This window comes from Nomascus leucogenys, chromosome 7b (assembly GCF_006542625.1).
Source record: "Nomascus leucogenys isolate Asia chromosome 7b, Asia_NLE_v1, whole genome shotgun sequence".
NCBI lineage: Eukaryota > Metazoa > Chordata > Mammalia > Primates > Hylobatidae > Nomascus > Nomascus leucogenys.
The window spans coordinates 108,469,777-108,541,865 of NC_044387.1; the positions used below are offsets into that span (position 1 = coordinate 108,469,777).

Below are 72,089 nucleotides of genomic sequence, written 5' to 3' on the forward strand. Positions count from 1 at the left end.
GTTGGTATGAGATAGAAATTGACTAACACAGTCCAGCTTCTGTTGATTCTTTTTCTTTCAAAAAATAGTCTTCCCATAATATCTTATACTGCTCGTCTGAGTAGTTTAGTCAATGTTTAACACATGCCAAAATATTTCTGACTCTCAAAATAATTTGATTTTAGAGAAGTAGATGGGACCAGCCAGGTTCTTAATTTTTTTTCCCACAACTTTTTATTTTGAGAATGTTGAAACCCACTGAAAAGTTGCAGATAGTACAATGAATACCCTTTGTGATGGGCTAAACTGTGTCCCTACAAAATTCGCATGTTGCAGTCCTAAATTGTGTATCTCAGAATGCGGCTGTATTTGGAGAGAGGATCTTAAAAGATGTGATGAAGTTAAAACAAGGCCATTAGGTAGACCTTAATCCAATCTGACTGTTGCCTTTGTAAGAAGAGAAAATTTGGACACACACCAGGACAGCTCTGTGAAGCAGCTGCAAGAGCCAAGGAGAGGGGCCTCAGAGGAAAGGAAGGCCCCGCCGACACCCTCAGCTTGGACTTCCAGCCTTCGGGACTCCGAGAAAATGAATCTATGCTGGTTAAGCCAGCCAGTAAGTGGTATTTTATGATGGGAGCCTGAGTGAACTAATATACCTTATACCTTTCTTATACGTTCACTAATTGTTAACATTGTGTCACATTTTTGTGATCCCTCTCTCTGTCTCCACAAACACACATGCATAGGCACGCACACACTAACATGTGAAGTATACACATACAAACTATCACACACATCATACATATGCATACATATATGTGTACATATGTATACGCATGTCTACCACACTTTTGGCAGGGGTGAAGGAACGGGTGAACCATTACATGCCTGTTAGTTGCAGGCGACATGCCCTTTTTTCCTAAATACTTTAGTGGAAACCTCCCAAGAACCGGTACATTTGCTTATAAAACCACACTGTAAGTTTCACATTCAGGAACTAAAAACAGTACTACATTATACAGTAATATGCAGTCATATTTAAATGTTCCCATTTGTCCTAATATAGTTAGGTTTGTTTGTTTGATTGTTTTTCTCCAACTCAAAGTTTAATCAAGGCACACACATTGCATTTAGCTGCCAAGTGTCTGTGCTTTTTTTTTTTTTTTTTTTTTTTTTTTTGAGATGAAGTCTTGCTCTGTCACCCAGGCTGGAGTGCAGTGGCATGATCTCGGCTCACTGCAGCCTTGGCCTCCTGAGATCAAGTGATCTTCCCATCTCACTCTCCTGAGTAGCTGGCAGTATAGGTACGTGTCACTGTGCCCAGCTAATTTTTTTTTTTTTTTTTTTTTTTTCTGTAGAAACAGGGTCTCACTATATTGCCTGGGCTGGTGGTGAATTCCTGGCCCCAAGCCATCCTTCCACCTCGGCCTCCCCAGAATGCTGAGATTACAGGCATAGCCACCTCGCCTGGCCTTTATTAAGATTTTCTATTGGTGCAAAAGTAATAGCAGTTTTTGCAATTTTTTTTTTTTGAGACGGAGTCTCGCTCTGTCGTCAGACTGGAGTGCAGTGGCGCGATCTCGGCTCACCGCAACCTCTGCTTCCCGGGTTCAAGCAATTCTCCTGCCTTAGCCTCCCAAGTAGCTGGGATTACAGGCATGCGCCACCACGCTCAGCTAATTTTTGTATTTTCTGTGGAGACGGGGTTTCACCACATTGGCCAATATGGTCTGATCTCCTGACCTCGTGATCCGCCCCCCTGGGCCTCCCAAAGGGCTGAGATTACAGGCATGAGCCACCTCACCCAGCCGCAATTATTTTTAATGACAAAAACCGCAATTCCTTTTGCATCAACCTAATAATACATTCTTGTCATTATTTGGATGATCAAATATTCCCAAATTTACAAGCGGGTGTGCTTTTAAGTTGATTTCCGTAGCCTTGTGCCATGTCCCTATAGGGTTTTTAGCACATCCTTGTTTAAGCTGATAAACAATGAATAGCAAGTTTTTCATTTTGTTATACCTCTTATTTTGAATCTAAAAGAGTAGCCCCTTTTTGTTTCAAAATCATATTGACATATTGAAGAGATTGGTCCGGTTTCTATAATGTTCTACTTTTTAGATTTGTCCAAGTGTTTCCTCATGATGTCATTTAGCTTTGGTTATCATGTGCATTTTTTATAATGTGAAAGTGAGAGCTAAAGCTTTCATTAGCTACCAGGTAAGTATTTTTGGCCAGATATTTTATAAGTTGTACTATATGATTGCATCACGTTAAGGTGTAATATTTAGTTGTCCTACTCTTAAATTTAATACTTACCCTACCATTATTGAACAAAATGCACAAAGCAACATAAAAAAGAAAAACAAAAATTTCATGCTTTCCCTACTATTAAATTGAGCTGTAATTTCATCACCAGTTATATAATAAAATGTTACCACATTCACAAAACTAATGTTTTTAATTCAAATGAGATATTATTGCCTAATGATGGTGAGACTTTAGTGATTTCAGTAAATATATCTAATCGTTTTTTGAGAACACATCCTTAAATATCAGAAAATTGTAGTAAAAATGAAGTACCAACCCATTCTTGGTAGTAAATTCTAAAACTTTGGCATTTTTCCTTTGACCACCAATTCCACATCTGGAGATACTCTATGGACATTTGTCAAGTTCATGATTTTACTATAGGACTCTGTTCGAGCAATATTTATAGGCACAAAAATGCAGAAACTGTTTCTTCAAGAAGGGGCTTAATAAACCTAATGTGGAATATTGGTTATGTAACTATCATGCAGTCACTAAAGACAAGAGGATCTCTGTGTAAGGAGACAGAATACTATGCAGAAATTATTTAGTGAAGAAGGCAGGTTGCAGAACCCTGTATCTAGTGCAATTCCATGTATGTTTGAAAAGAGCACAACTGAATGGAGGAATGAATGAAGAACATGTGGAAACATGCACAAAAATTAGAAAATGTCAGAGAATAACTTTGGCAAAGTTAGATAATTTTTTTTTTTTTAAAAGCACCCATTTTGAATAAAGATTCATTCAGGTTAAGGCCTGCTTTGGACCCCTTACATTCACGTGGATTACTTTTCAAGATATATTGCATAATGTCTGTATGTCTGACATTCTTCAATATTTCAAGAAAAAGGGACTGGCTTTTGCCAAAAGGCCAATCTATCTAACCACAGATATGACTTCTAAATTAAAGACTTACCAAAGGCTGGGCAAGGTGGCTTACGTCTGTAATGTCAGCACTTTGAGAGGCCGAGGCAGGTGGATCACTTGAAGTCAGGAATTTGAGACCAGTCTGGCCAACATGGTGAAACCCCGTCTCTACGGAAAAATACAAAAATTAGCCGAATGTGGTGGTGGGTGCCTGTAATCCCAGCTACTTGGGAGGCTGAGGCAAGAGGATCACTTGAACCCAGGAGACGAAGGTTGCAGTAAGCCAAGATTGTGCCATTGCACTCCAGCCTGAGCAACAGAGCAAAACTCCATCAAAACAAACAAACAAAAAAAAAAAAAAAAAAAAGAAAGAAAGAAAAGAAAGAAAATTACCAAAGATATCTAATTTTGGCCCAGCCTGGTGGCTCATGCAGCACTTTGGGAGACCAAGGTGGGCGGATCACCTGAAGTCAGGAGTTCAAGACTAGCCTGGCCAACATGGTGAAAACCCATCTCTGCTAAAAATACAAAGATTAGCTGGACGTTGTGACACGCGCCTGTAGTCCCAGCTACGTGGGAGGCTGAGGCAGGAGAATTGCTTGAACCCAGGAGGTGGAGGTTGCAGTGAGCCAAGATTGCACCACTGCACTCCAGCTGGGGCAATAGAGTGAGACTCTGTCTCATGAAAAACAGCAACAACAACAACAACAACCCAATCTTGTTACAGAAATCAGAAAACTGCGTAGATCACAAAACTTGGATGTCACAGAAACAGTAATCACAACAATAACAACAAAACAAACGGAAGGAAGCCAAACCTTACAACAAAATGAACTGCACTTCCTTAGAGGAATGATTCATGGTGAATAACCACCATCATTAACAAAAATAATAATAATAAATTAGTAGCACACCACTGTCTGAAGGTTCTTATTTTTCAAAAACCATCTGGAGCGAGCATCTCTCGCATATACTTTTTGCAGGTTAATTCTATTTTGGAGACTTCTGAGCTTCAGATGAGACCTAAGTGGACAGCTGTTTAGTTTCAGAACAGTCTCCCCCACGTGTGTGTGCTGGTGAGTGACACGCTCTGCCTGCCTGCAGGAACTGTTGCCTCCTTATATCTCCCAGCCATGGACTGCACCCTTCCCTTTGGGAAGCACTTAATGAGCCATACGCTCCTCAAAGTGGAAAGAGAACACGAAAGGGTCTCTGGTCCTGCTGACAGTCATTTCCACTGTGCCTGGTGGTTTTTGGTTTTCACATTGGATTCACTTCACTTTTAATTAAAGAAAGTGAGATTTGTGTGTTTCTTTCTGATTTTGGTCATCTTCCCTAAATTAAGGCTGTGTCTCTCAAACAGGAAGTTAACATTTATTCAAGTCAGGAACATAGGGGCTAGCTTTTTCTTTTCCACAGATATACTTGAGATATTTGGCCAAGCTTGCCCCTACATTCAAAGATTTCTGGTGGGATTATACAGCCTAAACAAACTCAACAACTAAGTTATCTCTGGCCATCTTCAGATATGACCCACTGATATGGTTTGGCTCTGTGTCCCCACCCAAACCTCAGCTTGAACTGTGCTCCCCATACTCCCCACATGGTGAGGGTGGGACTTGGTGGTAATTGAAACATGGGCAGTTTCCCCCATGCTGTTCTCATGACAGTGAGTGAGTTCTCATGAGATCTGATGGTTTTAGAAGCATCTGTCATTTCCTCTGCTTGCATTCATTCTCTCTCCTGCCGCCCTGTGAAGAGGTGCCTTCTGCCGTGATTGTAAGTCTCCTGAGGCTTCCCCAGCCATGTGGAACTGAGAGTCAATTAAACCTCTTTTCTTTGTAGTTACCCAGTGTCAGGTATTTCTTCATTGCAGCATGAGAATGGACTAATACACCCACATAGCTATCTTCTTTATTCATGGATATAATTCTTACAGTTAGCAATAGACAACATTGGACCCTTTTTAAATGTTACACTAGCTCAATTGCATAGACATCCAGTGACTTACAGCTTTCCTAAGACTCAAATGTTTAAAGCACTGTCATGCCCCGGGCCCTCTCTTGGCACTGCCCCAAGGAAGTTTGACTTTGCCTCTCTGCTGCTCAGATTTCTGTAGACAGTTGGAAAGTCACCTGACAAACACCCCAGCCATCCATATTCATGCAACTTCTTTATGGTTTAATTTAATAGAGTTTGCCTCCCCATTGAATCCAATTTTAACATAAAAACAAATAAATTTCTACTTCAACGAAAAAGAGGAGAAGATACCTATACTTTGCTTATCTCTGTGAGCTATTCCGTTGTATCTTATCCTAAGGAAACTGGTCTTTTGGGGAATACATACAAATTATAATGGAGCAATTAGGCAGCTCAATGAAACAAAAAGACATTTAACTCAACCAATTGAATAAGGAGAACAATCACATTCAATATGGTACTAGTGTATTGTGTGTGGAATGTTATTTGTGCATTTCCAAATCTCTTGATACACCACAAAACACATTCAAGTTTCATGGCCTTAGTTAACTGATCTGCAAAAAATAAACATCCCTAAGTCGTTCCTACATGACCTCATAATAACCCATATTTCTACTTTTCTTTCCTGCTGCCTTTTCTTGTAGCTCACTGCTTAAACTTCTAGGCCGGGTGCGGTGGCTCACGCTTGTAATCCTAGCACTTTGGGAGGCCGAGGCAGGCGGATTGCCTGAGCTCAGAAGTTCAAGACCAGCCTGGGCAACACAGTGAAACGCTATCTCTACTAAAATACAGAAAAAAGTTAGCCAGGTGTGGTGGCATGCACCTGTAGTCTTAGCTACTTGGGAGGCTGAGGCAGGAGAATTGCTGAACCTGGGAAGCGGAGGTTGCAGTGAGCCGAGATTGCGCCACTACACTCCAGCCTGGGCGACAGCGAGACTTTCTCTCAAAAAAAAAAAAAAAACTAAAACTAAAAAAACTTCTAACAAAATGCCTTCCAGCCCCAGAACACTTCCAAAGTGCTGTCACAACTAGCTCCTGATTTTCCTTTTATCTAGCCCCTTCACCTGCACAATCTGAACTCTTTACCTACATTAGTCTTCTTATAAAACTCATCTCTGGCCAGGTGCTGTAGCTCACGCCTGTAATCCCAGCACTTTGGGAGGCCGAGGTGCGCGGATACCTGAGGTCGGGAGTTCGAGACCAGCCTGACCAACGCCAAGAAACCCCGTCTCTAGTAAAAATACAAAATTAGCTGGGTGTGGTTGTGCATGCCTGTAATCCCAGCTACTCAGGAGGCTGAAGCAGGAGAATTGCCTGAACCCAGGAGGCAGAGGTTGCAGTGAGCCAAGATCGCACCATTGCACTCCAGCCTGGGCAACGAGAGCGAAACTCTGCCTCAAAAACAAAACAAAACAGGCCTGGCGTGGTGGCTCACGCTTGTAATCCCAGCACTTTGGGAGGCCGAGGCGGGCGGATCACGAGGTCAGGAGATCGAGACCACGGTGAAACCCCGTCTCTACTAAAAATACAAAAAAAAATTAGCCGGGCGTGGTGGCGGGCGCCTGTAGTCCCAGCTACTCGGAGAGGCTGAGGCAGGAGAATGGCGTGAACCCGGGAGGCGGAGCTTGCAGTGAGCCGAGATTGCGCCACTGCACTCCAGCCTGGGCGACAGAGCGAGACTCCGTCTCAAAAAAAAAAAAAAAAAAAACCTTGGAACCCAAGTTGGGATCACTGCACTGGGACTGTCTTTGTTCCTCCTGCTTCCCCTGCACTGCCATCTTGTTCATTCAGCTTCATAAAACCTGCTGAAAGAACCAGTGTAATCATCTTTAAATTAGTCAACCACAGTTGAGACTTTCATTCTTAAACTTTTAAATCTATTATCCTAACTTTAGTATCTTTTATCTGATCCCTAACTTTTTAACTTTGAGATTTGACTTCTTAATTTTTAAAAGTTTACGATAAAAAGTAATTTTGAATACATAGTTTTACTTGTACTTAAAACTGATGTGAAAAAAGTAATTAATTTTTAATGCTTGTATTTTATGTTAAAGACTGGCTGGGCGTGGTGGCTCACGCCTGTAATCCCAGAAATTTGGGAGGCCAAGGTGGGTCAATCACTTGAGGTCAGGAGTTCGAGGCCAGCCTGGCCAACATGGTGAAACCCCAACTGAACTAAAAATGCTAAAATTAGCTGGGCATGGTGTGGTGTGCGCCTGTAATTCCAGCTACTTGGGAGGCTGAGGCACGAGAATCCCTTGAACCTGGGAGGCAGAGGTTGCAGTGTGCCAAGATCACACCACTGCACTTCAGCCTGGGTGACAGAGCAAGACTCTGTCTCAAAAAAAAAAAAAAAGACTAATAGAATTTTAGATTTAAAAAAGAAAAAGGGTTAAAATAATTACTTTGTAATTTATGTAGTGAGAAGAAATTAAAAAGTAAATAATATTTATTTTAGCTATAGTACATAGATCATATTTGTCTTATGAACTGTAATTTTTTAAATAACATGCACATCTACAGTATAAACTTCAGGAGAGTAGAAACTTTATCTCCAACACCTACAAAAGTACCTGATATTTAGTAGGTACTTGCAAATATTTGCTGACTTAATGACTATACAATTCATCGGCCACAAAATGGTATAAAGTGAAAAGTAACTTTTCCTTTTATCCCTATAGAACCTGGTTTCTACTCCCAGAGGCAATCACAACTTTATTTATTTTGTCTTTCTCTAGAGATATTATAAGCCCACCTAAGAATGTGTATATCTATATAAAGACAGATAGACGTATGTGTGTGTATGTACACACCATAGATATCCTTTTTTCTACCTTCAAATGGGAACATCTTGTACACATTTCCTGTATTCTACCTTTTGCCTCAACTGTATTTTGGGTGTAATTTTATACCAACTTTGGGAAAACTCTCTCTTCTTTATAAAAACGACATAGCATTCCTTGTATAACTGTGTCCTCAATTTATTTGACCAATCTTTTATTGGTGGTATTTCAGTTTCTAGGATTTTGTGGTTTTTTTTTTTGAGACGGAGTTTTGCTCTTGCTGCCCAGGCTGGAGTGCAGTGTCGCAATCTCGGCTCACCGCAACCCCCGCCTCCCGGGTTCAAGTGATTCTCCCGAATCAGCCTTCCGAGTAGCTGGGATTACAGGCATGCGCCACCATGCCCGGCTAATTTTGTATTTTTAGTAGAGATGGGGTTTCTCCATGTTGGTCAGGCTGGTCTCGAACTCCCGACCTCAGGTGATCCACCCGCCTCAGACTCCCAAAGTGCTGAGATTACAGGCGTGAGCCACTGTGCCCGGCCGAATTTTGTGATTTTTAAACAATGCTGTAATACATGTTCTTGTATGAATAACATTGCTCATACATATGAGTGTTTGGAAAATAATTTTTCCTTGTGTGGCTATAACAAAACACTTGAGACCAGATAATTTATTAAGAACAGAAATTTATTTTCTCACAATTCTGGAGGCTGGGAAGTCCAAGGTGAAGGTGCCAGTTGTCTGGGGAGGGCTGCCTTCTGCTTCCGAGGTGGCACCTTGATGCTGTACCCTCTGGAGGGGTGGACATGCTGTGTCCTCACATGGCAGAAGGCAGAAGGACAAGGAAGCCAAAACCTGGGTAAAGCCTTTATATATATATATATATATATGGCTTTATATATATTTTATATATGGCTTTATATATATTTTATATATATGGCTTTATATATATATATATTTTATACATACATATGGCTTTAAAGGTGTATACACACACACAAAGGCCTTATATATATAATTTACATACACATACATATACACATGCCTTAATTCCATTCACACGGGAAGGACCCTTCCTGGCCCTCCCTTAACACCTGAATTTTGGAGGGGACACATTAAAACCATAGCAATATCCTAGAAGTAAAATTGCTATATCAAAGAGTAAATGCATTTAAAATTTTAATGAATATTGGCAAATTTTCTTCCATAGATTATATCAATTTATACTTCCATCAGCAATGTATAAAAGCACCATTGTCCTTCACACTGGCCAACACATTGCTATCACATTTTGAGATCATTATAATTTATAGTTGAAAAGTGATATCACACTATTAATTTAATGTTCTTTTCTTTAAAGTAAAATTTATTAATTATCCTCACATTTTAAAGGCATTAATGATTACATTTTTGTAATTGCCAGGGATTGTTTACATTTTACCAACTTATTTTTGCCATTATTTTCTTCCTTCGTTTTCTTTTCTTTTTTCCTTCCTTCCTTCCTTCCCTCCCTCCTTTCTTCCTTTCTTTTTTTTCTTTCCTTTCTTTCTTCCTTTTTTATTTTTTCTTAGACAGGATCTCACTCATTGCCCAAGCCGCAGTGCAGTGGTGCAATCTCAGCTCACTGCAGCCTCAACTTCCTGGGCTCAAGTGATCCTCCCACCTCAGCCTCCTGAATAGCTGGGACCACAGGCACAAACCACCACACCCAGCCAATTTATTTTTTAAAATGTATGGGTCTGGGGTCTCTCTATGTTGCCCAGGGTGGTCTGAAACTCCTGGGTTCAGGCCGTCCTCCTGTCTTGGCCTCCCAAAGTTCTGGGATTACAGGCATGAGCCACAGTACCCTGCTTCACTATTTTCTACTCTATTGGTCATAATTTCACTCATCATTTCCTCACTTTTTCCCTCATGTTTCTCCACTTTTTCACCTCGATGGCTTTGCATTTGTAATTCTCTGTTTTGGAATTGCCTTTCTCCAGCCTCTCCCTACATCTTAAATTGGAATCTTAATTCCATATGCACAGAATAGCTCCAGGTGGTATTGGAGGGGAGAAACTAGTAACAAGGAATCCTGGGTGGAAGAACTGGGTACATGGAACCAGAGGTTTCAGGGAAACTTACTTTTCACTGCAACACCTTTTGTACTTTTGCATTTTGTAGGAAGCTTACACGTAACCTCTATACAAGCAAACACATGCAAAAATATACATACATCGTCAGTTCACGTCCTTGTTTGTCAAGGTATAGCTTGAATGTAATGTTTAACTAAAAAGTTGTTTATCTTTACTCTTAACATTCATGGAAAGTAACTACATATGTATAACATACCTATAAGTTGTATAACATATATATTTTTATAGAAAAATAAAAATATTTCTTTATAACTTGCTATCTTCTTAAGAATCTCTGTCTGATTATTCTTTGAGTCCTGCCAACATGTCTACCATATTTCTTAATCAGTGTAGGCATTCAAAAACTGTTTAATTCATTTAGCAAATATTTATTGAGCTGCTGTTCTGGGAAAGTGTCTTAGTAATCAACGGCAATAGAATTTATAGTCACAATCCTTGCCCTTAGACATCCCAGTTAATGATGAAGATAAACACAGAGATAAATAATTCTAATAGGTACAATTTAGAGACATGCAAAGAAGGGGAATGATAAACATCAAGTGATTATTTATCTCAGCATTTCCCAAGGACTGAGTCAAGTAGCATCTTCTCATGATAATTTTAGGTGATTACCAGGAACACTTTTTATTAGATAACGATTTATTGCAGAAAATATATAAAAAACTAATACTTTTGCAGAGATTAATTTTGTGTGAGGTTAAAGTAGACATTTAATTTAAAGAAGTTAGTCACTGAAAGTAAAATATTAAGTAAATAAGAGTTTCGACAGAATATAGCCACTGCAACAGTAGTGGAGCAGAGGTAAGAACAAGTGGGGCTGAGGCAGGAGAATCGCTTGAACCTGGGAGGCAGAGCTTGCAGTGAGCCGAGATCGCACCACTGCACTCCAGCCTGGGCGACAGAGCGAGACTCCATCACAAACAAAAACAAAAACAAAAACAAAAAACCAAGAACTGAAGCTTGGCACATGTTAATCTGTCCCAACCAGGTACACAGTGCCTTGGTAATGATAATTATAATTAAATGATAGTATAGCTTCCCTGCCTTGAGGGTGTACTCTGTGTCATGCATTATGTTATGGAGTTTATGACATCTTATTTAACAGTCACAATCTCCCAAGGACGCTTATATTTTCTTGAGACAACAGAGGCTGAGAGAAAGTGATGAAGTGGCACAGATGACTAAAAGTTTATTCTTTAATTGCCATGCAACTAACACCCAGTAGGAGCCAAATATTGGAGGAAATGATCGCTAAAGATTTTGACCTCGTAAATTTTGACTTTGAGTGAGAAGAACAAGTGCCAGATGAATAAATAACCGTTTCTGAGAGGTGCCGTGAGTTAAGTGTTATGAGCGCGCAGGGCAGGAGAAGGACTGGGGATGGCAGCCAGGTCAGGGAAGGCTTCCTTGAGGAGAGGATGCTGAACTGGGCTCTGACGAATGCATCAGCATTAACTAGGCGTTAACAAAGGAAACTCTAAGTGGAAGTGCCTGGAAGAACACACAAAGAGGCCCCTGTGGTGGAGCCAGAGAGCTTCGCGGTCCCACGGACTGTGGTGGAGCCAGAGAGCTTCGCGGTCCCACGGACTGTGGTCCCAGCGGGCCTCTTCTTCCGTAGCCTTGCCCGAAGTAGGTTGTCAACATTTTGAATTACTGACAAATTCAAGGGTAAGAAACGTTATCTCCGGTAGATTTGGTTTGCATTTCCCTTATTAAGAACATCTTTTATAAGCTTAAGAACAATTTACATTCTTTTGTAAACTACTTCTTACATTCTTTGCATATTTTCCTGTTTCTTTCCTCATTCATTTGAAAAAGCGTCTCATAGATTAAGTTAGTTTTTTTGTCTATGATATGAGACATATATTTGCTTTCTAATTTAACATTTATTTCATTTTTATTATTTTAAATTTTTAGTTATGTGAAAATTTTTAATTATTATTATTATTATTTTTTTTTTTGAGACAGTTTTGCTCTTGTTGCCCAGGCTGGAGTGCAATGGAACGATCTGGGCTCACCTCAACCTCCACCTCCTAGGTTCAAGCGATTCTCCTGCCTCAGCCTCCCGAGTAGCTGGGATTACAGGCACATGCCACCACCACTCCCGGCTAATTTTGTATTTTTAGTAGAGACAGGGTTTCTTCATGTTGGTCAGGCTGGTGTTGAACTCCTGACCTCAGGTGACCTGCCCGTCTCGGCCTGCCAAAGTGCTGGAATTACAGGCGTGAGCCACTGCGCCCGGCCTTAATTATTTTAAAAGTCAAATCCATCTGTGATTTTTGTTGTTTTTGAGTTTAAAATACTGAGGAGGCTAATATATTCCAATTTTATAAAAGTATTCAACTGTGTTTTCTTTTAGTACTTTTATGGTATCAATTTTGAAGTGTAAATATGTGAACATTGGGATTTATTTTGGTTTAAAGTGTGAGGTAGAGATACAATTAATTTTTTTCTTCAAATAGCTCCTCTTGTTGCAACACTATTTGTTGAATAATCCACCTTTCTCAATTGATTTGAAATACCACCTTTATCAAGACTAGATTTCCATATGTATTTGAGTCTTTTACTGGACTTCATTCCATTTCATTGATGAGTCTCTATCTTCATATTCTAGTAAAACTGTGTTTTCAATGCTATTTTTATTTGTTTATTTATTTATTTATTTATTTATTATTTTGAGATGGAGTCTCGCTCTGTCTCCCAGGCTGGAGTGCAGTGGCCCAATCTCTGCTCACTGCAACCTCCGCCTCCAGGCTTTAAGCGATTCTCCTGCCTCAGTCTCCCGAGTAGCTGGGATTACAAGCACCTGCCATCACACCCAGCTAATTTTTGAATTTTTAGTAGAGAAGGGGTTTCACCATATTAGCCAGGCTTGTCTTGAACTCCTGACCCTGTGATTCGTCTGCCTCGACCTCCCAAAGTGCTGGGATTACAGGCGTGAGCCACTGCACCCAGCCTAATTATTATTGTTTTATTATCTTGTAGGGCTAATTACTTGCATAAAGTATTTCTCAGATTTATACTTTTGCCTGCTTTTCTTATTCAGTCTTTTTTCCATACCTTCTTCAGAATCAGCTTTCTAGTTTAAAAAATTCCTGTTAAAATTGTTATTGAGCATTAGATGGAAGCAGCATGGGTAGGAGCCGTGGGGCTGTTTGCGGGAGGGTATTCCAGGCCTAAGGGCCAGCGTGTGTCAGGGCCTCGGCTGGCAGTGCGTGTCGTGTGTTTGAAGAACAGGAGAGTTGGAGTTACTGCAGCAGAGAGTTCAGTCTGAGGAGGGGAGATGGGAGATAATGCCCTCGTGGGGGGTGGAGGTGGGACATGAGGGTCCAGATCACCCTTGGGGCCCTTGTAGGCCATTATAAGACTCTGACTTTTAGTCCGAATGAGATGAAAAGTCCCTGGCAGAATTACAGCATAGAAATATCACATACAAAAATTTGGGGCAGGGTGCAGTGGCTCACACCCATAATCCCAGCACTTTGGGAGGCTGAGGCAGGCAGATCATTTGAGCCCAGGAGTTCCCCACCAGCTTGGGCAACATGGCGAAATCCCTTCTCTGCAAAAAGATACAAAAATTAGCTGAGTGTGGTGGTCCTTGCCTGCAATCTCAGCTACTCAGGAGGCTGAGGTTTAACCCAGGAGGCGGAGGTTGCAGAGAGTTGAGATGGTGTCACTGCACTCCAGCTTGGGCAAGACAGCAAGACCCTTATCAAAAAATAAAAATAAAAAGTAAATTTTATTTTATTTTTCTGTCTGTTAAATATCCAACCAATTCATTTCTGGGCATCTATCTGAAATATTCAACATACGCCACCCTACTCCCATCCCCACCCCCACAAGAGAAAGAAAAAGCATTGTACAAAGATTATTACAGCACAGCTTGTTACCGTGAAAAATCGACAGCTAACATGCATATTAATAGAGAAATGATTTTAAAAATCTGTGCTATGTCCATACTATACAATACTAAGATGCAGTTAAATGCACAGAATAAGTTTGAAAGCGCAGAAAAATAAATAGAGCTCCTATGAGATGGGGTGCGGTGGCTCACACCTGTAATCCCAGCACTTTGGGAGGCTGAGGCTGGCAGATGACCTGGGGTCGGGGGTTCGAGACCAGCCAGGCCAACATGGAGAAACCCCATCTCTACTAAAAATACAAATTTTGCTGGGCGTGGTGGCGCATGCCTGTAATCCCAGCTACTCGGGAGGCTGAGGTAGGAGAATCGCTTGAGGGAGGTGGAGGTTGCGGTGAGCTGAGATCACGCCACGGCACTCCAGTCTGGGCAACAAGAGTGAAACTCAAAAAACAAATACAAACAAACAAACACAAACAAACAAACAAAAAGAAATAGAGCTATTATGTTGACAACAAAGTGGTACATAAGGGAGGCTGTGGCTTGGCGTTGGAGCTGCTCGCCGGAATGTCCGTGGTGCAGTGACGGCGTCCACGATTTGGGTCAGAGCTCTCCAGGACAGGTCGGGTAGAGCTGGAACGAGACAGACAGGCGCTGGCACTCACTGAGGCTACTCTGGCAACACATGAGGACTCATTTTATTTTTCTCCCCACTTTTAATATGTTTGGAAATTCCATAAAAGTAAAATAAAACAAAAATAATAAAAATTCATTAAAGACTGAACCATAAAAGTCAGGAAATTTTTCCACAACAGCCTTGGCCATTGCTGTATTGTGCATTTAAGGCGGCTCTTAGTGAAGAGACGTATTTGTAATAAATGTTTTGATATACTAGGCAATCAGGGCTCTGAGGATTAAATGAGATGATCCGTGTAAACTACTTAGCCTGGAATTCTCAGGATATATAAATCTAAAAGTTTTTATGGAAGTTGATTTTATTACTCAAAATATATTACAGTCATTTTGTAAATTTATTTTATCTCTATCTCTATATAATTTGTCTTCTGTTTAACAGCTACAGAATGTTTCTTAATTTATTTAGCCATTCCCCTATTGACCTTTTCTCCTTTTATAACAATTTTGTAATAAATGTCTCATAATATGTATTTGTGCACCTGCCCAGTTCTTTCCATGAGGTAAGTGCCAGAACTGGATATGGTAAACACCGATGCATTTTCATATATCTTTTTTCCAATTTGCCCTGCAAAGAGATTGTACTCACATACACACCTTCCAGGTAATGGTGGTGGTGTCTGATTCTTTATACCCTTGTCAACAAGGAACTAAACACATGCATTATTAGTGAAGGGAGTGCATATGGACTGCGTATTTTTATCTCTGCCAAGGTGAAATACATTTTTATGTTCTCAACTTGTTTTGTATTGGATTCTTTGTCTTTTCTTTATTGATGTGTTAGAACTCTTTATAGTAAGACTATTAATATTTTGTCACATATGTTATGGAACATTTTCTCTAGTTTGCCATTTGTCTTTAATTTCATGTAGTTTTAAATATTTCAGCCTTCATTTTAGGCTATCTGGGATTTATTGCATGCTTAGAAAAGCCTTTTATATTTCAGAATTAAAAAGCTTTTTTTGGTAAACTCTTTCACACTGTTGGATTTTGTTTGAACTTCTGTTTTTAATCCATCTGGGATTTATTTTTATTTTACTTTACTTTTTTTATTTATTTTTTATGATTTTTATGATTTTTTAATTTTTTTAATATACTTTAAGTTCTAGGGTACATGTGCACAACGTGCAGGTTTGTTAGATATGTATACATGTGCCATGATGGTGTGCTGCACCCATTCACTCGTCATTTACATTAGGTACATCTCCTAATGCTATCCCTCCCCGCTCCCCCGACCCCACGACAGGCCCAGGTGTGTGATGTTCCCCTTCCTGTGTCCAAGTGTTCTCATTGTTCAATTCCCACCTATGAGTGACAACATGTGGTGTTTGGATTTTTGCCCTTGTGATAGTTTGCTGAGAATGATGGTTTCCAGCTTCATCTGTGTCCCTACAAAGGACATGAACTCATCCTTTTTTATGGCTGCATAGTATTCCATGGTGTATATGTGCCACATTTTCTTAATCCAGCCTATCATTGATGGACATTTGGGCTGGTTCCAAGTCTTTGCTATTGTGAATAGTGCTGCAATAAACATACCTGTGCACATGTCTTTATAGCAGCATGATTTATAGTCCTTTGGGTATATACCCAGTAATGGGATGGCTGGGTCAAATGGTATTTCTAGTTCTAGATCCTTGAGGAATTGCCACACTGTCTTCCACAATGGTTGAACTAGTTTACAGTCCCACCCACAGTTTTACTTTATTTTATTTAGAGACAGGGTCTTGCTCTGTTGCCAAGGCTGGAGTGCAGTAGCACAATCATAGCTCACTTCAACCTTGACCTCCTGGGCTCAAGCGATCCTCTTGCCTCAGCCTCCCAAGTAGCTGAGACTACAGGCACATGCCACCATTCCTGGCTAATTTTTTAATTTTTTTGTAGAGACAAGGTCTTGTCCAGGCTGGTCTCAAACTCCTGGCCTCAAGCAATCCTTCTGCCTCAACCTCCCAAAGTGCTGGAATTATAGGCATGAGCCACTGGGCCCAGCCTGGAATTTGTTATTGCAGTTAGGATATATGTTTTATTCTTAAATGTATAGCCTACTATCCCAACCTGTTAACTGAAGAGTTTATTATCTATATCTGGTTGGGAGTCCCCATATCATTATTTTTCTTTTAGGCACTTTTATTGGCTATTTTCACACTTACTATTTCATGTACTTTAGAAACAGTTTTCGCATTCCGAGACAATTCTGAAGAGACTATTTTTGGACTCACATTGGAAATTAGGTGAGAATTGGCATTTGTCTTTATACAAGTGTTCCACTTAGGAAAATTGTGTGTCTTCCCACTTTTAAACTCTTTTAAGTCTTATTTTATATATATTTATATAAAAATATATATATCAAATATATGTATATTTGAGACAGAGTCTCACCGTGTTGCCCAGGGCTGGAGTGCAGTGGTGCGATCTCAGCTCACCGCAATCTCTGCCTCCCAGGTTCAAGCGCTTCTCCTGCCTCGGTCTCCCAAGTAGCTGGGATTACAGGCGCCCACCACCATGCCCGGCTAATTTTTGTATTTTTAGTAGAGACAGGGTTTCACTATGTTGGCCAGGCTGGTCTTGAACTCCTAACCTCGTGATCCACCCGTTTTGGCTTCCCAAAGTGCTAGGATTACAGGCATGAGCCACCATGCCCGGCTGAAGTAAGTCTTATGATTAACTTCCCCATAAATCTTTCACATTTCTTATTAATTCCTAGGGATTTTATAATTTTAGAGGTTTTAAAAAATTTCAGAGATCATTTTTGCCATTCTATTTTTTAACTTAGTTACCACTAATACAACATCTACAAAATGCTCTAGATCTCTGCACACACACAAACACACACACATCATGTGACAAATAAGAAAATGCCAATACATGAATTACATGTGAGCTGTTGGATATACTATTTTATTGGCACACGTCTTAGAACTCATTACACTTCCAGGTACATATCCATAAGAGACCAATGCATGCGACCATCAAAACCATGAACAATAATATTTACAGCAGTTTCATCAACAACAACTAAAAATTAGAAGCAATCTAAATGTCCACCAATAGGAGAACAGATGAGCAAATGGGATACGATACAGACAGAAGCAACAATAATAAAATCCCTACTGATGTGGACACACATGGAAAAATCTCATGACCCTCATCTTGAGCAAAAGAAGCTTCACATCAACAGATGCATACTCTGTTATTCCATTTATATAAAGTTCAAGAACAGGCAAAACTAATCTTGTAATAAAAATCAGGGCCAGGCATGGTATCTCGCACCTGTCATCCCAACAATTTGGGAGAACGAGGCAGGCGGATCTCAGGAGTTTGAGACTAGCCTGGGCAACATGGCAGAACCCTGTCTCTACCAAAAATACATAAAAAAAAAAAAATAAGAAATTAGCTGAGCATGGTGGCACGCATTTGTAGTCCCAGCTACTTGGGAGGCTGGGGTGGGAGGATTGCTTCAGCCTGCGTGACAAAGTGAAAAAAGTCAGAATGATGGCTACCTGTTGAGAGGTTAGGTACTATCTGGGAAGGGTATCAGATGACATTGGAGCCTGTTGGACATTTTTTGAATCTTGATCTAGGTAGTAACATCACTGGTAGATAAGCACTGTATGTAAAAGCTCATTGAATTTACACTTAAGATTTGTTCACTTGACTCAATATAAAATTTACCTAAAATTTTTTTTATAAAAAGTAAGCTTCCTAATAGGCTTGTGTATATCTAGTCATGAAATAAAACTTAAAATAAGGCTGAGCACAGTGGCTCATGCCTGTAATCCCAGAACTTTGAGAGGCCGAGGTGTGTGGATCACCTGAGGTCAGAAGTTCGAGACCAGCCTGGCCAACATCATGAAACCCCATCTCTACTAAAAATACAAAAAATTGGCCAAGCGTGATGTCGGGTGCCTGTAATCCCAGCTAGTAAGGAGGCTGAGGCAGGAGAATCGCTTGAACCCGGAAGGTGGAGGTTGCAGTGAGCTGAGATCGCACCACTGCACTCCAGCCTGGGCAACAAGAGTGAAACTCCATCTCAAAAAAAAAAAGTTAAAATAAAACAAAAGCAAAAGACTCCCAAAATAAATAAAAGAGCAGCCAAATAAGCAACTAATCAAAAGAAAGTCATTGTCTGGCTTGTCCCCAAAATCTACTCATCAGTCTAAGACTCAGAGCATTCTAAGCACCAATACTTTGACCTGCTTTCTACGGAGACCCCCAAGTATTCAACTTAGCACATCCCCAGAGGACCTTTCCTCTACACTTGGCTCGTCCTCTGTGCTCCGTATTTCTCTTCCTGACACTTCTATCTCCTCGTCTCCCAAGGCACAAGTTACAGCATCCCATTTTACACTCTATAATAACTGAATATCATCTCACATCAATCTCTTAGCCGTCTTACTAACACCATCTTCAAATGGACTACAAAAATAGCTTTCTAATAGGATCCTCCCAACCCAATTTCTGGCTCCAGCGTATTTTGCAAAAGGCTGTCCGTTCGATTTCCTCGCACAGTGCTTCTGGAAAGGATGGCAGTGTTCTAGAGCTGCTCCATCTGATATGGTCACTGCAAGCCACAGGTGGTTACTGGGTACTTAAATGTGCTCAGCTGGCTGAAGAACTGATGTTTTCATTTCATTTTGTTCTAATCAGTTTGAATTTAGATAAGCACGTGGCTAGTGGCTAGTGTGTTGGTCGGTACAGTTCTAGAAGGAAAGCTCTGAGCTGTGCCCCTCTCTCCAGGTGGAATTAGATTTTATACATTCACTGACTCAGGCCTGAGCAGTTCCTGAACTGGTATCAGCCTAATGGCCCCTCTTCATCCAATACAAACATAATTTTGCATATCAGACTTCAAGCTGCATTTGTTCTTTTAATTCTCCTCAAGTAATTGTATAGGAATCTTTTTTTTTTTTTTTTTTGAGACAGAGTCTCTCTCTATCACCCAGGCTGGAGTGCAGTGGTGTAATCTCGGCTCACTGCAACCTCTGCCCCCCGGTTCAAGCAATTCTCCTGCCTCAGCCTCCTGAGTAGCTGGGACTATAGGCGCAGACCACCACGTCCAGCTAGTTTTTTGTATTTTTTAGTAGAGACGGGGTTTCACCATAGTGGCCAGGCTGGTCTCAAACTCTTGACCTCATGATCTGCTCGCCTCGGCCTCCCAAAGTGCTGGGATTACAGGTGAAAGCCACCACACCCGGCCAGGAACCACTTTTTAATGCAAGCGCTTTTCTCACTGCTGACCATGGATCCTGGATTATTTTTAAGTGGCTGGGCCGGGTTCTACAGATATATCAAAAGGCTCCCAATCTCTATGCATTATCTCCATTTGAAAGGCACTATACTTGGCCAGATGTGGTGGCTCACGCCTGTAATCCCAGCACTTTGGGGCGCTGAGGTGGGCAGATCAACTGTGGTCAGGAGTTTGAGACCAGCCTGACCAACATGGTGAAACCCTGTCTCTATTAAAAATACAAAAATCAGCTGGGAGTGGTGGTGCACGCCTTAATCCCAGCTACTTGGGAAGCTGAGGCAGGAGAATCGCTTGAACCCGGGAGGCAGAGGTGGCAGTGAGCCAAGATTGAGCCACTGCATTCTAGCCTGGGCGACAGAGCAAGGCTCTGTCTCGAAAAAAAAAAAAATGCACTTTCTGGCCAGGCGTGGTAGTTCACGCCTGTAATCCCAGCGTGAACTTTGGGGGGCCGAGGCGGGTGGATCACGAGGTCAAAGGTTCGAGACCAGACTGGCCAACATGGTGAAACCATGTCTCTATTAAAAATACAAAAATTAGCCAGGTGTGGTGGTGCACGCCTGTAATCCCAGCTACTCGGGAGGCAGGAGAATCACTTGAACCTGGGAGGTAGAGGTTGCAGTGAGCCGAGATCACACCATTGCACTCCAGCCTGGGCAATAGAAATGCACTTTCCTGGAAACTTCAGCCCAAAATAGCAGAATTAAGTGTGATTGAAACCAGGCTGTATTGTCTATCGTATGTACAGATAAGCAAACATTATAAACAATATAACTGGATTCAATAAAAACTTGGGTAATTCATTTATAGGAAACCAGTAGCCTGCAGCCAGGTAGCTATTAGAATGATTAGATTTGTACTGACACAGAAAGATGTATCAAACTTTAATATGAAATCAGCAGGATCTAAAATACTAAATATCCCAATTCTAATTTACTTTTAATATAAAAATATGTATACAATCTTACAGAAATAAATAGAAAGAAAATACATTAAAATGTTAGCAGTACTCGTTTATCTCCAGGTGGTAGAATTTGATGTAGTCAATCCACATTTTTCTCTATAACTGGTATTAACACTCTTTAAAAATGAAAACAGATTTTAATATTAAAATATTCAGTATACTTCTAAAGCCAGATATATATATTTTTTTTGAGACAGAGTTTCACTCCTGTTGCCCAGGCTAGAGTGCAATGGCACCATCTCAGCTCACTGAAACCTCCGCCTCGTGGGTTCAAGTGATTCTCTTGCTTCATCCTCCCAAGTAACTGGGATTACAGGCGCCCGCCACCATGCCCAGCTAATTTTTTGTATTTTCAGTAGAGATGGAGTTTCATCATGTTGGCCAGGCTGGTCTCGAACTCCTTAGCTCAGGTAATTCACCCACCTCAGCCTCCCAAAGTAGTGGGATTACAGGCATGAGCCACTGTGCCTGGCCAGATATTCTTTACATTTTGAATTAGTGGCCAGGCATAGTAGCACTTGCCTGTAGTCCCAGCTACTTAGGAGTGAGGTGGAGGTGGGAGGATCACTTGAGCCCAGGAGTTCTAGGCTGCAGGGAGCCATGACTTGTGCCACTGCACTCTAGCCTAAGTGACAGAGCAAAACCCTGTCTCTAAAATAAAATAAAATAAAAATTCTGAATTAGTGACTGTTTTCTGTAAAATTTGTAGCTACAACGCCAGGCGAACCAGAAGTCCCATGTATAAGGTTTTAATGATTTAACACTGGCCATTTTCTTTTCTTTTCTGTTTTTTTTTTTTTTTTTTTTTTTTTTTTGAGACAGAGTCTCACTCTGTCGCCCAGGCTGGAGTGCAGTGGCGGGATCTCAGCTCACTGCAAGCTCCGCCTCCCGGGTTCAAGTGATTCTCCTGCCTCAGCCTCCTGAGTAGCTGTGATTACAGGCACGCGCCATCATGCCCAGCTAATTTTTGTATTTTTAGTAGAGACGGGGTTTCACCATATTGGTCAAGCTGGTCTTGAACTCCTGACCTTGTGATCTGCCCACCTTGTCCTCCCAAAGTGCTGGGATTATAGGCATAAGCCATCACACCCGGCCAACACTGGCCATTTTCTAATAGAGATTCTGAAAAAGGAAAGATGTAAGACTCTGTCTATAGACTCTGTACACAGACTCTGTATATAAGTATCAGCCTATGTTGGGAGTGCCATTCTAAGGAATGATTACCAATTCTGAAATTCAGAAAAGTATCTATGCAAACATAACAATTGAGGCCGGGCACAGTGCCTCATGCCTGTAATCCCGCACTTTGGGAGGCCAAGCAGGGGGGATCACTTGAGGTCAGGAGTTTGAGACCAGCCTGGCCAACATGGTGAAACCCCATCTATACTAAAAATACAAAAATTAGCCAGGTGTGGTGGTAGATGCCTATAATTCCACTTACTTAAGAGGCTGAGGCAAGAGAATTGCTTGAACCTGGGAGGCAGAGGTTGCAATGAGCTGAGATCGTGCCACTGCACTCCAGCCTTGTGACAGGGTAAGACTCTGCCTCAAAAAAAAAAAAAAAAAAAAAAAAAAAAGGAAAGAAAGAAAAACCAATTGAAAAGAGAAAAAGAAAACTATTCATTAAAGGAGTTTTTTTGTTTTTTTGTTTTTTAACAATCTCACAGTGGGGAGGATTTGTCCAAACATAATGCAAAATTCAAAAACTACAGAAGATTTGACTACTTGGCAAAGACCACAAGAAGAAAATCAAAACAAACAGCTGAGAGAAATCTGCAACTGACATCATAGACAAAGGACTAACTTCCTTAATCTATAAATACTGTCTGTAAACCAAGAAAACTAGACAATGCAAGTATACACAAGTTATCAATACAAGCTGGGTGCAGTGGCTCATGCCTGTAGTCCCTGCACTTTGGGAGGCAGTGATGGGGGGATCACTTGAGCCAATGAGTTTGAGACCAGCTTGGGGTGCATAGTGAGATCCCATCTCTACAAAAAAAAAAAAAGAAGAAAAGAAAAGAAAAAAAGATATATAGGCTGGGCACGGTGGCTCACTCCTGTAATTCCAGCACATTGGGAGACCGAAGTGGACGGATCACCTGAGGTCTGGGGTTCAAGATCAGCCTGGCTAACATGGCAAAACCTCATCTCCACTAAAAATACAAAAATTAGCCAGGTGTGTCGGCGGGTGCCTGTAGTCCCAGCTACCCGGGAGGCTGAGACAGAAGAATCACTTGAACTCGGGAGGTGGAAGTTGCAGTGAGCCGAGATGGTGCCACTGCACTCTAGCCTTGGAGACAGCGTGAGACTCCATCTCAAAAAAAAAAAAAAAAAAGAGATATATCAATACAAAATAGTAGTTATTTCAGGGACGAAGGGAGAGAAAAGCAATCAGGGAGAAGCCCACAGAAAGTTTCTAAGATACTATTAATATCCTATTCTTTGTTGTATAAACTAGGTGACGGGTACAGATGTGTTTTATTATTCTTAAGTCTCTTTGTGTGAACATGCATATGTGTGTATATACACATACATTTACACACACTAATACACACGCATATATTCTGTATGTAGAGTAAAAAAACAATTAAATGCATTTAAGTTTTGATTACACCATGGGCCGGAGAAAAGGGGAAGAGAGACTTGCAAGTAAAAATGTATGTGAGCATTTCTGTGGAGAACTATGACATCTGTAAAAATTCCAATGCACATATTTTTTGATCCAGTATTTCTACCTCCAGGAAATTCACTCCACATATATAACTGAACATGTATTATATGAAATTACATTATACAAAGCTATTTATTGTAACATCATGTGTTTTAGTGAAAATTTGAAAACAAATTATTGACAGGGAGCCTAATATATAAAACACACTACTGTGCTTTTGAATACACATGCAGCTGTAGCCACACACACACACACACACACACACACACACACACACACAGAGTCTTTAGATAGAATTTCATGATATCGGCCGGTGGCAGTGGCTCACGCCTGTAATTCCCCCACTTTGGGAGGCTGAGGCAGGCGGATCACCTGAGGCTGGGAGTTCAAGATCAGCCTGGCTAACAAGGTGAAACCCCGACTCTACTAAAAATACAAAATTAGCCAGGCGTGGTGGCGCATGCTTGTAATTCCAGCCACCTGGGAGGCTGAGGCAGGAGAATTGCTTGAACCCAGGAGACAGGTTGCGTGAGCTGAGATTGCGCCACTGCACTCCAACCTGGGTGAAAACGAGACTTTTTCTAAAAAAAAAAAATTTCATAATATATTATTTGGGGAAAAATATATAGACAAGTATGACATAATTGGTTTATTAAAAAGAAATATGTACATTCAAACTCTCTGTAGAGGGATATCTGATGGAGAGATACAGAAAGTGTACTATCTATTCAAGAAACAAGTTTTAAAAACAAGTTTCTACATAGCCTTGTAATTTAATGATTATACCAAATTAACTGCATCTTGTGATTATACATAGAAAGATTTCAGTCACATAAATTAAAACTTTAACAGAGGAAAGGGAATTACAAAAAAATTCTCTATCAAATTAATTGTACTTGTATTGGGGTAATGAAACTCAGAGGCGCAGTTTATATTTCTCCATTTTTATAATGAAAGTTCACAGATTTGTAACACGAACACTTAGTGTGTTTCACAAGCTATAATAGAGAGTTGTCCTGACAATATTTGAAGGAAAATAACGTTAGTTCCTTCCTCCTGTATAGGAAAAATATTCAGTTGCTCTTCCAGGTCATTCAACAAAGACCTTTTCTTTCTTTTTTCTTTTTTTGAGACCGAGTTTCGTTCTTGTTGCCCAGGCTGGAGTGTAATGGTGCGATCTCGGCTCACTGCAACCTCCGCCTCCCTAGTGCAAGCGATTCTCTTGCCTCAGCCTCCTGAGTAGCTGGGATTACAGGCATGTGGCACCATGCCTGGCTAATTTTGAATTTTTAGTAGAGTCGGGGTTTCACTATGTTAGCCAGGCTGGTCTTGAACTCAACCTCAGGTGATCCGCCCACCTCGGTCTCCCAAAGTTCTGGGATTACAGGTGTGAGCCACCGTGCCCGGCCATGACCTTTTTTTTTAACCTCGGCTTTTTATTTTGAAAAAAGCCAAATCTCAGTAAAGTTGAAAAGGAATTCTAATGACCATCTCTACATATGTCCATGGTTTGCAAAATTGGGCTTATCACTTTCTGGCTGTTTTCAGACACACATACACATTCAGGCTCTTGTTTTGATTTGACAAACTCAGATAACTCTGTGTAGTCCTCAGTCCTCCTCACAGTATTCTCAGACGGCAGTGTTACAGAGCAGCCAGGGTCAGCTGTGAACTAAAAGAACTGTTCTAACTCCTCCCTGACCCTCAGGAGGAAAGCCGTTCACTGGAGAGCTGTATATCCATTCTGGTCTACCACAGAAGGCCGGGGACAGAACTGGATGGTTCTAGTAAGCTGAGGAGGTATCTTTCCGTTGATTCACCAATATGTTCTGAATTGGGACTCTGGTACCTAGGAACACATATTCCAATGGTAGAAGATCATTCTTTTATATGATGTGACCGGGTACAGGAAGATGTAACTCATGGCTAGGAATTTTCTGTGTAAACCTATGCATCAGAGAAAAAGAAGAAATCAGATACATACCTTTCACTGAGGGATTATCAATCAGTCTCTAGGCCTCGAATTCCTTACTAAGATTATTTAGAACATCGTCAAACTCCTGTTGAAAATGAAATAAATATCTTCTGCAAAGTTTATTTATTTTTTATTTTATTATTTTTTTTTTGAGACAGAGTCTCGCTCTGTCGCCAGGCTGGAGGGCAATGGCGCGATCTCGGCTCACGGCAACCTCTGCCTCCCGGGTTCAAGCTACTCTCCTGCCTCAGCCTCCCAAGTAGCTGGGGTTACCTGCTCAATGCTGTTGTAACAAAGGGGTAACATCCCCAGGGAGCTGAAGACTGATGGGAAGAGCAGGCAGGCACACTCGGCACAGAGGCACAGACAAACCCTTGGTATCATGAGTGGTGCAAGGTCAGAGATAATCAGGCCTGTACATGCTGTCTTTCCACATGAGATTTGTATTGATGCTATTTAAATCATAAAAGCCACCCGCTCCATGGACTTCCCAAGGAGGCAGTTCTCCTTAGTACTTCCTGGTCACTCAGTGGTCAGAGCTGCGGGCACACAGGCTCAAGCCACTCCACATGTCAGTCAATATTGCAAACTATACATCATAATATACCTGATTAATATATAAATGTTGGCCGGGCACAGTGGCTCACACCTGTAATCCCAGCACTTTGGGAGGCTGAAGCGTCCTGGCTAACACGGTGAAACCCCGTCTTTACTAAAAATACAAAAAATGAGCCAGGCGTGGTGGCTCACGCCTGTAGTCCCAGCTACTCGGGAGGCTGAGGCAGGAGAATGGCGTGAACCCGGGAGGTGAACCTTGCAGTGAGCCAAGATTGCGCCACTGCACTCCAGCCTGGGCAACAGCGCGAGACTCCATCTCAAAAAAACAAAACAAAACAAAATCTACAACAAACAAAGTAGCATTTAACACCAAGAGAAAGGGGATAGGAAAGAGGGTTAATGAACCAGTCCCAAACAATCTCCTGGTCTGGCCCAGGTGGCCCATCAGTCTTGCAAGGAGGAGTCTTTGATGTGGGCAGAGCCTTTGGTGGTGGATTCTGGGTGCCAATTACCAGTGACAGCAAGATGGAGTCTGTTAAGATGGCTGTTTCAAGCTGATGAAGTCCTGCTGTTTGATAGCCACAGAGTCCTTTGGTGAGGACTGATTGTGGAGGAGTGTGCCTGGTGATGCCCTTATCTGGCTGGATGCACTCTTTGTTGATCAGGTGAAACATTTGGCCCCTGTTGGCAAAGTGCTTTGTGAAATGTAAGATGGAGTCTTTTGTTAAGATGGAATTACTTATGTCAAGGGTGTTGTATACACTTGACAAGGCCAGATGACATTCCCAATTTGTTTTTATAAATAGTAGGGAAACTTCGCTGGAGGAGGAGGGTCACACAGAGCAAGAGCAGAGGGCTTGTTGCATCTTCCATTCCAGATGCTACTGAGAACGTGCAAATCAGTGTCACGATGGATCCCAAAGCTTTTGTTTCAAACTGAGCCACGGACACTTTATAGTGCCTAACTTACTATTCAAAAAGACTCATACACACAGTTTTGTTTGTAATATTTCCACTCATAGAAATTCCATAGGCTTTGGTACAGGAAGTGTCGGCGGAACACGTCTTTACCCTGGGGGTAAAAAGCAGAGTCTTCCCTCACAGTTAATGCTCTCAATCTTCTGAATCTGCGTGTCTGGTAGACCTTGTGTCCCCAGGGGATAAATCGAAGTATTTTAAAAGTATTAAAAATCAGTTTACAGCCATGCATTGTTTTATAATGGGGCCATATGCTGAGAAATGCATCATTAGGCAGTTTTGCATTGTGTGAAAATCATAGAGTGTACTTACACAAACAGATGGTGTAGCCTCCTAACACACCTAGATTACATGGTACAGCCTATTGCTCCTAGGTACAAACCTGTCCAGCATATGACTGTACTGAAAATGTAGGCTGAAAATTTTATTTTACATATGTAGGCAGTTGTAACACATTGTAAATATTTGTGTTTCTAAATCTGGAAAAAGCACAGTAAAAATACAGTATCATAATCTTATGGGACCACCGTCTTATATGTCCGCAGTTGACTGGAGCCGTCATTAGGCAGCATATGACTGTAGTCCATTAATTTTAAGTATTCAAAACAATGTCCATCCATTCACAATTCAAACAATTGCTCACAATTTTTTACAGCTATTAATCAGGCAAACCATTAGCCTAGGAAGCCAAATGTGTAGTTAGACACCAGTTTAGGGAAACATTTGAGTACTGGAGGACGAAATCTCTCACTAAACAACCAGTGGCTGATTACCGGCCTCTGGACCATGCCCAGTTGGAACAGCTCCATGTCATTCTTTTTTACTTTCTCTTTTTTTAAAGTTTTGTTGTTACAAGAACAATTTTCTATATTAGACTGTTTTCACTTTATTAAGTTCATCATAAGTATGCCAACTTCTGCAAACTTGGAACAATTGGAATAATCTATTGATTTCTTTTCACCAAATTTTCACTTTATTTGCCCAGAATTCAAGCTTGTCTGTTAATTTCCCAGGTCTTCAATGACTTGTCTCTTATTGACTAGCATCTCCTCATTTTCCTTGTTCAATTACTAAGGTTTCCCCTATTATATTACTTTTGTTTGGCCTTTCTCTGGAAGTATATAGATTTTCTCCTGAGAGCCAAAAATCTTCATAACACCTTAGTCAATATACCTTTTAAAAAAATCCCTTATATTGGCTGGTTGCAGTGGCTCATGCCTGTAATCTCAGCACTTTGGGTAGCCAAGGTGGGCAGTTCACCTGAGGTCAGGAGCTGGAGACCAGCCTGGCCAACAAGGTGAAACCCCGTCTCTCCTAAAAATACAAAAATTAGCTGGGTATGGTGGCGGGCACCTATAATCCCAGCTACTCGGGAGGCTGAGGCAGGAGAATTGCTTGAACCTGGGAGGTAGAGGTTGCAGTGAGCCAAGATCACACCACTGCACTCCAGCCTGGGCAACAAGAGTGAGACTCTGTCTCCAAAAAAAAAAAAAAAAAATCCCTTATAATTGTCATTGAAATAATCTGACATTCCTAGTAACCTCTGACACTGAAATTTTCTTCGTTTTTAATAGAAACACAATTCATCATTTATCCATTATCCATTGTCTTGAATTTAATTTAATTTCATCAAAATAATACATATATTTTAGTACCAAAGATCAAAAAGTGCTTGAAGGTTTATAATTTAAAAAAAAATCAATCGTCTCTCCTCCCCCATTCCTGCTACCTAGATACAGTCATGTCCAACTCTCAGTTCTTACAGAATATGCACAATATTCCCTCATCTTTCATTTAAGTTAAGGAATATCACGTATATTCTAAAAGAAACAGAATGAGGCATTCTATTTCTATTTCCTTAGAAATAGAAATTGGAAATAGAAACATAAATGGGAAATAGAGGTAGAAATTGGAAAGACTGGCCAGTTGCGGTGACTCACACCTGTAATCCCAGCACTTTGGGAAGCCAAGGTGGAGGACTACTTGAGTCCAGAAGTTCGAGACCAGCCTGGGCAACATAGCAAGACCCCATCTCTACAAAAAGGTAAACAATTAGCTGGGCGTGGCGGCACACGCCTGTAGTCCCAGCTACTCGGGAAGCTGTGGTGGAAGAATCCCTTGAGTCCGGGAATTCAAGGCTGCAGGATGAGCAGAATGACTGTGCCACTGCACTCCAGCCTGGGCGACAGGGTGAGATCCTGTCGAAAGAAAAGAAAAAAAAAAAAGAAAAGAGAAAGAAGGATTATCTTTTATTACCTTTTACTTGCTACAGGTAACTTCCCCGCCACACCATTCCAATATATTCAAAGCAACATTTTATTAAACCATCAACAACTTTGTTTTTTATGGAGTTAACAGTTATCTCTATATGTTTAGTTTTTTTTTGTCCTAGTGTACCAAACACAAATTCATCCCTTATACTGTCCTATGGAGCTAGAAAGCTTTTCTTGACATAGCCAAACGGCTATGAAATAATCGGTTCTACTTATTTTTTCCTTCAAGGTACCCTTCTGTGAATCTTCCACCTTTCGCTCTAAGGAGGGCCAGCTGATGTGGTCGTCCTGGGGATGTTCCCATTCACCGTCGCTTTGGTAATTCCTTCCCCTCTTTTCTTTCCTGTACTCAGGAGACATCCTTGGCAAAACTTAATGGTTGCTGGGTCGTGATGAACAACTATTACAGGCACACTAGAGACGCCGTTTCGTTAAGTAGCTATCAGTTTGACAAAACAAACAACAAAAACAAACAAGAGCTAATTTGTAGAGAGAGTTTTTTAGATAAAATTGTCCTGTAAAACTTCAAAATCAAGCCGCCTCGTCTGTTCATTAATGCTGAGATCTTTGTTTTGTTCCTTCGGGTGAGGCAGATGCCCGACATACAGGGATTGTTTAATAAACACCTTCTGGGTTTCTTGTTCATTCGTTTAACCCCCTTGCCATCATGGGGTTTCCATTCCAGACAGGAAATTAAATTCATAACATTAAATCAGGTCATGATTAATGCTACAAAGAACATAATGTAGGGTAAGAGGTAAGAGAATGAGTGGGGATTGCAGAGAATGTTCAGGGAGGGCGCTCTCTGTGGAGGACAGATCGAGAAAGGCCTGTGTGGTGGCAGCCAGCTGGAGGCCAGCACTGCGGTCCGGACGAAAGATCACAGCCTCAGCTAGTGTGGTCAAACGGAGGATGGCGAGTGTTTGCTGAGGGACATATATGGATGGTAGAGCCGACAGTCATTGCTGATAGATTGAACACAGAATGGCAGCAAAATAAAGGATGGCTCCAAAGTCAGTGCTGTCGGAATGAGCCCCTGAAGCTTTTAGAATGCACGGGGTGCCTGCGAGGGTGGCACATTTGGGAATCTAGTTGGCTCTGACCGAAGGTGTGGAGAAACGTGGCAAAGAAGTGGGGAAGAAAGGATGCTGAGGTGGGCTTAGGAGGCCTTTTATTAAAGCCTGGCTGTGTTTATAATTGCAGGCAAGAAGGGAAGCTAATGTAGTAATTCAGAAGGATGAAGAGAACTAAATTGAGGAAATAGGTTTTCATTTTTATCAAGCAATTCATCATTGACTACGACTCCACATTAACTCAGCTCTACCCATAAAGCAAATTAAATTACCCCAAGAAATCAATAAAAACACAGGCAGAGTGGGGAAGACATTCTTGATGAAGTATTTGGGAAGAGATTTTGGGCTGAAGGGGTGAAGCATGTTCCCTACATCACTGTAGACCTAGGAAACGATTTCTATTTCTCCTTTTCCCTCCACACAAGCAATCTAACTCCACAATGAAGATAGGGACAGCACGTTCTCAGGGGAAAGTGACATGGATAGTTCCTGGACTATAGTTCACTCCTATCTGAAGCTCTGAATGTTAACATCCAATGTAGAAACAGCTTTTAGCTTCAGAAATTCCACAGGCCAAAGAACAATGATAACCATTAAGAAGACTGCAACAGGAGCATTTACCTGCACTCTCTTTCCCAAATACAGAGTTCTCTTGTATCTCTGCGTATCTGGAATGACCACATAGTTCTCCTATCTGAAACGAGACACACAAAGCAGGGTAATCTGGCTGACAGAGAGAGTGCTCAGAGGATAAACACAAAGCTCATTAAAACGGTTAGGGAGGGGAAAAAGCTTATTCATGTAGTTTTAATCTATTTTTTTTTCTTTTTTGAGAGGGAGTCTTACTCTGTCGCCCAGGCTGGAGTGCAGTGGCGCGATCTCGGCTCACTGCAAGCTCCGCCTCCCAGATTCACGCCATTCTCCTGCCTCAGGCTCCCAAGTAGCTGAGACTATAGGCGCGCGCCACCATGCCTGGCTAATTTTTTGTATTTTTAGTAGAGACGGGGTTTTACCGTGTCACCCAGGATGGTCTCAATCTCCTGATCTCATGATCCGACCGCCTCGGCCTCCCAGAGTGTTGGGATAACAGGCGTGAGCCACCGCGCCTGGCCAATGTTTGTATTTTTAGTAGAGACGGGGTTTCACCGTATTGGTCAGGCTGGTCTTGAACTCCTGACCTGGTGATCCACCTGCCTTGGCCTCCGAAAATGCTGGCATTACAGGCATGAGCCACCGCGCCTGGCCTGGTTTTAATCTGTTTTTTAATTAAAAATTTTATTTTACATAAATATACTTTTTGAAAATAATTTTAAGTTTCCATCAACGGCTTCCTTTGAGTAATGTGAAACTTACCTCCACATCTTTGCCTGGCCTCGACTTCCCCAACTCTCCCCTCCAGTGAGCCTGTTACCTGGCTGTGAATACTTTTAAAGAGATACAATTTGTGTGGTTGGAAAGAATAAACAGCTGGGCTTTCAAGAGTCTGAATATCACTCTCTGGAGATTTTGAACATATCGGCTCTATTTCTGACTCAGTTAAAAAAAAAAATGTATCTACCACTTAGGGTAGATGAGGTCATCGAAAGCATTCTGAACCTTACCTGGCAGGTAGCAAATGTACGACAAACTTAAATTGCTATTTTGAAAGGAGAAGTAATATTTAAATTCACATCCTTTCTATTTATCATTCTACTACATCCATCTATCGTTACAGAGAATTCCTTCTTCTCATGTGAGGTTAGATTTCCAATCTCATACCTGATTTTTTCCAGGTCAAAAGTCTCATTCTCTTATATATGTTCCAATTTGTTGAGGCATAACTAAAATGCAAACTTACCCATCTTTTGCCGTTACCCATCTACGTGTTTTTTAACTTCCATGTACCATTGATAGTATTTATCACATTCCAGTCAGAAAATCCAAAAAATAAAAGCTTCAAATTCCTTCCTTATTCTCTGTGAATTCTTATCTCCTCTCTCTCCTGTAATTCCTTTGCTTGCTTTGCACAAGATCAAAAAATTAACTGCAGTGAGGTCACTTACCTCTCGTTTCAGCCCTACACAGACTATTTCAAGCTGGCTGCCCTGCCTTTCCACTGAAGACAGAAGGAGCTGGTCCAGATTCCTATGAGCTGTGAGATTTCCTGAGCCTCTCCCACTAATCCTTAACCCAGAAATGAATTAGTCGTTCAGCTATAAAACATCTCACAGGGTGACATCCCTGCACATGTAAGAGCACTTTTCCCAAGTTATAGCTACAGAGCAAAACAGATATTCTACTTTATTGATACATTTGTTGCCCAAGGTACATTTACCATATACAAATATAGAGACATCTTTTCAGTGTAGTGAGATAATCCCAGGCATTCCATAGCACTGGAGGCCCCACTGGCCAAAGGTTTCCTAGGTCTACTTAGCTCAAATATCCAAGTCTTACACTTTTTTTTTTTTTTTAGAAAGGGTTTTGCTCTGTCATCCAGGCTAGAGTGCAGTGACATGATCTCAGCTCACTGCAGCGTCGACCTCCCAGGCTCAAGTGATCCTCCCACCCCAGCCTCCTGAGTATCTGGGACTACAGGTATGTGCCACCATGCCAGGCTAATTTTTGTATTTTTTGTAGAGACAAGATCTCGCCTTGCTGCCCAGGCTGGTCTGGAACTCCTGGACTCAGGCGATCCTCCTGCCTTGGCCTCCCAAAATCCTGAGATTATAGGCGTCAGTCACCATGCCTGGCCACTTATTGCTTCTTTTTTTTTTTTTTTTGAGATGGAATCTCAGTCTGTAGCCCAGGCTGGAGTGCAGTGGCATGATCTTAGCTCACTGCAACCTCCACCTCCCGGGTTCAAGCGATTCTCCTGCCTCAGCCTCCCGAGTAGCTGGGACTACAGGCGTGCACCACCATGCCCAGCTAATTTTTGTATTTTGTAAATAGAGACGGGGTTTCACCATATTGGTCAGGCTGGTCTTAAATTCCTGACCTTGTGATCTGCCTGCCTTGACCTCCCAAAGTGCTGGGATTACAGGTGTGAGCCACTGCGCCCAGCCCACTTACCACTTCTTAAAGCTACTTCCAATTATACTTTGCCCAATTAACAATCTTCCTAATTCAGCTGTTTCATTATAACTAATCCCTAGCACCACCAACACATTTTTACATTTAAACAATAAACCATACACTACACTAGAGCCACTGAACAAACCAGCTGTTGTTTTCTATTTCTTGCTTCTGCCAACTTTGCTGTTTTTCTTGGTTGGATATTGTAATCAACTAAGGAGCTTTGAAAAAAAAATGACGCCTAGTTTTCAACCCCAAAGATTCTGATATAATTCTTGTGGAGATATGGTTTAGATATTAGGATTTATAAAAACTTCTCAGGTCGGCCGGGTGCGGTGGCTCACATCTGTAATCCCAGCACTGTGGAAGGCCAAGGCAGGTGGATCACAAAGTCAGGAGTTCGAGACCAACCTGGCCAAGATGGTGAAACCCCGTCTCTACTAAAAATAAAGGAAATTAGCCAGGCTTGGTGGCAGGCGCCTGTAGTCCCAGCTACTGGGGAGGCTGAGGCAGGAGAATGGCGTAAACCCAGGAGGCGGAGCTTGCAGTGAGCCAAGATCCCGCCGCTGCACTCCAGCCTGGGTGACAGAGTAAGACTCTGTCTCAAAAAAAAAAAAAAAAGAAAGAAAGAAAGAAAAAAGAAACACCTGGGCCGGGCGTGGTGGCTCACGCCTGTAATCCACGCACTATGAGAGGCTGAGGTGGGCGGATCACGAGGTCAGGAGTTTGAGACCAGCCTGGCCACTACGGTGAAACCCCGTCTCTACTAAAAAATACAAAAAACTAGCTGGGCGTGGTAGCAGGCGCCAGTAGTCCCAGCAACTCGGGAGGCTAAGGCAGGAGAATCGCTTAAACCCGGGAGGCAGAGGTTGCAGTGAGCCGAGATTGCACCATTGCACCCCAACCTGGTGACAGAACAAGACTCTGTCTCAAAAAAAAACACTTGGGGTAGAGCAACGTCTCTCAACATTTTTGTTACATCAGATACAAAACTGGTTAAAACTCCGCAGGGCTATAAAATGAAAACCTTTGAGATGATCTTTTTCTACCAGACCCTTCTACAGATTTTTTGGACTTTTTTCCTTAATCACTTCCTCCCTCATGAAATTTTACTGCCACATATGTACTGCATATGTTTATGGACTGGGCTCTTTTGGAGGGCCCTAGCCACAGTAATATATAAGACTTTTTTCACCTCTTGTGAACCAATTTTTACCAGTCGAACTCATGGATTAGAAGTACAGTTGTGTGTGTGTCCCCCCAGTTCCTGAGAAATGCATCCGTAGGCGATGTTGTCCTTGCGCAAATGTCAGTGTACTCACACACACCTGAATGGCACTGCCTGCTGCCCCCCTAGGCTATATGGTGTAGTGTAGCCTGTTGCTCCCCTAGGCTATAGGGTATAGCCTGCTGCCCCACCAGGCTACAAACCTGTACAGCAGATTACTGGACTGCATACTATAACACAATGGTTTTGTGTATCTAAACATAGAAAAGGTATAGTAAAGATACAGTATTGTAATCTTGTGGGACCATCGTCATATATGTGATCTATCATTGACCAAAACACTGTTATGCAACACTTAACTGTATACATTTAGAGGTCACTTCTGAGGATTTGATAGTTTCGGCTGTGGACACGAGGTTCACTTAGAATGAATGAGAAGTGAGATCCCAGGAAGGAACATGAAGTATTTACTGCAAGTTTAAAGGGAAAGATGCATTTGGCACAATGGTGGGAAAATGAGGACGGTGTACGTCCTATAGGTCAAGGGAGAATTTGTTAAGGATAAAGAGAGTAATAGCATTGACTGCTTCTGAGAGCTTGAGTAATATGAAATGGAAGTGGCTGGGCGTGGTGGCTCATGCCTGTAATCCCAGCACTTTGGGAGGCTGAGGCAGGTGGATCACCTGAGGTTGGGAGTTCGAGACCAGCCTGACCAACATGGAGAAACCCCGTCTCTACTAAAAATACAAAATTAGCTGGGCGTGGTGGCGCATGCCTGTAATCTTAGCTACCTGGGAGGCTGAGGCAGGAGAATCACTTGAATCCGAGAGGCAGAGGTTGTGGTGAGCCGAGATCGCACCATTGCACTCCAGCCTGGGAAACAAGAACGAAACTTCATCTCAAAAAAAAAAAGGAATAAAATCAGTTGGATTTAGCAATATGGAAGCGATTAAGACTTGTAGGCAGAAAGAGACAGAAAGAAGATTGGACTGAACACAGGAGGAGATAGCATAAACCAACACACACACCAGAGTGCATTTGGGAGGCCAACACGGGCGTAGTGGCACATGGCTGTAAACCTAGCTACTCAGGAGGCTGAGGCAGGAGAATTGCTTGAACCCAGGAGGTGGAGGTTGCAGTGAGCCAAGATCACGCCACTGCACTCCAGCCTGGGCAACAGAGCTGAGATTCCATCTTAAAAAAAAAAAGCGGGGGATATAGTCACACTTTTTTTTTGGAGACAACATCTTGCTCTGTCGCCCAGGCTGGAGTGCAATGGTGCAATCATAGCTCACTGTAGCCTCAAACTTCTGGGCTCAAGTGATCCTCCCACCTCACTCTTTCCTGTAGCTGGGACCACAGGTGCAAGCCACCATGCCCAGCTAATTTATCTTTTGTAGAGACAGTGTATCCCTGTGTTGCCCAGGCTGGTCCAAAGTCTTGGCCTCAATACTGCCTGGGCCTGCTGAAGTGTTCATATTACAGGAGGAGCCACCACGTCTGGCCTGCATTAGCTTTTTAAAAGTTAACTTTAGAAGGTCCTGATTGAGGAATAGTTTCGATATTGAAAAGAGAAAACGAATCATCTATAGTGGGGTAGGCAAAAAATGTGGCCCCCGTTTTTATAAGTAAAGCTTTATTGGAAGAGTAAAGCCACATGCATTAATTTAAGCACTGTCCTGGCTGGGTATGCACTACAGCAGCAGAGTTAGTTTCAAGAGGGACAGTACAACCAATAAAGTCTAAGATATTAATTACCTAGTTTTTTACAGAAAAAGTTTGCCAAGCCCTGATCTCCAGGTGAGCATTTCCTAAAAGCCCAAAGGAAATTGGAGGAACTACAAGGTAGGAAAAAATTGGTTTATTGCAAGACAGAAGAAAGGAGATGGAGACCATCCTGGCTAACACGGTGAAACCCCATCTCTACTGAAAATACAAAAAATTAGCCAGGCATAGTGGCATGTGCCTGTAATCCCAGCTACTCAGGAGAAGGAGGCAGAAGAATCGCTTGAACCCAGGAGGTGGAGGTTGCAGTGAGCCGACATCGTGCCACTGCACTCCAGCCTGCGTGACAGAGTGAGACTCCATCTCAGAAAAAAAAAAAAAAAAAAAAACGGATGAAAATATATAGAATTATGACTAAAATAATTAATTACTTAGTTATTATTATGATATTCACAAGGTAAGTTCAATATATTAATTTCCTCTTTGTCTTAAATTCAGTATTCGAAGATAATTAGCTGTTCATAAATAACCTGCAGCCTGACCAATATGGTGAAATCCCATCTCTACAAGAATACAAAAATTAGCCAGCTGTGTTGGTGGGCATCTGTAATCCCAGCTACTCAGGAGGCTGAGGCAGGAGAATCCTTTGAACTCTGGAGGTGGAGGTTGCAGTGAGCCAAGATCATGCCATTGCACTACAGTCTGGGCGACAGAAAAATAAATAAGTAAATAAATAAGTAGATAAAACTTGCAAAGCCCTCACTACATGGGTACATTAGGAATTCCTGTACTTTGGAGAAAGAATGCCGATAATGGTTCAACACCATTCTCTGATTTTTCAGTTTGCTACCCTCATTTTTACTATTATTGTTGGTCTAGGTCAGGGTTTGTCAGCCTCAGCACTACTATGTTTTGAGCTGAATAATTCTTTGTGCGTCAGGCTGTGCCGTCCATCGTAGGATATACTGCAGCATCACTGGCCTCTATTCACTAGATTCTGGTGGCACCACTCTTCTGGTGACAACTAAAAAATTGCTGCAGGCATGGTCTGGCTCATTATAAACAATTCTATGTTTATGTTGTGGGTTGTATAGCGATGTTTGATCCGAAGTATTTATTTTAGCTTGTAATTTGCAGTAGCTAGACGTGGAGACGCCGATTCCTGGGTTTTGAACATTAATCATACATTTATTGCTAAATCATCTCACATTTCCCTTTATGAGTCATCGTTATCTTTTCTTAAAAAATTAGATAAGGGTTTGAGAGCCATTGCTCTGAATTCTTTTTATTATTATTTTTTTTTGAGACAGAATCTCGCTGTCACCAGGCTGGGGTGCAGTGCAGTGGTGCAATCTCAGCTCACTGCAACCTCCACCTCCTGGGTTCAAGCAATTCCCCTACCTCAGCCTCCCAAGTAGCTGGGACTACAGGGGTGCACCACCATGCCTGGCTAACCTTTTGTATTTTAGTAGAGACGGGGTTTCACCATGTTGGCCACAATGGTCTCGATCTCCTGACCTCGTGATCTGCCGGCTTCAGCCTCCCAAAGTGCTGGGATTACAGGCGTGAGGCATCATGCTTGGTCTGCTCTGAATTCTTCATCTCAGTGTTTCAAATAATTATCTCACTTCCAGCTCACTTATCTGACCTGACCCTGACTTTTCCGGTAGAGCCACTTCCCCCAATTCTCCATGTGATTTAGCATCAAGACGTATTGTGACTTTTCCGAGTGTCTATCTTTACCAGAATATACTTATTCACATCTTTTTTTTTTTTTTTTTGAGGCGGAGTCTCGCTCTGTCGCCCAGGCTGGCGTGCAGTGGTGCGACCTCGGCTCACACCTGTAATTCCAGCACTTTGGGAGGCCGAGGTGGGTGGATCTCTTGAGATCAGGAGTTTGAGACCATCCTGGCCAACATGGTGAAACCCTGCCTCTACTAAAAATACAAAAATTAGCCGGGTGTGGTGGTGGGCACCTGTAATCCCAGCTACTCGGGAGGCTGAGGCAGGAGAACTGCTTGAACCCAGGGAGGTTGTGGTGAGCTGAGATCCAGCTACTGCACTCCAGCCTGGGCGACAAGAGTGAAATTCCGTCTCAAAAAAAAGGAAAAGAAAATTTTAAAATATTCACATTTTCCACAACTCCTCCTTCTTATCCACATAAAATATCTATATAAATTATTATTCCCTATTTGGAATAAAACATTTTAGGAAGTCCTGATACGCACTGTCAGTAATGGGGTGTCTCTGTTCCACCTGGTGGCAAGCTCACATCTAAAGTCCTGCTTTCATTCCTGATTATACCTGATTCTGCAAATGTTTTCAGAAATATACTGAGTTCCCAACCTAGTTCTAAGGACCCCAGACTATATTTCTTCTCTAATTCCCCAACCCTACGATGCATATGCATTTGTTCTCATTAATGTAGGATCTCCCCGTTATTATCATTCATGATTCAGGTGAAGTGCAACCTCGTCCACTACACACAGGTGCTGACAGTTACACAAATGCAAAGGCTCTGGATATTAAATCAGGCTCCAACTCCTGGAACGCTTTTTATTGGGTTTACACAAATTCTTTCAAAGTCTTGTTCTCCAACTTTCTGGTGTCTCGTGGTCTTGGATTTTGCACACAGAATATTAAGGGCTAACAGCAGCATCGCAAGAAGGACCACGTTGTGGGGAGATGGTGAGGGAGTCTGGACTTGCGTCTCCGTTTGGGATACAGAGGGAAAACACAGGCCTGAGAGCTCCTTGGAAGGTGCAATGGGAGAAATTGTAAATGAGGGACGTCTCGGTCACATTGTAGAATGAGATCTGCCCGTGTTCGTAGTCAAGGAAAACCCCAACTGTGTCCAACTTCTTTTCCAGGAAGAGCCTTTTCAGAGGTGGGAAGACCCAGAGGGTCCACTCGGTCCCCATCACCGACCCCGTGAGCAAGACTTTCTCTCCGGAAGCTCTGGCCGTGCTGCCCTTCGTGTCTGCAGAGCCGTGGCATATGCCCACTTGCCACCTGGTTGCCTTTTCCACATCCACCTCCCAGTAGTGCCTCCCTGAGGTGAAGCTCTCCGCAGCCAGCACCATGGCACTGAAGTCCAGTCTTTCTGGGTTGCCAGCCCCCTCCTGCTGCCCATGTCTCAATCTCATAGTTCTCAGGTCCTCAGATAGTGCCAGGCAGGGATGAGCTGTTTCAGGATCCAACGTTAAATGTCCTACCAGGAGAGAAAACCCTCGTTAACCCAGGAGTTCACCAGTGCCAATGCCAGAGACACGACTTCTAACACACCCGGGCTTCCCACGGAGTGCGTACAAGTCCCAGGCCCAGACACGGGAGAGGCAATTTGGGAGGGTCCAGGAAAAGGAACCTCTAAATTTCACTTCAATATGGACCTCATGGAGGAAAAAGTCCGTAAGATATGGAAAGGGACACAGTTTATTTCAGCAGGAAGAATAAAACAAAGAAGAATGGGCTAAGGAAGGTTTAGAAACACCTTCACCCGGCCAGGCGCGGTGGCTCACAAGGTCAGGAGTTCAAGAGTAGCCTGGCCAAGATGGTGAAACCCCGTCTCTACTAAAAAAATGTAAAAATTAGCTGGGTGTGGTGGTGGGCGCCTGTAATCCCAGCTACTCGGGAGGCTGAGGCAGAAAATTGCTTGAACTCAGGAGGCGGAGGTTGCCGTGAGCCGAGATCGCGCCACTGCACTCCAGCCTGGGCAACAGAGCGAGACTCCATCTCAAAACAAACAAACACACAAACAAACAAAAAACACCTTCACCCCAGAGGCTGTCAAACTGTCCTGGTGCCAGTTCCACCCAGATATCACTTGGGGCCTAACCCTGGTCTTCTATAGATCTCCAAGCCTGGAGCGGCCAGAGGAGTCGGCTAGTGGCAACTCATTCATGGCCCTCCCAATGCCGCACTCTACACATCTTCAATATCCCCACAGGGTGACACAGAGGCCTGGAAATTGCTGACAACACGCCCTGGACATCAGGCAGTACATCAGAGAATTTACCAGCGGAGGACAGAACACCTGTGAGGACCCTCCAGAAACTCACGCTGAGAACATGCAGGCTCAATGAATTCCTCATACCTGCATGAATACGCCTTCTTCCTATCTCTGACTGTTCCTCTTATCTCTTTCTGCCCAACCTCTAACTATTGTGATCTTTCAGGGCTTGGTCCTGGGTCTTCTTCTTTCAAGTAGTATATTCTCCTTCGCTGCCCCCAGGTAACTGTGCATAGCTTCAGTTTTAAACATCTTCTCTGTGCTTATGACTCACTCCATAAACAGCTAAATGCCAGTTGGAAAAAACACAGGAATTTCAAACATAATACACCCAAAATGGAACTTCAATGCCAGCCCTCTGCAGTCTCTACTTCTCAGTTCACAGCTCCCTTATTGCTTCAGTTGTCTAAGCCATAAACTTGGAAGGCCTTTATTTCCTACTTTGTGTAACGTGGAATCCAGCTTAATTTCTATTATTTGACTGAAGTAAATTTAATTAACTTAAATCTCTGAATTGCAAGCCCAATTCACATTATTAGGGTGGTCTCAACAGCTACATGTCTTGAACTTTAAAAAAATTGTCTGAGACTCTCAGTATTTCCAGGAGAATGGCAGAAACAAATGCAAATTATCTCTGGAAAAATGCACAGCTGTGGCCGGGCACAGTGGCTCATGCTTGTAATCCCAGCACTTTAGTTGGGCCCAGGCGGACGGATCGCTTGAGGCCAGGACTTTGAGACCAGCCTGGCGAAACCCCATCTCTACTAAAATTACAAAAATTAGCCAGGCCTGGTGGCGGCTTGTCATCCCAGCTACTCAGGAGGGTGAGGCAGGAGCATCGCTTGCATCTGGGAGGCGGGGCTTGCAGTGAGCTGAGATCGTGCCACTGCACTCCAGCCTGGGCAACAGAGCAAGACTCATCTTAAAAACAAAAACAAAAAAGGTTGAAGAAGAAAAAACAGGAAAATCTCAAGAGAAAAAGAACTTGATAAATTCAACATTGATTCATAAAAATTCTTAGTAAACCAGAAATAAACGGGGACATCCTCAATTTGATGAAAGGCAGCCATAAAAAAAAAAAAAAAAAAAAAAAAAAAACTATAGCTAGGGCCAGTCGCGGTAGCTCGCGCCTTTAATCCCAGCACTCTGGGAGCCTGAGGCAGGCAGATCATGAGGTTGGGAGTTCGAGACCAGCCTGACCAACAAAGTGAAACCCCGTCTCTACTAAAAATACAAAAATTAGCTGAGTGTGGTGGCGCAGGCCTGTAGTCCCAGCTACTCAGGAGGCTGAGGCAGGAGAATCGTTTGAATCTGGGAGGAGGAGGTTGCAGTGAGCTGAGACTTTTCCATTACATTCCAGCCTGGGTGACAGAGCCAGACACCATCTCAAAGAAAAAAAAAAACCTCACAAAACAACAACAAAAGCCCTATAGCTGTATCAGAATTTAGAGTAAAAGACTTAATGTTTTCTTTCTTCCTAAAATTGAGAATAAGCAAGTGTCCACTCTCACCACTTCTATTTAACACACTGCAGGTCTGAGCCAGTATAATAAGGCAAAAAAATGCAGAAAAGGCTTACAGACTGGAAAGGCAGAAATAAAGCTCTCTATACTCATATACTGCATGACTTTGTAGAAAATCCCGAAGGATCTATTTATAGAAATCCACTGTCTAATGAGTGAGTTTTGCATAGTTATAGGGTACAACTGTCAATATATATAAAACAATTCAATTTCTATATACTTGTAATGAACTAGAAATGAATGAAATGTCAATTAGAAATTGCTATTTTAACACACCGTTTACAGTGGCAGTAAAAAACATAAAATACTTAGGGACACATCTCCAAATACATATAACATTTTATGCTGAAAGTGACAAAACACTGATGAGAGAAATGGAAGGCCTAAATAAATGGAGATATTTTGTATTCCTGGATTGAAAGCACTAAATATTGTCAAGATGTCAATTCTCCCCAAATTGATCTGTGGATTCAACGTTACATCAATAAAAATCCCAGCGGTCCATTTTGAAGAGGCCAACAAGCTGATTTCAAAATTTATGTGGAAAAGCAAACAACCTACAGTAGCCAAAACTATTCTGAAAAAGAATAAATTTGGAGAATGCACAGTACCTGCTTTCAAGACTTCCTACAGAGTTATTAATCAAGCCAGTGTGCTATTGGCAAAGGGATAGAGTCAACCATCAATAGACCTGTTAGAGTCACAAATAGACCTGATCACATATACCAGCTGATTTTCAACAGAGGGGCCAAGTAAATTGAATGGACAAGGTAGTGTTTTTAACAAATGAAACTGGAACAAATGGATACACATGAGTCAAAAAATAAAAATAAAAGGTGGGGGGAGGAGAGGGTTTGCACCATTCTGTGAACTGTATACACATATTAACTCTCAGTGGTTCATAGGCCACAATGTAAAACCTAAAACCACAAAACTTTTAGAAGGAAATCTTTGTTGGCTTTGGCAAAATTTGTTAAATAAGACACAAAAAGCAGAAATCATAAAAGAAAAAACTTGATACATTGAACTTCATCAAAATGCAAAACCTCTACACTTCAAAAGATAGTATTAGGAAAATGAGAATATAAACCATACTGGGAGGAAATATTTGCAAAACATATCTGATAAATGAATGCTAAACAGAATTTATAAAGAAATTATAAAACTCAAGAAAGATACAACCCAATTTAGAAAAGGGGTTTGTACATGTATTTCAAAGTAGAGAGCCAGTGAAAATAAACACATGAAAATATGCTTAACATCATTAGTCATTCTGGAAATGCAAATTAAAACGAGATACCACTACACACCTATCGGGTCGGACGTAGTAAAACAAACTGACAATCCCAAACCCTGGTGAGAATATAGAGTCACTGAATCTTTCACACGTTATCGGTGGGAAGGCAAAATGGCACAGGCAGTTTGGAAAACAAGTTTGGCAATCCCACCCTTAGATAGTCAGTCAAGAACTACGAAGCTGTGCCCACACAAAAATCTGCTGCTAACATTTACAGCACAGAGCTGGAAACAACCCATGTCCATAGAATTGCAGAAGGATAAGTAAATTATGGTGTATTGATACAATGGAATATTATCAATAATAAAAAGGAACAAACTACTGATACATGAAGCAGCCTGGACGTTCTATATGTCAACTGCAGTATGCTGTCAGCCTCAAAAGGCCACACACTGTAGGATTCCACGGATAGGACGCTCTGGGAAAGGCAAAGCTATAAGGATGGGAGATATAAACCCTTTGTTATACGTGCTGAATTTCTCCCCCAGAAGTTTTAAATTTTTAAGCAGTGGAATCTGCTTGCAATCATGTTTCATGGCTGGGGAACTGGTAAAGAATCTGCAGCCGGGCATGGTGGCTCACGCCTGTAATCCCAGCACTTTGGGAGCCCAAGGCGCACGGATCACCTGAGATCAGGAGTTCAAGACCAGCCAGACCAACATGGTAAGACGTCGTCTCTACTATAAATACAAAAAATTAGGCGGGTGTGGTGGTGCATGCCTGTAATCCCAGCTACTTGGGAGGCCGAGGCAGGAGAATCACTTGAACCCAGGAGGGGAGGTTGCACCAAGATCACACCACTGCACTCCAGCCTGGGCAAAGTAAAACTCTGTCTGCAAAAAAAAAAAAAAAAAAAAAAAAAAAAAAGATTTTGCATGGGAAGAGCTTTCATATGAGATCATACAGTTATTTTTTTGATCCTTGTCTAATATGTATAACATATTAAGCTCTCCAGTCTCCTAAAATTTTTATTTACTTTTTTATTTATTTTAAGACAGAGTCTCGTTCTGTTGCCCAGGCTGGAGTGCAGTGGTGTGATCTCAGCTCACTGCAACCTCCGCCTCCCGGGTGCAAGCAATTCTCCCGCCTCAGCCACTCAAGTAGCAGGGACTACAGGCATGCGCCACCACAACCGGCTAATTTTCGTATTTTGTGTAGAGATGGGAGTTCACCATGTTGGTTAGGCTGGTTTCAAACTCCTGGTCTCAAGCAAACCGCCCACCTTGGCCTCCCAAAGTGCTGGGATTACAGGAGTGACCCACTGTGCTGGCCTAAAATTTTTAAACTACTGGAATTTGTTTTTATTTATGGCAGGATGGTCATGTGATTCTCAAATACAGAACAGTGCCCTGTGAGCGTTCACACGTGTCAACTTACTCTGGAGTTCTCTGAACATGCTGCTGAGTCCTCTTATGTGGCATAAACTCAGGTCTGTGATATGAGCGGGCTCCAGATGCTCAAGCAACAGTGACTTGCTCCTGAAGAGAAAGGACAGCCTCAGTTATCTGCACAGACCACAGGCCCCTTGGTCTAGTGGATGGATCCCATTACATCCTACCAGCAAATGCAATCTCCTTATCCCAATCAACATCTTACTGGACTCTGATTCTCACCCAATTGTATCCAAAATGAAAACTCACCTTTCTAAAGAGTATTTTGCATTCTAAGGGAAAGAAAAGAGACCAGGTTACTACTGGGTTTTTGAGCTGTCTTTTGCAATCTGTGCCCAGGAAAATATCCTCTTACAATGAACTCAATTTCCATGTCATTTCTTCAGCTTCATCATGCTAGTTATCAGATGAACAAATTCTAACATGGAAATAGAAAAAGTCAGAAAAATGCATGAAATCATTTTGTCGTAGTCCCAAGGGAAAGGTTTTCTATCCCTCAACCCAGCCATCTTACTCAGAGCCCTCATTTGTCAGTCTTCAGACGGGAGCATCTATCAGCTTTCCATGCAGGGGGTGGCCAGAGTTGAGCAGGTGAAGTGGCCGCTGGCCGGGAGGGCAGTGGGAGCCTGGCAGAGCCACACCTGCTTGCATGCTCAAGAACTGAGCTGCTTCCTAAGGATTTACCTGCAGACACTTTCCAGATGAGCGCATTCACTCGCAATTATAAGCCCAGGAGAGGGATATGGACAGTCTTAAAAAGACAGTAAGGCCAGGCGCGGTGGCTCATGCTTGTAATCCCAGCACTTTGGGAGGCCAATGTGGGCGTATGAGCTGAGGTCACGAGTTTGAGACCAGCCTGACCAACATGGTGAAACCCTGTCTCTACTAAAAATACAAAAATTAGCTGGGCATGGTGGTGGGCGCCTGTAATCCCAGCTACTCGGGAGGCTGAGGCAGGAGAATCACTTGAACCTGGGAGGCAGAGGTTACAGTGAGCCAAAATTGCACCACTGCACTCCAGCCTGGGCGACAGATCGAGACTCCATCTCATTAAAAAAAAAAAAAAAAAAAGGTAACCCACTTTCTGAAAGGCAACGTATGTTACTATACACAATTCAAAATTTGCAATACTTACCATAGACTGAGTAACTTCTTCACACCAGAAATTCATTTCTTGCAGTTCTGGAGGCCGAATTTCAAGATCAAGGCACTGGCAGATTCAGTGTCCGGTGAGGGCTCCATCCCTCCTAGGTAGCCTCCATCTCCAGCCTCACAAGCTGAAGGGGTGAGGTCTTCCTCGGCCTCTTTTGTAAGAGCCCTAATCCCATTCACAGGGGCTCTGCCCCCTGGCCCCACTCACTACCCAAAGGCCCCACCTCCCAATACCATCGCCTTGGAGGTGAGGATTTCAACATATATATTTTGGAGGGACACAAACATTCAGACCATAGCAGATAATCTCACACTTGTTTCAAGATTATCACAGATGACGATATATTTTCTTTTGCCAGAAAGTCTGTGAATGTTAGCAACCACACATGTATATGTGTGTGTACATACACTTATTATCCAAAGATCAAACAAAAAGCAGTCTGCATCTTTCTTTTTCACTTCATGAGTGCTTGAAGACACTATTTTAGTGCCGATAGAGCTGTTTTATTCTTTATGATTACAGAGTATTTCATTGCATGGATGTATCATAATTTGACTAATCAATTATTAACCACACTGTGTCACATCTCAACCCTAACTTACTGCTGATAATTTTAAGGTGAGAATTCATCTCATGAAGCAGCTCCACACTATCCCACGAAGCTATGACCATTCCTAAAGCTTTTGGCAGCTGAAAAATAGTCGTGTAGCCTTCTTTTGTGGTTGAAGGTAATTGGGTATTGTGTTCTGGCAGCAACCCCTAACGAGTACTGTCCACTTCTCATTTCTCAAATACTGGAATGAATTTTATTTTCTTTTTCCCAGCATCTTACCTTGAGCAATGCTAAGGCGCCTTCCCCACACTTTCTCTCAAGCTCCACGATGAGCTTTCGGAGGCTGCAGATCTGTTTAGAAACCCTGGCTTCACTCTCCTTCAGTTTCTTCATGTTCTCTCTCCCCACATGGCCCAGTCTCTGCAGAAGCATCTCTTTGTTACTATTCAACAACCTCAAGTTCAGGAACAAGAGTTCGGTAACTTCTCCTATAGATTAATTCAACCATGTCTTTAAAAACCTGCTTTTTGGTTGGGCGCAGTGGTTTACGCCTGTAATCCCAGCACTTTGGGTGGCCGAGGCCAGTGGATCATGAGGTCAGGTGTTCGAGACCAGCCTGGCCAACATGGTGAAACCCGGTCTCCACAAAAAGTACAAAAATTAGCTAGGCATGGTGGCGGGTGCCTGTAATCCCAGCTACTCAGGAGGCTGAGGCAGGAGAATCGCTTGAACCCGGGAGGCAGAGGTTGCAGTGAGCCAAAACCATGCCACTGCACTCTAGCCTGAGTGACAGAGCAAGACTCCATCTCAAAAAAAAAAAAAACAAAAACAAAAATAAAAAATCAAAAACAAAAAAAAAAGCCCTGCTTTTCTGCCTGCTACCCCAGGAATAGACATAATTAGGCAAGGCCATGATATTCTTTTGTTGAAGCAGGATTCCTCTCAAGAAACAGTTGATTCTTTGCCCCGTATTACGTATGTTTAAGCTGATACAGATGTGTGTGCACACAGCCCTTACTCACATTAACACGCACCTAAAACATTTCGTGTTTTTTCTGTGGCTGTTCGTTCAGAAGGTTCCCTATTTTTTCATTCACTTGAAATCAATTAAAATTACGTTATATAGATTGACAAATAAGAAATAAATAATTATGTTACTGATATCTGTTTTCTTTTTATCCTTCCAAGTATACTTTATGTAGGTAGTCAGATAAGCAACATGCGTACGTTATTTAGGGGGAAAAAACATAAACATAAGTGATAGTTTATTATATTTGATTACTAATCCGACAACTTACTTTCTTCTTGGAGAACATTCCTTATTCATATACACAGAGCCATGACACTATCTTCACATGCTGAAGAGTATTCTTCCATGTATGTATGGAGTACACTTTGTGAGTCTTCTATTGACAAATACAGGGTGTTTCTAACCTCTTGCTATGAATAAATGTTATAATTGTAATATCTGCTGCTCATCAACTGGTTAACATGAACAAGACAGATTTAATAAGCTTTAGCAGACTGTCTCACTCAAATCTCACAATAATTTTATAAATTAGGGGCCATTGTTTTATCAGTTTACAGCTAAAGGAACCAAGTCAAAGGTTAAGCAGCAGGTCGTAGGCCACCCAGGAGCCAGTAAACAGTTGACTCAGATAGGAACTCCATTCATCCGGCTTCTAAGGTGAATTCTAAACCATGGCTCTACACTGGAACTCAGTTTCAGTGTTGCCTTACCCAGCTGTCTTTTTCTATGTGTGTAAGTATATTTGAAGCATAATACAGTAATATGTGTACAAATATATTTACAGGTATATTGTGCTTTATTTATGTCTTTTTATATGTATGTCAAGATAAATTCATAGAAACGGAGTTGCCAGGTAGGTATATAATTCATTTTAATACATGTGTGGTTGTCACTGGCTATGTTACTCTGGAATTGACATAATGTTCAGCTCTTCTTTTTCTCATTTCTCAAATATGAGGATGCTGTTGTCAACATCTCACCTGTAGCATTTCCTGGAACATCTCCTCCAGCTCGGTGGCAAGGTTGATCACTTGATTCGGAAGGGCTTCTCTCAAGTTCAAGTCAGATACGCATTCCTGCTGTCTCTGGAGATTCTGCTCACACTCTTCATTCAATAACCGGAGTCTCATACTATACTCAGACTCAATCATCTTTTTAAAATTTTGTTCCTCTTCCTTCCTCATACAGACATGGTAGACTTCAGGTTAAACATGATGGATTAACAACACACACACATACACACACACAGGTTATAATACATACATACATATATATATATGTGTATATATCTTACACTGACCACAATGTATTCTTTCCATCTCTAACCCCAATATAAAGACAAGGAAGGCTGGGCGCAGTGGCTCACGCCTATAATCCCAACACTTGGGGAGGCCAAGGTGGGTGGATCACGAGGTCAGGAGTTCAAGACCAGCCTGACCAATATGGTGAAACCCCGTCTCTACTAAGAATACAAAAATTAGCTGGGCATGGTGGCACGTGCCTGTAATCCCAGCTACTCAGGAGGCTGAGGCAGGAAAATCGCTTGAACCCGGGAGGTGGAGGTTGCAGTGAGCCAAGATTGCACCACGGCACTCCAGCCTGGCAACAGAGCTGGACTCTGTCTCAAAAAAAAAAAAAAAAAAAAAAAAGACAAGGAAATGAAAAGTACAGAAGAAAAGGAATAAACCCAAAGGAGAAATGGAATTTGAGTCAACATCAGCCAAGACATCAACACAATTTTAGAACATGAAATGCAGACAAAGAAGTGTTCATCAATAAGGAAAAACTAAGGAAGCTACAGCCTCTGTCAACAGACGAGGAGACCAGGACATTGGAAAAGGGCCAATGGGATTTGCTGACGTTGGGTAAGAGTTGTGGGAAAAAAAGGAGTCATGGACAAAAGACATCGAAAATTTTAGACTAAGCAACTGGAAGAATGGAATTACCAAAATATATAATCTATGGAAAGGCTGGATTCCAGAAGTGAGGAGTGTGCGTTAGTTCGGGATGTGATGAATTTGATTAGTCAATTAGACATCCAAGTAAAGACAGTAAGTAGGAAATTGGACATGAAGTCTACTACCTTTTGGAAGTCTGAGCTAGGGATATATATTTGAGAGGAGTCATCTTAGAGATGCTTAAATAGCATCTCTATTAAGCTATTTAAGATTCAATGAAATTGTCCGGGCTCACGTCTGTAATCCCAGCACTTTGGGAGGCCAAAGCAGGTGGATCATGAGGTCAGCAGTTCGAGACCAGCCTGACCAACATGGTGAAACCCCGTCTCTACTAAAAATACAAAAATTAGCCAGGCATGATGACAGGCGCCTGTAATGTCAGCTACCTGGGAGACTAAGGCAGGAGAATCGCTTGAACCCGGGAGGCGGAGGTTGCAGTGAGCCGAGATCGCATCACTGAACTCTAGCCTGGGCAACAAGAGCGAAACTCCGTCTCAAAAAAAAAAAAAAAAAGGTTCAATGAAATCAAGATTTATCAAGAACCTGACCACTTCTCACCACCGCTCTACCCATCCCCCAGTTCTCTCCCATCATCTCTCCCTAATTATTGCAAGTCCCTTTGCACGTCTCTCCACCTCTGCTTTTACTATCTTGTTTTTTTTTTTTTGACGGAGTCTCGCTCTGTCGCCCAGGCTGGAGTGCAGTGGAGCGGCTAATTTTTTGTATTTTTTAGTAGAGACGGGGTTTCACCATGTTAGCCAGGATGGTCTTGATCTCCTGACCTCGTGATCCGCCCGCCTTGGCCTCCCAAAGTGCTGGGATTACAGGCGTGAGCCACCACGACCGGCCTGCTTTTACTATCTTAATGTCTATTTTCATTTGGCAGCTAGCATGTTTCTATGAAAATGGAAGTTAAATCATGTCAGTCTTCTGTTTGAAACCTTCCAGTGGTTTTGAACCTTGTATTTCATTGAGGGCTAGCCACCCTAAATGACTGACCACCTTCTTCTGATCTCATCATCTACAACCCCCATTTCCTTATACAGCTCCAGCCAGATACATGGCAGCCTCCAGGCCTTTCCTCTGCCTAGAATATTCCTCCACAAGAAAACTGCATGGCCCAATCCCTCACTTCCTTCAGTGCCACCTTCTGAATAACAAGGTTCTGATCACTTTATTTAAAAGCTCACTCCATTGCTTTCTTTCTCTCCTAAAAAAATCTTTTTAAAACACTTCCCATGTAACATACTATACATTAAACTTATTTTGTTTATATCCACTAGAATGCAAGTTCCATGAAAGCAGAACCTTTTTTTTTTTTTCCACTGGCAAGCCCCTAGCACCTTGCATAGTCCCTGGCAAACAGTGGGATCTCAGTATTTGCTGAACATGCGGTGCTTGGAACTGAAAAAAAAAGGGGGATCAGCTGAAAAATTCTTACCTAGCCTGGCAATTCTCCTCCACTATCTTCCCTAACTAGGCATTTATTTCCTTTAAAAATTGAGGGAGAGAAAAGACCCAGAATCGGGGATACCTTGCACAGAATAGGATTAAGTATGAAGATACAGGCTGAAATTAGATGTGAAATAGGCCTAACAGGTGGTGAACCCTCAAATCTGGATAGCAATTCTCAAATTGCTCTTTAAAGGGTTTCAGAATTTATGTGGCAACCAGAAGTACAAGAGATGCTCATTCTCCTACATCATTGTTATAAACGGTGTCGTTAATCTTTTTGATCATTGCAAATAGCATTGCAAATGCCATTTTACTCACCATATAATTTGTATTTCTCTTACCATCAACAAAGTTCAAATTCTTTCAATGTATTTAAAATATATTTACACTTTCTTTTCTGCAAACTCTCATTTGATCGTTTTTTAAAATTAAGTTTCTAGTCTTTTCCTTACTGACTTCTTTTATTTTTATTTTTGTTGAGATGGAGTCTTGCTCTGTGGCCTAGGCTGGAGTCCAGTAATGTGATCTCGGCTCACTGCAACCTCTGCCTCCCAGTTCAAGCGATTCTCCTGCCTCAGCCTCCCGAGTAGCTGGGAATACAGGCTTGTGCAACCATGCCCAGCTAATTTTTGTATTTTTAGTAGAGACAGGGTTTCACCATGTTGGCCAGGCTGGTCTCGAACTCCTGACCTCAAGTGATCCACCCTCCTCAGCTTCCCAAAGTGCTGGGATTACAGGCCTGAGTCACCACGCCCAGCCTCCTGCTGACTTTAAAGAGCTTTTTATACATTAAGATATTAGCACTTTTCCTTCCTATAGATTTCACGTTTTTCCTGCTTTGTGATTTGTCTTTTGACTTTGTTTATGATACACTATTTTCTAACAACATTACTGGTAATTTTCCCCCAAGAATCAAGATAAGCACTCACTGACCTGAATCATCGCCATTCTTTCTCGCTCATCAGTCAATATGCTTTTAGCTGCTTCAAGTTTCTCCCTTGATGTGTTCAATATTTCCTGGAATAACTTCTATAGAGAAAGCACAGAATTCTAGGTGAGATCATTGATTTAGAACAGTTGGATTCCTAACCTTAAACAGCCAACGACTCTGAGTATATATTTTCTTAGCCTTTAGGTTGAAGGTTCAACGAACTTATCTAATATTCTGTAATAAACATCATCTAAGGTAATGGTTTTGGAGGACCAGAATGTCTGTCCATTTCATCCATATAGGAGTTGGCCAGAGTGTTTTGGGATTTGCGTGAATCTTACCCTGTAATTCTCAGCAGCCTCTTGTATCCCACACACCATGTGATGTTTGTGCTCCTGGGACTGGCAGCATTTGCTGCAGAGTGTGATTTGGTCAACATCACAGAACAGCCGTGCTGGTTCCAGGTGTGTTTCACAATAGGCATCTTCTGTGATGTTGTGCTGTAACCGAGGGCTGAGCCTTTTGGACATCCTGGTAGGGGTCCCTGGTTGAAGACTGGACTGTTTGCTTCTACTGAGGTATTTCCCTGCACTGTGAATGAGAAAAAATGGTGGCTTCCTTTGTTTTCTGGAGCAGGGACACACACTTGGCAACTTCAGGGTCCACGAAGATCCAAGGAAATAAGTCCACGCAGACAGAGCGGGTCGGCGCTCTGGACTCCTCAAATCCAGCAAACTTCTGGCAGCTGCCTGCTTGGGGAAAAGACAGAGTTAGGCCAGTGTTCTAAGACCAGCGGGTCTCCCTCAGGTCTTCTGACAATCTTGAGCAACAGGCTGAAAATTACTTACAAGGAACACCACTGACCTATGAGTCATTCAGGGGAAAACAGTGCTCAAAAGGCATCGCGCTAATTTCTGAAGGAACTTCAGGACTAGAGTGAGGTAACAGAGTACGAAAGAAGTTCATTGACAGAATTACAGAAAAAAACCACAACTATCTGAAAAAGTTATTAAAATACTTTCCCTCTGAGAGACAGTTGCTCTGTCGCCCAGTCTAGAGTACAGTGGCGTGACCACGGCTCACTGCGGCCTCTGGAACTCCCGGGCTCCAGCGATCCTCCCACCGCAGCTTCTGGAGTAGCTGGGACTACAGGCGCGAGCCACCACAGGCGGCTCAAAACACATTGCAACAGAAGGAACGGGGAAGCAAATGAGGGAAAACAGCTCCTCTTTTTTTTTGAGACGGAGTCTCGCTCTGTCGCCCAGGCTGGAGTGCAGTGGCGCGATCTCGGCTCACTGCAAGCTCCGCCTCCCGGGTTCCCGCCATTCTCCTGCCTTGGAGTAGCTGGGACTACAGGCGCCCGCCCCCACGCCCGGCTAATTTTGTGTATTTTTTTTAGTAGAGACGGGGTTTCACAGTGTTGGCCACACTGGTCTCGATCTCCTGACCTCAGGTGATCCGCCCGCCTTGGCCTCACAAAGTGCTGGGATTACAGGCATGAGCCACCATGCCTGGCTTGTTTTTATTATTTTAAATGAATAATTATAAAATTAAAGAGATTTTTATTTTTATATTATTATTATATATTATATAATTTATATATTATTATATATTATAATTTTATATTATATATTAATTGTAAAATGCAGTTTTAAATTTCTAATACAGTAAACATAGATATTAACACTCATAAACAAAAGCTTATTGGGAACTTTGTCAATAATGAGTGCAAAGGAGTACTGATTCCAAAAAGTTGAGAATTTTGACCTGAAAAGGCATATTCCCCACAAATGGAGTTGTGGGTGAATGCATCCATAATTTTGACATGTTTTGTCAGTTTCCCAAGCATAAAAGTTGTAGAATTTTGCACTCCAAGCAACAAATTAAAAAGATGTTAAACTTTTGGATCATTGCCCACTGGCTGGGTGAGAAATAGTATATTCATATATTTTTAACTTCCATCTGTTCTATTATTAATATGTCTAAGCCTTTTATTTTCATATGCTAAAAAACCATTTTCATTTCTTTTGCTGCGAACTCTATGTTCAAGCCTCTTTCTCAGTTTATTCCATCAGGTTTGGCCTTTTTGGAGGGAGGGGTCAATTTTAAGAGTTATAGATCCAAGTTCCTGTATATTATGAGTTGCAAACACTTTCTCCTTCCTTCCTTGTCTTTGATGCTCTCATCCTTTCTTCTGCTTAGGTCTTTGAAATCCCTGCTGGTTTCCCGTGTCTTAGGTCCCTGAACATTTCCGAGATGACTCCACTGAGTCACCAAAACAAAGAAATTCACCAGCTCAAATTTTTCCTTGAGCTCTCAGCAGCATTTAACATAGCTGACCACGCCCTTCTGCCTAGAATGTTTTCTTCTCTCATCTGTCTGCAGCTGACATTCCTCTAACTTGACTGGTCTTGTTCTCCATGGCCTTTTCTGGTCCCACATCCTCTGAACCTCTCAATCTTGGGGTGCTTCAAGGTTGAGTTCTGGTCTCCAGTCCTGGTCTCTTCCCTAGGTAATCTTACTCGTTTTTGAAGATTTAAGTTCCACTCTCCGATTTCAATCTCCTGCCCAATTCCCAACTTTTTGCAACAGAATGTCTACGGAGCACCCAAAATTAACATATCTAAAGCCGCTCAGGATCTCAACCCAATGGCTCTCTTCCCCCAAACTCATTCCTTTAGAGCCACAGTTTAAGCCTTCCTTTCACCAACTCAACTATTGTTTTCCAAATTTATATTCCGTCCTGCCCTCCTCGCCCATCTCCAGCTCCTCTCTGCTCAACCACCAGAATACTATTTTAAAACTAAAACCAAGTGAGCAGGTTTCTGGTCACTTTCTATGGCATTTAGAGTAAGATCCAAGTGGCCAACCCAGTCCTACACAATCTGGCCTCCTGCCTTCATCTGATCTCACTATAGCTTTCCCCGATCACTGTCAATTCTAGTTGCCTCTGATTCATCACAGCCCTTCCCCCTTCCGTGGCCAACAAAGCTCTTCTCTCATATTTTTGCAACTCTGGCTGCCTCTTCTTTCTTCCCTTCAGTTCTCAGCTCAAATGCCTTCCCAAGAGACCTTTCCATCACCATTCAATTTGAAATACCTTCCCACTACTTATCTCCTTATTTTATTTTCTTTGTAGCGAAATGATTTTATCTTTCTATGAACAAGTTTACTTGTGGGTCACTCTCCATCCATAAGAAACATCCATAAGAAACTAAGTCCTTGAGATGCCCTGTGTCTACATCTGACATACTTGATGCACAATAAATATTTTAATAGATATTTTATGTCAAACCAGTAAAAACTGAAGGTGTAATGAGACAGAGACAGAGACTAAATATTTTTACAGAAACAACAGAGGAAAATTGACGAATTAAGTCCCCAGCATGTTGTCTACCCTTATTTTGTTTTTCCTAATTTTTTTCTTCAGGCTTTTTCCTGATAACACACAGATACACACACACACGCATACATAGATTCTAAGATCAAGTTTAGAAACCTAAAGAAACAATTATTAAGAAAATGATCTATAGAGGAAATCTCACTTACTTGCTTTGTAGCAATCCTGGGTATTTCCTTTTTTTTTTTTTGAGACAGGATCTTGCTCTGTCACCCAGGCTGGAATGCAGTGGCGTGATCTCGGCTCACTGCAGCCTCGAGCTCCCAGGCTCAAGTGATTCTCCCACCTTGACCTCCTGAGTAGCTGGGATTACAGGCACTGCACGACCACACCCCGCTAATTTTTGTATTTTTTGTAGAGACGGGGTTTCAGTATGCTTCCTAGGCTGGTCTTGAACTCCTGGGCTCAAGCAATCTGCCTGCCTCAGCCTCCCAAAGTGCTGATGAGTCACCACGCCCAAACAAGGTATTTCCTTTAGGGAAAAAGCTGGAACAGTGGAGACTGAAGAGATTTTATCTGTTCAGTTCCTCCCTCAGCCCCGCCCTCACATCATCAGGAAGGCATCAGTGAAGTTTCTTATCATATTCACACAATTAATCTCATTAGAACCAGCTGAGTTTATTAAAACGCAAGGATCTTCACAGGGTCTCTGATTCCAGAAATCTAGGGTGGGGTCTGTAATTGACATTTTTAATGGACTCCCAGAAAATGCTTAATAGCCCTGACCTTGGCTGGATAAATATCTTGTTTTATCTCCAATGTCATGTGCAGTGCCTAACGCCGCTAGCTCCTTAAGGTTTGGGGTTTTCTTTCTTAATGAATCTAGTGTATATTGACAATTTCACAGGAAAGAAGCCTTCAAGCTAATACTCAAGACTGTGTTTGCTCCTTAGTAGAAAATAATGCCTGACTTGTTAGTTTCTAGAACGTTTGCTGGAGGAGGTGTTCATTCCATTATCTGTGGAAAGAAAAATCAGGAGTAGAGATAACTGCCTAAGGAATCTGTCACAGATGGGAGGTCAGGGAACAATCCCAGATAATTCATATTTGATATTTGGCTTCAGTGAGGAGGAACTCTTCACAGCTTTCTAAGTTGTATAGTTTTGTCCCCGAGGGTTTTTATTGCATCAGTCAATCAATCCCCTGCTAATCAAACCAGTGAGTTTTTTCTTTATACTGCTGACAGGATAATGAGAATTCTTCTCCTTGGTTTATCTGATCTTTCAGAACCTGGTTCTACCTTATGGAATCTCAATACACCGTTTCTCTTTTTCTTTTTTCTTTCTTTTTTTTTTTTTAGATGAGTCTCACTCTGTTGTCTAGGCTGGAGTGCAGTGGAGCGATCTCGGCTCACTGCAGCCTCCGCCTCCCAGGCTCAAGCAATTTTCCCACCTCAGCCTCCGGAGTAGCTAGGATTATAGGCACCCACCACACTCAGCTAATTTTTGTATTTTTAGTGGAGATGGGGTTTCACCATGTTGGCCAGGCTGGTCTCAAACTTCGGACCTCAGGTGACCCATCCTTCTTGGCCTCCAAAAGTTCTGGCCACTGCGTCCGGCCATACACCCTTTCTCTTATCTCAGATGATTACCTACACCCACTCTGTTTTCCAAAACCCAACTCCCCAGCTTTCTTCAAATAGACCACATTTATTCCTGTGTCCCCCTCCCCTCCTCAGCCAGTCCATCCTCCTTTACTTCTCTTATTTTCCTAATCCAATCTTCCTTTCTCTTCTAAGGCTGGGTACAGCCAACGTCTGTGAAGATACTCATATATACTTGTTGTCAGATACTTGTCATTTATTCTCACCATCCCTTGAGCTTTCATAACTCTTGAGCTTACTCATTTTGACAAGAAAACTTTGTAATCTTTGAATGAAATGGAAAATAAACATCAAGCATATTGTCAGGATTTGAAGTCCCTTAAAGCCTGTTTTAGAGTATTAAATACTTATTAAATACTTAAATACTTATTAAAGCCTGTTTTACTATTAAATATTTATTTATTAATAATTATTAATTCTAGAAGAGTCAATATTTTAAGATAATTCTAAAAACATTACAAAAAAGTGTGCTAAACCCTTATTTACTGTTCCATGCCCCACAACCCTGTGAGGTACATCTACAGCTGATTAAGTAGATGACGTGGAGAATAAGTCACTGCTGGATTAAGTAATTGACCAAGAGCACTGGGTGCAGAAAATTGAAGATATGGAATTTGAATCTGGTGCCAAATTTCATGATATTTCCTTATTATACCTATTTGTCCTTATTAAATGTTAACCAAATGTCTTGATAATTTATAAAACAGATGCCTCAAATTTGTATGACAATTTATCACGAGATGCTTTCATAGGGCTAGAGTAATCACATTACAAGGAACACAGATCATTTTAAGGTAGTTAGATTTTTCATAGGAAAACTTTTCATTAAAATAAAAATCCTGAAGAAATGTAATTTTTTTTTCACTGTCAAGGAACAAATACAGTTACGAATGAGTAAGTCATTGTTCTCATGAGTCATTTCATGAACTTATAACAGTCGTATCCCAGCCGGGCACTCTGGCTCACTCCTGTATCCCTAGCACTTTGGGTGACCGAGGCGGGTGGATCACCTGAGGTCAGGAGTTCGAGACCAGCCTGGCCAACATGGGAAACCTCGTCTCTACTAAAAATACAAAAATTAGCCGGAAGTTGCTTGAACCCAGGAGGTGAAAGTTGTAGTGAGCCGAGATCGTGCCACTGCACTCCAGCCTGGGCAACAGAGCAAGACTCGGTCTCAAAAAACCAGGACAAGACAAAAACAGTCCTGTCCCCTTTGGTAGCCACATCACCTTCACCACTCGCCCCAGGCTGGCATACTCTCTGCTTCTGGGTGGGATGAGTATGGCTGGTGCCAAACAAGGCTGTATTTGTTACTTTGGACCAAATCTGCGGCAGGAGACTACCACCTCCTCTCATTCCAGAAAAGAACAGCTGGAGGCAGGGGTGCGCTGGCTGTGGCCCCAGTGTTATCCCTCATCTGGAAGGTGTGGCTTCTCTCTGGCTCCTTTTCTCCAAGGCTGCTCCATTAGAAGCAGGGGCTTGGCTCTCACTGGCTTACTTCCCACAGCTCTAAGAGGTCCAGAAATCATGTTCAATTGCTTCTTCCTTGCTTAAGAAAGCATTAAAACTTAAGAATCAGGCCAGGCACAGTGGCTCACGCCTGTAATCCCAGCACTTTGAGAGGCCGAGTCGGGCGGATCACCTGAGGTCCGGAGTTTGAGACTAGCCTGACCAACATGGAGAAACCTTGTCTCTACTAAAAATACAAAATTAGCCGGGTATGGGCGCATGCCCAGCTACTCAGGAGGCTGAGGCAGGAGAATCACTTGAACCCAGGAGGTGGAGGTTGCAGTGAGCCGAGATCGCGCCATTGCACTCCAGCCTGGGCAACAACAGCAAAGCTCTGTCTCAAAAAAAAAAAAAAAAAAAAGAAATTAAGAGTCAAACATTATGGGGGCCGGGCACTGTGGCTCACACCTGTAATCCCAGCACTTTGGGAGGCCGAGGCAGGTGGATCACAAGGTCAAGAGATCAAGACCATCCTGGCCGACATGGTGAAACCTTGTCTCTACTAAAAATATAACAATTAGCTGGGCATGGTGGCGGCACCTGTAATCCCAGCTACTTGGGAGGCTGAGGCAGGAGAATCACTTGAACCCGGTAGGCAGAGGTTGCAGTGAGCCGAGATCACAGTCACTGCACTCCAGCCTGGGCGACAGAGCAACACTGTGTTTCAAAAAAAAAAAAAAAAAAGAATCAAACATTACGGTCGACCTCATGATAGCACAGTTACCCATTTCTTGTTGTAAGTCAGTGCATGCTTATCTGAACCCAACACGTTCAGTTCGCTTGCACTCTTTTGTAAGGAAGATAATCCTGCTAACAATTCCAACAGAATTAAGAGGTCACCTTCACCTCACCTATTACAACACTGGGACAAGCCCTATTGGTTTTCACTAGACAGAATACCCTCAGCAAAAGGAACGGGCTGGCTTTAGCTGAAATCAGGGAATCCTGAGCAAATAAAGTTCGGATTTTGCCAAAGTTCACAGGCTGAGGAAAGCATCATGTCTCATTGATGAGGTTAGACTGACGTGGGCTCTGATTCCAGCTTGGCCACACACTTGCCACGACCTGCAGCAAGCCACTGAACGCTGAGCATCATTACACCATGAGTCACTGTCACCATCTTTCACGAGTCTCTGAGCATTAGGAGAGGTTGGATGAAGCACACGTAGGAGCGAGGAGGGTGGTAACGGGAACAGAAATTGCTCTGTGAATGAGTATGCTTCCTCTTCTTGCCCAGAGTCATTCTTTTCAGCAAAGTCAAGAGCACGGCCCTCTACCTGAGGGAGAGTGCAGCCAGGGTGGCGATGGAGGTGGTAGAGATGAATTACTGGCGTATGGGAAACAAAGAGATCTTTGATGCCCTTTTCAGTTTCTTTTGCTTAATACTATACATATTAATAATGTGGTAACTGTATAACTGATATAAAGGCATATATTCAGCTTTTATTAATGTAATGTTTATCTGAAAACTTTTAGACCACTGGTATAATTTCTTTTTTTTTTTTTGAGATGGAGTCTTGCTCTGTCGCTCAGGTTGGAGTGCAGTGGCGCGATCTCGGCTCACTGCAACCTCTGCCTCCTGGGTTCAAGTGATTCACCTGCCTCACCCTCCCAAGTAGCTGAGACTACAGGCATGCGCCACCATGCCCAGCTAATTTTTGTATTTTTAATAAAGATGGGGTTTCACCATATTGGCCAGGATGGTCTCGATCTCCTGACCTCGTCACCTGCCCACCTTGGCCTCCCAAAGTGCTGGGATTACAGGTGTGAGCCACTGCACCCAGCCACTGGTATAAATTTTTAGGAAGAATTTTTTCTATTCCATTATAGTCAATTTCAATAATAAAGCCTCATCATCAAGATATTAAAATCGCTGGGCATGGTGGTGCCCACTTGTAGTTCCAGCTACTTGGGAGGCTGAGGCGGGAGGATCTCAAGCCAGAGAGATCAAGGCTGCAGTGAGCTATAATTGCACTCCTGCACTCCATCCTGGTGACAGAGCGATACCCTGTCTCTAAAATAAATAAGTAACAAAAATTTAACAAGATACTGAAATCTACATGCTGCTCACTATCATTGGAGGATATGCATCTTTACTCCTTCATGAAACAAGGAGTCAAAAAGCCTGCTCCACACTTTAAAGTTATCTGATAATTTGGAAACCCTTCAGGACCTGGACCTGTTTTAAAAAGACTGGCATCAAATGTTGTAAGGGATTGGATCTCAGAAAAAAATCAGCTTTATAAATAAACTTGACCAGAGGTTATTATGCCGGCAATATTCGTTCAAACAGAAAACCTGGCCAGGCATGGTGGCTTATACCTGTAATTCCAGCACTTTGGGAGGCCAAGGTGGGCAGATCGCCTGAGGTCAGGAGTTCAAGACCAGCCTGGCCAACATGGCAAAAGCCTGTCTCTACTAAAAATACAAAAAATTAGCCAGGCGTGGTGGCAGGCGCCTGTAGTCCCAACTACTCAGGAGGCTGAGGCAGGAGAATCGCTTGAACCCAGGAGGCGGATGTTGCAGTGAGCTGAGATCGAGCCCCTGCACCCCAGCCTAGGGGATAGAACAAGATTCTGCCTCCAAAAAAAAGAAATGCAAAGAAAAGAAAATTTTATGTCGTCCAAATATTTTTACAAAACCCGGCGTGAGTCTTGCAGACCTTAATGCAGTTGACTTAATTTATTCAAATTAGTGCACAGTAGTGTTGTGCTGCTGTGAACACAGTTTCAGAGTCTGATTGGAATGAATGAAGAAAGACGGCTGAGAGACAAAATAAATCAATAAGTCAGTAGCATCCATCTTCTCTCAAAATATACTGCAGGAAATCCTTCCCCAAATCCACCTTCAATAGTAGCCCTGGTAGTGACGTAAACGAGTATTTCCTCAGCATGCTCAGTCCCTTTACTTAACTTTACACTACATTTCCTGGCTGCGACGGCTTAGCAGGGATCCGTTGATCAGTGTTGTCGGTGCAATCCTGGAGAGACACTGCTTTTTTGCTTCTCTTGTTAAAGTGGTTAAAGTGAATGTTAAGTAGAAAAACCGAGCGGTTTGCTGGGGTGGAAGCAGCACAGAGACAGAGAACGCCAGGGCCACCCTGAGTAACGAACATGTAGATCTCACCAGGTAGGATACAAACGATGGGTTGCTTCTTAGTCATAAAGTACCTTCTATAAAGAAAATGCAGGCCGGCCGCGGTGGCTCACGCCTGTAATCCCAGCACTTTGGGAGGCCGAGGCAGGCAGATTGCCTGAGCTCAGGAGTTCGAGACCAGCCTGGCCAACATAGTGAAACTCCGTCTCTACTAAAAATACAAAAAATTAGCCGGGCGTGGTGGCAGGCGCCTGTAGTCCCAGCTACTCGGGAGGCTGAGGCAGGAGAATCACTTGAACCTGGGAGGCAGAGGTTGCAGTGAGCTGAGATCGCTCCACTCCACTCTAGCCTGGGTGACAGAGCGAGACTCCCTCTCAAAAATAAATAAATTAATTAATTAAAAAAAAAAAAGAAAGAAAATGGAAACAGCCGGGCACAGTGACTCACGCCTGAAATGCCAGCATTTTGGGAGGCTGAGGAGGACGGATCACCTGAGGTAGGGAGTTCGAGACCAACCTGACCAATAGGGAGAAATACCGGCTCTACTAAAGTACAAAATTTGCTGGGCTTGGTGGCGAACGCCTGTAATCCCAGCTACTCGGGAGGCTGAGACAGGAGAATCGCTTCAACCTGGGAGGTAGAGGTTGTGGTGAGCTGAGATCGTGCCATTGCACTCCAGCCTGGGCAATAAGACAAAACTCTATCTCAAAAAAAAAAAGAAAAAGAAAGAAAAGAAAAGAAAAAAAGAAAATGGATACAAACATGAAGTTACAGAAAAGCAGTGGAGATCATATGGTAAAGTAAAAAGATCTTATGGATATAACTCTTTGGGAAAAGTTATAAACACAAATATTTTAGTAAACATTGTAAGACGAAACTAGCTAATGCAAAAGACTGTTTTCTAAGATTCGGAAGTTTACACGGCATACATCTACCTAGGCCTAATATGCTTTCTCAGGTTTTGTTTCTTTAAAAACTTAATAATTCTCTTAGTATTATATTCTCAAAAAAAGTTGTCTGCAAATGATTTTAGATGAGCATCCCTCTTGCAGGTAGAAGAAGGATAAATCTGACAGAAACATCCATGGGCTGTATGTAGTAATCACAGTTCGTGTGTGTGCATGTGAATAAAATACGTTTCTTTCACATTATTAAATCATTTTTTCTTTTGAAATGAAGTCTCACTCTTGTCCCCAGGCTGGAGTGCAATGGCATGCTCTCGGCTCACTGCAACCTCTGCCTCCCGGGTTCAAGCGATTCTCCTGCCTCAGCCTCCCGAGTAGCTGGGATTACCGGGGCACACCACCATGCCCAGCTAATTTTTGTATTTTTAGTAGAGACGGAGTTTCACCACGTTGGCCAGGCTGGTCTCGATCTCCTGACTTCGTGATCTGCCCACCTCGGCCTGCCAAAGTGCTGGGATTACAGGCATGAGCCACCATGCCTGGCCCGCATTATTAAATCTTAATATTTATATCATTTCCACTAGTGTAGATGCTAACTTAAATGCTTGGTCTTGATCTCTGATCATTACCAACTCAATATATCTAATACTTAAAGTTAACGTTTTTCCCTCTGTTGCTGAGGCTGGAGAGCAGTGGCACCATCACGGCTGACTGCGGCTTCGACGTCCCGGGTTCAAGCAATCCTCTCACCGCAGCCTCCTAAGTACAGACACACGCCATTGCACCTGGCTATTTTTTAACAAAGTTTTTTGTAGAGACAGAGTCTGGCTTTGTTTCTCAGACTGGTCGAAAACTCCTGGCCTCAAGTAACCCAACCCGCCAAAGTACTGGGATTGCAGGCGTGAGCCACGCACTGGCCCTGTTAGAACGTAGTGCTAGCTTTGAACTCCTGGTCCCTAGTAATCCCCCCCGCCAAAGTACTGGGATGACAGGCATGAGCCATGGCACTGGCCCTGTTAGAACATAGTGCTGGCTTTGTCAATGCTTTTTCATCAGTAGTAGGTAGAATGTAGGGACTAGTTAAATGTTACGGTGATTACAATCTTGAAAGAAAGTAAGTAGTATCTTTACTGCCAAGTAACTTCTTCTTTAGCCTGTAACTATTTCAGTGCGCATTATGGTTGTAATTAGAAATGGTGGAGGCAGGAACCAGGCCTACATTTTACCTATTATTCTATCTGCTTAGTGCAAAAGTCCCTGACTCCTAATCCAGGATTTTTTTTTTCTCGGAGGGTTAAAAATAGTTTTCTTTTTAAAGGTTTGTGGACTGGACAGACAATTAATGGTACAGAATCCCCACGCATATTGTGGGAATGAAAAAGAAGAAGGCCGGATGCAGAGTCCTAATGGCACAATTGGCAACCAAAGTAGGAGCAGTCTCTAGTAGCATCGTAAACGAAGACAGCCCCAAATACCTAGTAAGAGCTCTTCCTTGTTTGTAACAAGCTTTGTTTGAGGAACTAGTAGTAAAGAACGTGGTTCCAGAAAATACAGTGGTGTCTGCCAAGCACCTCGGCAAATACAAATCCACAAATCCACACTGCAGAAGGAGACACCTTTGTCTTCCGGGATACCTGACTGATTCCTACTGCTCAGCCATGCTTCTCTCCCACACGCACCCCCCAGTAATGACTCCAGAGGTAAAGTTCTGAGTTCTCACGATGGCAGGAGAATCAGCCTGTCAAGACGGTCACCTCGATTAACCACAGGCTGCAAATCCGAGGACTCCGTGAGGGAAGGGCTCTGTTTTCCCATCCAGGGTTTAGGCAGTGGGATTAGAGTTCTCCAGAAAGACACAATCAGTAGGATAGGTAGAGAGATGCATGAGAGGAGGTGTATTAGGGGAACTGGCTTATGCTATTAGGAGGCTGGTAAGTCCCAGGATTTGACACACCCTCATGTGTCGGCTGGAGGGTGCGTCTCCAGCTGGAGACCAGCCACGTGTGAAGACCTTAGAGCCAGGGAGGCCGATGGTGGGGCTCGTGGCCAGGGCTGAAGGCCTACAGACCCCAGGAGCTGCCGGTGTAAGTCCTGGGGCCCAAAGGTCTGGGAACCCGGAGTTCTGGTGAACAAGGACAGGAGAGGAAGAGGGCCTGCATCCCGCCGCAGAAGGTGGACACACAGATTCGCCTTTGCTCTGTTTTTGCTCGAAGTGCCCATCCGATTGACGGCAGATCTTCCCCATCCCCTCCAGTGTGACTCTCACCCTCATCTTTTCCAGAAACACTTTCACAGACATACCCCAAATAATGCTTTCCCGGGTTTCTAGGCAAGTGGACACCTAAAATCAATTGTCACAATGTGGGGAAAATGCATGGCCCCCACCACAGCAACATATAGACATGTCATTATGTTCTCGCCAACAGGTTCTACCACAAAGTTTTTGTGCCACTTTGTAGAGTCCTTTTTTCTTTTTTCTTTTTTTTTAAGACAGAGTCTCGCTCTGTCACCCAGGCTGGAGTGCAGTGGCATGATCTTGGCTGACTGCAACCTCCGCCTCCCGGGTTCAAGCAGTTCTCCTGCCTCAGCCTCCCAAGTAGCTGGACTACGGGTGCCCGCCACCATGCCCGGCTAATTTTTTGTATTTTTAGTAGAGACAGGGTTTCATCATGTTGGGCAGGCTGGTCTCAAACTCCTGACCTCAGGGATCCGCCGCCTCAGCCTCCCAGAGTGCTGGGATTACAGGCGTGAGCCACCACACCTGATCACTTTGTAGAGTCTTAAAGAGAGGGGCTGTACCCTTCTCCTCTTGAGCCTGGCTTCAATGTAGACATAATGATAGAAACTGGGTCATCAGCTGTCCTGTAGGATGGAGGCTGTATGTGTCAAAGAAACGAGAGTCGAGGTCCCTGAATTCATTCTGCCTACCGGCTATTAAATGAGGAGAATAAACTTCCACCCTCTTCAAGCCACCATTACTTTGCTTTTTACTGTCACACACAGCTGAAGTTAGTACACTGGATACATAGACTGTCCTGAAGTTAAGGTCTGGAAGATCTAACAGGGACAGCTGAGCATGACATTTATCTGCGTTTGGGATAACTCGTGGGATCATTCTGAGTTTTTTGGCAGTGATGGCAAGGGGAGGTGGCAAGGAACAGGAGATAAAGCTATGGAAAAAGCAGTGTTAATCGTGGAGAAGGACTCAGACTGTCTCTGCCTGCTAGACTATGTGGCTTTAATAATGAAGAGCTGCAATATAAAACCTGCAAACCAAAAGCATTTTCTTGAAACTGATAGTTCCTGAAAAGAGAGCGGATAGAAGGAAACCGATATTTCTATGTAAGTCCTGTGTGCCATGGACAGTTTCATTTGACTTTAATCCTGTGTGGGTAAGCCTTGGTCTTTTCTCTTGACCGCTCCAAGCCTGGAGGAGCCGTACAGTGATAGAACAGCTGTGAATCCAGGCCAGCTCACCTGCGCCATTGCTGACTTCACCTGAAAATTCTCTCATCCATTCTTACCATCTTGCTGCATGCTCAGGCCTTCTCAAAACCACCTTGGGGACGTTCTTCATCTTGGAATGGTGCCTGTGAACAAAGATGGAGTTACTCTGTTTAGGTAATGCTAAGAAAAAAATTTGTTTTCCTTACTCCCTTCTCTCACTGGATGCCTTCAGTAAGTAGGCCATCCCTTAGATACAGGCAGATAGAGAAGAGGCACTGTGGTGGGCAGAAATATGAGAATGCCCCCAGGATTCTCACCCACTAATACACATACACCTTCTCCCAGTTTTTCAAACACACACTAATCTGGGTGCTGGCCAGGAGTGGTGGCTCATGTCTATAATCCCAGCACTTTGGGAGGCTGAGGCGGGTGGATCACAAGATCAAGAGATCAAGATCATCCTGGCCAACACGGTGAAAAACCGTCTCTACTAACCTCCAAAAATTAGCCAGGCATGGTGGCAGACACCTATAATCCCAGCTACTTGGGAGGCTGAGGCAAGAGAATCACTTGAACCTGGAAGGAGGTGGAGGTCACAGTGAGCTGAAACCACACCACTGCACTCCAGCCTGGGCAACAGAGTGACAGAGTGAGACTACGTCTCAAAAAAAAAAAAAAAAAAAAAAAAAAAAAAAATCTGGTTGCTGATGTGAGGGATTTTGCAGATGTAATTAAGGCCAAATCAATTGACCTTAAGGTAGGGAGATTGCCCTGGATAGGCTTGACCTACTCATGTGAGCCCCTAACAAAGACTGGGTTTTTGTGGTGAGGGAGACACAATGTGAGGGATTGGTAGCTTGGGAGAAGGATTCTGGAGAGACACACGGTGGGGATCTGACAGTGGCGGACAGTGGCCTCTGACAGCAACTCTCATTGACAGTCAGCAAGAAAATGGGGTCTTCATCCACTCCTCTAACTTTAAGGAACTGGGTTCTGTCAACGATGTAGATGAACTTGGAAGAAGACCCCAAACTTAAGAGAATACATGCTGTCCAACCTCTGAGACTCTGAGCAGAGAACCCAGTAGTGGGATGCTGGATTTCTGGCCTGCAGAACTGTGAGCTCATACATGGGTGTTGTTTTCAGATGCTAAGTTTGTGGTCACCTGTTACAATGCAATAGACTACTGACGCAGACACCCCACTGAACTGCTCAGTGACTAAGGAGATAAAGAAAGAGGATTAGAAGTGGATTCTTCAAGCAACGCCTACATCTTATGTTGGGTTCAGAAAACAAATCAAGCTGGGCGTGGTGGTTCACACCTGTAATCCCAGCACTTTGGGAGGCTGAGGCGGGTGGATCACCTGAGGTCAGGGGTTCGAGACCAGCCTGGTCAACATGGCAAAACCCTGTCTCTACTAAAAATACAAAAATTAGCCAGGCGTGGTGGCACATGCCTGTAATCTCAGGTATTCGGGAGACTGAGGCAGGAGAACTGCTTGAACCTGGGAGGTGGAAGTTGCGGTGAGCTGAGATAGCGCCACTGCACTCTATCCTGGGCGACAGAGTGAGACTGGATCTAAAAAAAAAGAAGACAAATCAAGAATTCTGTTCTAACACAAAATTATTTTATTAGACCAAAATGATAGCGTCAACACAAACCTAGAATAGCTTTGACATAGAATTTAACCTAGAAAGAAAATATACTCGGTGAGGATTTTTTCATCAGAAAGTAATAAATTTTACCCTTCCCCTACAAGGGTGAAACCCTCTCCCTGAACCAAAGTTCTTTAGAAGATACAAAGTATTTATTTTCCAAAAATTCACCCTACTTATCTCTATACCTGTTCACACAAGACAGTGAACTAAATGTCTTCACATATTCAATGAAATGAGCACAAATTGCTACCAGTTTCAGTAGTTTTACATTAAGAATTTTCTTTTTTTTTTTTTTTTTTTTTTTGAGACAGAGTCTCGCTCTGTCGCCCAGGCTGGAGTGCAGTGTCGCGATCTCGGCTCACTGCAAGCTCCGCCTCCCGGGTTCACGCCATTCTCCTGCCTCAGCCTCTCCGAGTAGCTGGGACTACAGGTGCCCGCCACCACGCCCGGCTAATTTTTTTGTGTGTTTTTAGTAGAGACGGGGTTTCACCGTGGTCTCGATCTCCTGACCTCGTGATCCGCCCGCCTCGCCCTCCCAAAGTGCTGGGATTACAGGCGTGAGCCACCGTGCCCGGCCTAGAATTTTCTTATTTTAAGAAAATGTGGAATGCATCACGAATTTGAGTGTCATCCTCACACAGAGGCCATGCTAATCTCCGTATAGTTCCAATTTTAGTTTATGTGCTGCTGAAGCGATCATGGTTTCCGTTTTTTTCTGACCAGATTCTGCATAAGCATCTTCTATAGAGAAGCCTCCTGCAGGTATTGACGGATTCTTTGTTTTTCTCCAGTTCCTAATCATTCACGAGAGGTTTCACCTTTGACTACTGACAGTTAACTGTAATCCATGTGGTTGAAGTTCGTTCCATGAAGTTAGTGGCGTACCCCCTCTCAGTCTTACAAAGTTTAATAACAGGTACTTACAGATTGTTACCTGTGGCTTTCCACTTGAAGGAGGTAAATCCTTCTTCAAAGGAAATCCGACACATGGCACACACACAGATAGTTGAAATTCTCATCCAGCCCTTTGTTTACCCAGCATCTATTTGATGCCCGTCTCCATATATATGGACAGAACTGTTAGAATGCAATGTGTGGAGAAAAATAAAATACCCACAAACACACACACACACGGTCCCCTCCTCTTGGGTCAGTTTTTCTACACTGCAGGTTGCTATGTCAGTTGAATTAATCATGACTAGTACTAAAAAAAAAAAATAAGAAATTTGGGCAGGGAGTGGTGGCTCACACCTATAATCTCAGCACTTTGGGATGCTGAGGCGGGCGGGTCATTTGAGGTCAGGAGTTCGAAACCAGCCTGGCCAACATGGTGAAATCCTTTCTCTACTAAAAAATATAAAAAAATTAGTCGGGCATGGTGGCACGTGTCTGTAATCCCAGCTACTCAGGAGGCTGAAGCAGGAGAATCTTTTGAGCGGGAGGTGGAGGTTGCAGTGAGCTGAGATTGCGCCACTGCACTCAGCCCAGGCAACAGAGTGAGACTCCATCTCAAGAAAACAACAACAACAACAACAAACAACAAAAAAGATTCAGGGCACTTTTTCTGCAGCAAAGCTAAGAGCGTTTCATCAGCTGCATGTCCCACGTCATGTAAAACTGAGTTTCTTCCAGTGGGTTGTGGTCAATAGTATGAAAAGCACTGACATAAGGGAGTTACAGTCTAATGCAAGAGACAAATGGCAACACCATGGCATTGGAGGAGACATAGGAAGAACTATCAGCTCATGTATCAGAGGAGGAATTTAATTATCCAAGGAGATTTGGAAATGCTTCCCGGAGGAAGCTCAAGTTGAAAAGGCAGTAAATGGCGTAGATGCCCTTCACCCTGAGGTATCTTCCATTAATCCCTGCAGCGCACTTCTAAAGGTAATCACGGTTGGGCAAATAGATGAACAAAACCTTGCCTTCTTCTTCAGAATGATTGGTGGTTTAAAAGGAAAACTAGTACCAAGTACAGAACAAATAAATTCTTTCTTCTTTTTTTTTCTTTTTCCTTTCTTTTAATTTTTTTCTTTGTTTCTTCTTATCATCTAGAAGTGCCTTTGGTCTTGTCGTTTCAAAATCTTGAGGGTTTTGGAAAGGTTAGCATTTTACATGGAGGTTCCCATGGCTCTATGGTAGATCTTCTTGTATCATATGCGAATTTATATATAGGGTAGAGGGGGCCACAAGGGCAGTATTTTTATATGTAGACTATCTGGAAGGTTTGTATTTATAAAGCCAAACCCCAAAATAGGTTTTCTTAAACTTTTGAGTTTGTTTAGAGTTGTTACATAATTCTAGCAAATTTTACCACTCAAAGACCCTTATGCTTGGTCTCATTTACAAAGCTGGACCATTTTATATAGTCAGGATATAGTTATCAATTAATGCAGTCAATATTTTTAAATACTTTGTCTAACTTGAAAAATATCCTTCCCCAGCACAAAATTCTTCTTCTTTTTTTCTTTTTTTTTAATTTGAGAAGGAGTTTTGCTCTTGTTGCCCAGGCTGGAGTGCAGTGATGTGATCTCAGCTCATTGCAACCTCTGCCTCCTGGGTTCAAGCGATTCTCCTGCCTCAGCCTCCTGAGGAGCTGGGATTACAGGCACCCACCACCACGCCCAGCTAATTTATGTATTTTTAGTAGACACAGGGTTTTACCATGTTGGCCAGGCTGGTCTCAAACTCCTGACCTCAGGTGACCCACCCACCTCAATCTCCCAAAATGCTGGGATTACAGACATGAGCCACCGCACCCGGCCCAAAATTCTTATATGATAAATCAAACTTATAAAAATAGTGAACCTGATATTCTGAAACATCACAATGCTTTGTATATATTTAAACCTCAACTTAGAATTACAAATCTAAATCAATGACTCAATTGTATGTTTTATATTGGAGTTACTTGGCTATTTCCATAGCTGAGTTCTCCTGAATATCAGAAACAAAACTAAATAGATTTTTACATATCCAAAAGTATGAAGAGTCTGGTTATGGTACTTCTTTCAGTTAAAAGGCACTGGCCTTCCAGGGGGAATCACTGTCATTGGGTTGGACGTTTCAGCTGGGCATGAACTCTAAGGCAGCAGATACCCAGGGTGCTTCTCCTCGGCACCCACCAAGGAACTGACCTCCCACCACATGATGTTGACTCATCCCTTCCTATGTGATTTTTTGGTATTTCTTTTGCAGCCTGCTTGAAGTGACATAATGACCAGATATGTTTGTAAGGATGCTGACTGCGATTTGGTCAGAGGCCCTGGTAGGCCCACCGAATTCTTACCATACATCAGTGACCTCATAACCTTTCGAGCTTTCTATTCATGAAGCTCAAAACACCCCTCTCAGTAACATACACACATCACTTGATAGATTTTGCATTTTCTTCGCTCTTAATATACTCAAATGCCTTTTTCATTTAAATCTAGAGTTTGATCGGGATGAAATGCTGCATTTTTCCATATATAGGCATTTCTGCTACGTGCAATGTATTTTCCTAACAAACAAAAAGACACTCCACTCTGCCAGATAATGTATTAAAATAATAGTGCTTCCATAAGAGTTAGAGCGGAACACTCAATCCCTATACAACTCAAACCAGATGCTTACAAAATGTTAACAGCCCTTAAAAAAAAGCCACATGTAGAGTCGAAGACACATAAACTTGTAACAACAACAAAAACAAAAATACAGGGTAACTACTGAATCCGCTTTTTTAGGAAGTGAAAGTTATTTGATAAGTAATTTGGGAAAGGGTTGAGGCTGCCGAGTTAGGGTGGCCAGGACACGATGCCCATAGGAGCAGCAAAATCAGCATCTCTATGACAGAGTATCTGGTCAAACTGAGCCAAGAAGAGTGTGGTGTGGATGGCCATCGTGATCTCATCACAGCAGAGAGATCACCCCACTGAGGGCTTGCTGCACTTGGCTGCGTTAGTGTTCTCTGCCTTCAACTGCTCTTACTTACAACCAAACTTCAGTGTGCCAGGGAAAGGTCATGTTTGAATCAACATGATTTTCTTGTCATACTAAAACAAGTTCTTTATTTTGCGTTATAGAAACATGTTATTTTTAGCCCCACAGTTGATTTCCAATCCTTGTAGGACAATTCCCAAGGATGTTTAAGATCTATTTGAACTTTGAGTTTCACCTGCCTTCTCTAGTCATGACAATGGAGACTCCCCATTCTACATATTCTTCCTGGACAGCTCCCTGTGATCTAGTCTTCAGCTACCTTCTATATGCCAGAACTTTATCTCTAGTTTAGGTCCCTCTGTTCGTCTTCAGGCACATAAGGATGTACCTATTGATCATTGGAACTCTCTATTCAGATATTGTGCAGGGCGCCTCAAAGTCAAGGTGTCCAAAATGAAACATATACATATATATACACCATCCTCTTCCCGTGTCAAAGGCAACCACATCCACTCAGTTTTTCAGGAATACCAGTATTGTCTGAGAAAGACTATCTGCTTCATATTTCTATAGTTAATTACCAAGTTTTAGCTATCTAAGACTTTTTTTTTTTTTGAGATGGAGTCTTGCTTTTGTCACCCACGCTGGAGTGCAGTGGCACAATCTCAGCTCACTGCAACCTCTGCCTCCCGGATTCAAGCGATTCTCCTGCCTCAGCCTCCCGAGTAGCTGGGATTACAGGTACGTGCCACCACGCCCAGCTAATTTTGTATTTTTAGTAGAGACGGGGTTTCTCAAATCAGGCTAGTCTCGAACTCCCAACTTCAGGTGATCTGTCCATCTCGGCCTCCCAAAGTGCTGGGATTATGGGCGTGAGCCACCGCTCCCAG

At 42.6% G+C, this 72,089-nt stretch overlaps 1 protein-coding gene and 1 pseudogene across 2 annotated transcripts; both read right to left on the minus strand.

Moving 5' to 3' along the window:
• Positions 1-38,901: 38,901 nt before the first annotated feature.
• On the minus strand, positions 38,902-55,547 carry TRIML2 (tripartite motif family like 2). 2 transcript variants are annotated; one of them, XM_030815230.1, is made up of 8 exons: positions 55,209-55,547; positions 52,001-52,411; positions 51,662-51,757; positions 48,296-48,490; positions 46,565-46,705; positions 44,829-44,851; positions 44,566-44,666; positions 38,902-39,570 (listed from the first exon to the last, which is right to left on the minus strand). In XM_030815230.1, exons 2-8 carry the CDS (start codon positions 52,187-52,189, stop codon positions 38,999-39,001), a joined length of 1,317 nt encoding a protein of 438 aa, XP_030671090.1. In that variant the 5' UTR covers positions 52,190-52,411; positions 55,209-55,547; the 3' UTR covers positions 38,902-38,998. The 2 variants fall into 2 exon arrangements, with proteins under 2 accessions (XP_030671090.1, XP_030671089.1); XM_030815229.1 differs by lacking the exon at positions 55,209-55,547 and adding an exon at positions 45,715-45,789 and having other exon boundaries at positions 52,001-52,402.
• A 12,327-nt stretch (positions 55,548-67,874) lies between these two features.
• Positions 67,875-67,974, minus strand: LOC115836126 (annotated as a pseudogene).
• Positions 67,975-72,089: the final 4,115 nt, after the last annotated feature.

Bases quoted from the DNA above. Each gene is read 5' to 3' on its own strand.
- TRIML2 (XM_030815229.1), bottom strand. From the start codon at position 52,189: ATGTCCAAAAGGCTCAGCCCTCGGTTACAGCACAACATCACAGAAGAT. The intron at 51,758-52,000 runs GTAAGATTCACG...CTTTCTCTATAG, and splicing joins AGGCTGCTGAGAATTACAGG to AAGTTATTCCAGGAAATATT. The intron at 46,706-48,295 runs GTGAGATGTTGA...ATGCTTCTGCAG, and splicing joins TGTTCCAGGAAATGCTACAG to AGACTGGGCCATGTGGGGAG.